This window comes from Pocillopora damicornis, chromosome 7, assembly GCF_964200805.1.
Source record: "Pocillopora damicornis chromosome 7, jaPocDami1.2, whole genome shotgun sequence".
Taxonomy (NCBI): Eukaryota; Metazoa; Cnidaria; class Anthozoa; order Scleractinia; family Pocilloporidae; genus Pocillopora; species Pocillopora damicornis.
Window position 1 is genome coordinate 6,532,978 of NC_142676.1, and position 53,682 is coordinate 6,586,659.

Below are 53,682 nucleotides of genomic sequence, written 5' to 3' on the forward strand. Positions count from 1 at the left end.
TAAAATTATCATACGGCAACAATAGTAACGTTAATTATGCGATGTTCCATTGTCGACAAAAAGGAAGGCAGAGCAGTTTAAAACTATCACCTCTTTGTTAAATGCCGCGCATGCCGCCAGAGTTTTCACTGGAAGACTAAAGTAGAACGACAACCCGCAAATATCACTGATTTTTTTAGTCCAGCGATTTAACTCGGCGTTATTCTTAATTCCTAAGAAGTATTTTCCCAAACGCCAATTCTTTCTTCTATTTTGTTTTACGTTACGACTAAAACTAGATAGTTTTAAAACTATCACCTCTTGACCAAGTGAAACCATCGATAAAAGCTTCATCGTTTTGCGGCGTTGTGCTGCGCGCTATTATCAACTGATCCAAAGTACAGTATAAAGAATTCAGCATTTCCAGGTATCTTGTTTGGGGTTAATAACAATAGTGAATTGTTGCTTTTTTTCCTCTCGTCCTCTTGCCGAGTATAGTTCGTGAATGTTGTTAACAACAAAGCATCCTTATTGTGTTAATAAATTTATAATCAACTGGTTCGCTGATAAAAAAAAATCTACTGAGAGACCAAGCATAGTGAAGGGCATTTTCTCCCTTGGGTACCCCTGTGTGAACAGCACGCTTATGAGCAACTTTTCCAACCCCTCTCCCCAAGTGCCGCTAATTTGACACGCCGACAATTTTGCGACGATTTGAAATTCATCTTCGTCGAGTCTCGGCACAATTTCCTCAGCGCAACAAACAACAAAAGGCTTTTGTTTGAACTTGTGAAGTCGAATTTAACCCACAACAATGGCTCATTTCTTGATACGTTATTGTAAAACAAATTTGAAACTCTTGTTTTGTGTTTTGAATGTAAATTTCGTCGAAAAATTAAAGGGAGGGAAACGCGCCATTTAATTAACTCAGTTTTAGGTGTTTTAAGATCCCTGAAAAATATCGTTAGTCCAGAAGCTTGTAATACTGTTAACATGTCGGGTTAACGAGTTTGGATGAAATTCGATAGCTGTGATTGGTGCAACTTTTGGATCAGTTTCTCTCTATGGTCAGCTGCCGCACGGCCCTCCTGCTGTTGTGTTTTTTGGTCGGGCTTCTGGCTTCTGAGACTCAATTCCCTTGTCCCTGTTAATGTTGTTAGGGTGAAGTCTGACGTGAATTGCCTCTTTTACCCTGCGTGTATAGAAATGGGCATCACGATCGATTAACTTTAGTCTTTACAGAGCAGGCGTGTTCGGTTTTAAGGTTGTGCTTTGAAACGGCAAAGGCCAGCGTCTTAGGGAGTAGGATATCCCTGTCGTGTTCCTTGATTCTCTCCTGTATAGGTCTACCTGTTTGGTCGTTGTAAACCTTTGCACACTCTCAGGAAATCCTGTAGACTACGCCATCCTGTTTAGCAGCGTCGACGTTATCCTTCGGGTGTACTAGGTGTGATCGAAGCTGACTTGAAAACAGTTGCTGTTAACAGAAGCGAAGTTTTTCAGAGAGGCCTTTGACGTAAGGCAGAACTGCGATGGATCTGAGGTCGGTGGGGGGTTCAGTAATGGCGGTTTGTGTCGTGGTTTTTGTTACTCTGCATGGAAGAGGAAGAAAAACCATCAGTAACAAGAACAGATGACAGATGTTTCTTCTCGTTGGAGATGGAGGACTTTGTTTTGCACGCTTGTAAAGGCGCATTTAAAGACACTTGGCAATACCGTGCGCTTTATTGATTGGGCCAAACTCTCCTTACTTGTAGTAGGTAACACCGAACTACATCTACGACACCCACCACAGTAGTCTTCTCTTACTACACCTATTGCACGAAACTACACGAAACTACATCAACCTGCACGTATTACACCAAACTTCACAAAACTTCACCTACTACCCTAAACTAAATCTACTACACCGAAGTCCACCAAACAATATCTACTACACCAGACTACATCTACAACACTAAACTACATCTGCTACACCAAACTACACGTACTACACCAAACTAAATCTTCTACACATACTACACCAAATCACTTACAACAACTAATACCCAACTACACCTACTAAATCAAACTGCATGCTCTACACCAAACTACTTTATAAAATAATTCAAATAGTACGCGCGCTCTGGTTGGCCATAAAACCATTTTACACGAGCGTATATAAACACGGTGTTCGTTCCTCTTTCATTAGTTATTTTATAAAAGAAACGTAAAATGGTTTCCGTGTTTACATAGCCTGATGTAAACACTTGGTCCAACCTCCCGCGTGTTTACATCAGGCTATGTAAACAAGGAAACCATTTTACATTTCTTCAACAAAGTACACCTACAATATCAAACTAAACCTACAACACAAAACTGCACCTACCTCACCTGCTACACCTAACTTCCTCTATTACTACAAATTACTCCTACCACACCTACTACACGAATCTCTCGATTCTATTAAGGAATAAGTGTTAATTTTTTTTAAGATGGTGTGGAACCCTGTTCTATATTCGTGACGGAAATCATGAATGTATTACCGAAAATTGGAAATAGGAATTATAGTCCTTGTCAACGATAAATATTTAACCGATTTATAGGCTCATCTCAAAAAGAACACCTCAGATCTCTCAAGGAATTTTATCCTAAATCCTTTTAGCGAGGCAAAACACCGATAGTCGTGAAAAAGATTTTTATAAGCAAAGGTTGAAGATACTACGCACTGTAGTTGAATGTACCTTTAACCAGCGAAACCTGAAATAGACCAAACAGTAAAATTGTCCATCACAACAACAACAAAACAAAAAATATTTCAGTGTTTAAGGCTCCAGGTTTTTTTTGGTTTGATTTGCTCGTAACCTGTATTGGTTAGGGTTGATTCGAGTGAAGGGTAAAATTGTCCGAAATTAATACTGACAAGTTTATCCTCATTTATTAAAATCAACCCTCAGACCCATTTACCTGACCGTAAATGGGTCTGAGAAAACGTTTGAAATTCTTTGAAATCCACTTTTGCGAATGCAAAATAATTGCGTGGTGGCAAATACAAGCTTTCGATTTTCGTGGAATTTAATTTCCTCGTTTCTTCTTGTTGGACCACAGTGTATGTCGCGGGGTCGGTGGCAAGTAGCCATCTTATTTTCCAACTATTCTCGCAGAGACAAATACTTATATTCTAGTCTATGAATTCTCGCAAGGAAACGCTCGAATGAAGAGAAGTCTAATTTTACGTTAGCCATTACGCGCAATAACCGCTGATTCATGGCACACAACTCACTCTCAAGCACCTCAGGCACCTCGTTCTCAAGTACCTCAAGCAAGACGCGTAGCTGTTTTTGGGTGAAGATGTCGTTATACTTTCGCCAATTTCGCCTGCCCACTATTTGCTTGCCTCAACTGATCGGCAGCTTGCCATACGCTGTATAAGAAAAAGTCCCTGTTATTGGCAGCAACTTGATTTTACTCTACGTTCCGAGGCTCCCTGTTTTTAAAGTTTCTCAAGACGGTTGTTATTTGCCATAAGTTTTGATTGGAGAAGGAGGATCTCACGTAATGGATAGTTATCGGTGTGACAAACAAACAAGAGACACATTGATAAGTTCGATCGAAAATATCTTTTATTAAGTGCAATTGAACATCTGAAAAGAAGAAAAAAAACTTTCTATAAGTTACCACAACCTAAAGCTACGGTTAGCTTTCAATGATCAATGCAGTTTTTGTTACGAACATTATTATTATTTCATTCGTATTTCATTCATTCATCAGTCGTCGCTCGTTCAATTTTGAAATCAAGCTTGTGATTTCACAACAAACTGCACTCAGTCAGTTGATTTTGATTAAAAATTTTCTTTGCCAGTGAAATAGGAAACTTATAGAGAACGATGTGGAAAATATACAAACTGAATCAGTTAGGGTGTGAGAGGTGAAACACTTGAGCTACTCATTGGAAAACAGGTCGGTTTATGTACGATATAAGACTATTTTTGCATCCATACAGAACCAGTGAAGATGCATTTGTTTCGAAGTTTTTATATGAAATAATTCATATTTGTACTGCGGTTGTAGATGAAAGTGAAATGTGATCATCGCAGTAAATTTTCCAATTTAGGCAATTGGAAAGAAGAAGCCTGAAAATTCACTTGCTTTTCACTTACATTGATAAGTTCACATCTTTTTTGACATAGGTTTGAAAAACCCCCAAACTCAGTGGTAATTAATTTGAAAGAGCGTCATCCTAGAACATGATAAAAAGACAAATTCGAAAAACGTATTGATTTAATAACGAGATAAACAAATGAGTTATTGGATGGGTTGATGAACTTTGAGTGTGTGAAATAACTCAAAAGCAAATATTCCAACCACAGCTCGAACGTTGTAGTTCTTTGTGAACTTTGGTACGCATGTTGTATGGTATTTCTGTAGAACGTGGCGTATGTTTGTTTCGGTTCGTTTGTATTTGTTGCATATTGTCTTATGGTGAATAGGAGACTTGTCATTGTTAGTTTTTATGTTTTTAGGTGTTCGTCGGTGGGCAGAGCGTGTAAGCCAGGGAAAAGAGTAGGTGGCCACTTTCGCAACCGAACAATACAATGCTTATTTAGAGCTTTGCTATAGACACATTTTTTGGAACTGGCGATCGCGACTTTAAATTGGCAATAGCCACTTTAAACTGGATATTTATTTGTTGCCAAGGAAACTTGCCCTACTTTCTCAACCAATCAAATAAAATACTTAAAGTTATTGCATGTGACTTGATCATCGTTGTTTTTCCGCGCTTCTGACCCGTAAAATTTATCACTTTACTTTTGGTTCTCATTTGTTTTCGTTTGATATTTTCATTGGTGCTTATTACCTTATCAATTTTTCTTTTGAAGCTTTGTCGAAAAGTTTTTTTTTGTAACACTTGTGGCGTCAAGTTGAGTCAAGTTGAGCAGAGAAAAAATTATTAAGGCTAATTATCGTTTCCAAAGAGGTAAAAAAAAGGGGCCCGGCTTTGAATATATTTTTGTTTTATCTTTTAATAAGAGAATTTTACGCTTACCGCAATGATGATATTTGCATCGTCTGACAGTAAAGATGAAAATCCAGAGATGTAGTTAATCTACAAAGAAGTAGAGAAGATGCAATTTTCAGGAAGCACTGTCTGCCATGAAACCCTTACAGTCAAATGGACTGACTTTGGATCTATTGACACTTATATCAGCATACCTCATTCTCTGCTGTCGTATTTACCGCGGATGGACCACATGCAATTGCGAGAGGTTCTGAAGACTGAAGACAGCTGAAGAACGGATGGTATTGGAAATTGTCAACGCCAAGCCTCACATCTGGGCATTTTTGGAGAAGCTGCTTATACAAAAATAAAAGATTTGTTTCGTTAAAATTGAAATACCTGACTTAAAAATTGAAGTGCACTATTTCCTCTACAGTGTTTGCCAAAAATATTAATTTAGAAATACTTTAAAAAGAGTTGTTTAAACTTGTTGTGCAAATTACATTGGGTCCTTCTAGTTCATGGCAAAAGTTTGTGATCCGCAAACCTCAATGATCTAATTTTTTATTTTGAATTCAATTAATTTTGGTTCGTTCATAACGTTTACTTTAAATTTTGTTGAGTACACACCTCAGGGTGTCAGTTACAGCTTGAAAAATTTGAAAATATTGATCTGTAAATTTCTTGTATTTCCTCTTGAACCGGAATCTTGGTGATTTTTGCGTCAAATTTACCGAAGCAATTCTATGATTCCTCGCGCCACGTGTGCATGTTAAACGCCAATGTTTTTAATCAAACTTAATTTTGGAGTGGGGCAGAAGGAGATCAATTGTCAGAGGTTATGTATGATAGTTTTGAGAAAATCGGTATCATTTAAAACAAAAGAGGACATCCTCACTTGTCTTAGAAGAAAGTTATTTACTTAAATCGTATAACTTTGGATTTCGTTGGCTGACCTTGAAAAGGCAATCTCTGGTCTCTCTCCCAAGCCAATTGGGGATATCAGGCGTTGTGTATACGATGTTTTCGAAAAGTTGTCTCTTGTCTTTACCATAAAATGGTAGCTGATAAGCAGAAAAATGAAAATATTTAATTAATCACTCCACGCCTTTCTAAACTATTGAAATGGGCTGATGATTTATATCAGAGTGGAAGTTTAATTGTCTTCCAAATCTCTCGGTGGTAAAATATTTCCAAACTCTTTGATTGTCCCTTTGATGGAATCTGTTCTGTGACCTTTAGGATATCTGAAGACTAAAACAGATCCCCTTTTCGGGTGGAGTCTCCCCTTACCACGTTTGCCATAGGCGGGTGTCCTATTCCCACGGGACGAAAGGTAATGGCAATTAATGATTACTTCATTGTCAAAAGTTTGATTCATAAGCATTTGTGTCCTTCCGAAGGGCGAGTTGTTGTGTACAAATGTAAACATATTTGCAATGTGTGAGTTGTTGCAATATTATTTGTACAAACCTTGCCGGTCAGCATCAGGAATAAAGTCACGCCAAAGGACCACCAGTCCACAGAGTAAGTATAAGACTCTCCCATGATCATCTGTAACAGATTAAGTGGAGTTTATTGGCATTGCAAAAAGTGTATTAACAAATTCAACTGCGTGAGCTTGGTTGAAACATCAGTGTATTAACAAGGGCGCGGTCAGGATCGTGTAGTAGGGGGGTCTTTCTACTTTATTTGTTGTCCGAAACTGAGGGCGGAGAGGCATAAAAAATGTTTTTTATCGTAATTTTTCAGATTCTCGTGACAAGCAGAGAGGTTACCCACCCCTTTATTGTCGAGAAAATTGTTGGGTCTCGTTTGACAATGCCTTGATTTAAGATTGACCATAGCGGAAGATTATAGGAATACATTTTACCCTCAGAGAAGGAGGAGAAGAAAGAAGAACTTTCTTAAAAACCCATAGAGAAGATAAATAATTAGTGAGAAAAAAACAGTAGCGATTTGAACAAAGACTTTTCAGGGTAATCTGCTACAAGCCTTATACCTCAGGCGCCATATATGGATAAGTTCCACATACTCCAGTGACTGCAAAGCCGACAAATTCGCTCAGACCGAAGTCTGACAGCTTCAGGTGGCCATTTGAGGTTACCAGAATATTTTCCGGTTTTAGATCTCTGATGAAATAAGTTGGCAAAAACTTCTTTCACTCATTTTTAGTGTACATTACAGGGCAAAACATATTTGCATCAATTTTTCTGTTACAATGGAAAATCTTCTACCCGTTCTTTCTCGATTCCAATCCCATACCGCTCATGTCAATTGTGGCTCCTCGATTTCAAAAAACAAGTCTTTTTTTATTTTTCTCGACCGCTAGTGGTGCATTATGTTTCAGCCAATTTGCATCAAGAAAGCTGGTTAGACAGGGAAGGTAAGTTAGTCGACATTGGAATTAAGCCGGAATGAACGAGAAAATGTTTTTTGTATCCTTGTAGCAATCGGAAAGAAATGGGTGTATACTGGCTGCGTTATGTTTCAAATATTTCTCTTTATCATTCCCATAATCCCTCTAGTTCCTGTTATTCTTGTCGTCAGTGTTATTGTTATCGTTGTTGTTGTCATTTTCTCTGTCGTTACTGTTATGGTTATCAATATCGTCTGTGTTGTTTTATAAAGGGTTCCAAGACACCGGGGAAAAAACAAATCTTTCTTGAGAATGAGACATTCCAGAGTACGTTATGCCACAAACATACCTGTGGATGACTTTTTTCGAATTCAAATATTTCAATCCCAGGCCGATATCGACGGCGTAAAACCTAAAATACCAGACGTTGTCGTATGAATACTTTTAATTGACTTTCTAAGTTGTAACCTGGGTCTTAGTCAGAAGAAAATAAGCAACTGTAAGTCTGCAAACTTAAAACTGAATGCGTTGACAGCGGCATAGAAAAAGCCTACATGTTGGTAAAGATTTAATGAGCATGAGTGACGATTAGGATAACAATTTTAAACACTTCCGGGATGCTCAGCTGTTTTCCTTCACAAGGCGTTGAAACTTCTTTTCATTTAAATCGTACCTGGCGCGTTCCTCACTCAGTTTTCCTCCCTGGGCTCGCAGAACTCCAGCAAAGTCCCCACCGGGCAAATACTCAAGCGCTAAGGCTGTTTTTGTGAGCTGAAACAAAAACATTCTGTTTAGTTTATTGACATCAGCATCACGGCTGTGTTGATTAATACTTTGTTTCTTTTTTCAACAAACTGGCGTTAATTACTTAATGAATCGTTCATTAAAATTCATTTAATCCCTCCCTAAGGCTTTGTGACTCTTCCTCATTGGAATTTCATTGACAATCAAATTCCTCAAGCTCCTCCCTTATGCTCTGTTAACGACGACTAATCCCTCTTCCCTTCCCCCTTAAAATCAAGTAGACCCCCCTCCCAAATCCTTTGGACCCCAAGATTGGATCGTAGACAATAACTAACTATTCGTTAATAAAAAAAAACTGACTGAGATAGTGGCAGGCTCAACTTGCGTTCAGTTTAAAACAATGAATTCCTCAGCACGCTTATTGTTGCCTCCTGAAGGCATGGTCACTCTACTGCTACGATGTGCAAAGTTCCATGGTCACGCTAGTAAAAGATTCCTAAATATGGACGTGTTTTATCTGTTCCTGTAGCCAACCTTTCTGTATGTATTCAAAAGCCGTTTCTTAGGTACATACTTTGATGGTAAACGCCCGGCATAACTGGGTAACCCTGGAACTCCCGGCCAAGTGGATGAGGATGAATGTTTCTTTCAACACCATCGATTTGTTTGCTTCATTCTCCTTAAAGGTTTTTACTGCGTAATATCCATGGGTTTTTCGGCAATAAAATTGCGCTACCTGAAGTAGGAATAGAATAGCCAACCATTAAAGAATCTGCTTAACATTACTTTGAGCAATTTGTGGTGACATTAATTGACGCAATCTTTAGTTTTGGTTTTCCCCAGTCTTCTAAACGCCGAACGACTCCGCATTGCAGCAGCCCTCTTTCCCCAAGAAATTAATAAGAATTGAAGATAGACTGAACCATGGATCAAATTTGAAAATAATCAATCCTCGAGACTAAACAAGTCATAACTATCTCTAATTTAAGTCTCTAATTTTTCCTAAATCCCCTGATGGGTGGGCAACCACGAAACAGGCCTGTAAGGATGAACTTTTAGTTTATTTGTCTTCTTCCTCCCACAATATATATATATATATATATATATATATATATATATATTATATATATATATATATAATTATATATATATATATATATATAATTATATATTTATATTATTTATATAACAGAATCTCCTACCTCGCCAAAGCCTCCTTCCCCAAGTTTCTTAACTTCAAATAGGTCCTGGAAATCAACGTTGTCCAAATCTTCCACTCTTCGCATTTTGGTAGGATAATCGGACATCTCCTGACTTTTTCTTTTTCTACGGATCTTTGCACAGAGCAAAATGGAAAAAATTAATTGATTTCATTGGTGCATTGCAAGGAATGGTGATACCGGTGGCTTAAGTTTTGCATGGGAACGCTCTGCATTCATGGCTAAACCCTTAGCCTTTAATACTGATAAATTTATCAAATGTTACAGAAACACAGCCAATCAGATGGCTAGAAAGGTGCTTAATTATTTTATATAGTCTGAGAAAATGAGACAAAAATAAAGAGTACACGGAAGTGTCCGCGTCAGCTGGCAATGCCAACTTCAAATCTCGTTAGATTATATCACACGTGAGCCGCACGTGATTACGAAATAATAAATTAAGGGGGGAGGAGAAGATTGAAGTTTGAAATATTGAATTTAAAACTAACTGTAGCATTGTATAATATAGTCACTTGCTTTGCATAAGCATTATTATGAAAAGTTGTCTGAATTACTATATTCTGACTACACTCAGACGAGTTATTCAATTAATGTGAAAAGTTTATTTAGGATGAGTCAGCCAGTCTTGTAGTATAAGCATTATAAAATGATCTTAACATTTGTACACTGAAAACCAAGGGTTCTACAAAAAGAACCTGTGCCACGCCAGATACGACAAACAGCAGCACAATACCCCGAGGAAAGGGTAAACTAACCTGGTTACGCTGCTAATCAGAAAGAAAAGTTAATGAATGTCGTAATAGTTTACAGGGCTTTGAAAAAGAAAAGCATATTAATACAAAAGGAAAAAAAAAAGTGGTCAAACATAATACTGACCGACCAACAATGACTTCATTTTCCCATTAAAACGCTTAAATAATCCGAAACTTCCATGATGCCAAGCGAACCTCTTCAACTTACCATCAGAATATTAATTTCTGATGGCACGTTCCCATGTCACTCAAAGGTCAGAAATTACATTTTTTCACGCTTTTCATTTATAAATAATCAAATGATTGCTTGTTCAATTTGGAATAAACGAGCACTCGTGATTTTTCCAAAGACAAAAAATTCACCCCCCTTGCGGTCAATTTTTTTTGGTCTTTGGGATGTTTAAAAATGCAGAAGTTGAACACGGACTACAGATGAAATAAGTAAAATTTAGATCACTAAGGCTAAAAATTATTACCCTTCGTCTAGTTCTGTACTCTCTCCAAGCTTTCGGTATTAGTTTGGTCGCTTTGAGCTGTCATGAGAAAAGAAGTAATTATATACTGATAAAGTTTAATTGTGTAGATAAACCAGTATGATCTCAATACTGTATTGTTTTTTTCACGTTTGTTATTTATTAGTAACAAAATCAATCATTTTTTTTCTTCTTCAATCTGGAATAAATAAGCACTTGTAATTTTTTTAAAGACAAAAAATTCACTCCCTTTACGGTCAATATTTTTTGGTCTTTGGGATGTTTAAAAATGTAAAAGTTGAAAACGGACTACAGATTAAATAAGTAAACTTTAGATCACTGAGGCTAAAAATTATTACCCTTCGTCCAGTTTGGTAGTCTCTCCAAGCTTGCTGTGTTAATTTGGTTGCTTTGATCTGTTAGGAGAAAAGCAGTACTTATATAGTGATAAAGTTTAATTGTGTAGATAATCCAGGATGATCTCAATTCACGTTTGTCATTTTTTAGTAATAAAATCATTTATTTTTTTTCTTGTCCATTCTGGAACAAATAAGCACTAGTAATTTTTTCAAAGACAAAAAATTCTCTCCCCTTACAGTCAATTTTTTGTGTCTTTGTGATTAAAAATGTAGAAGTTGAACACGGACTACAGATAAAATATGAAAAATACAGAATACTATGGCTAAAAATTATTACCCTCCTCGTTCTTCGATGCTTTCTCCAAGCTTTCTGAATTAATTTGACGGCCTCAATCTGTCAGGAGAAAAGCATTATTTATATACTGATAAGTAATTATATACTGATGATAATTGTGAATCCATTTCCCTGATAAGGCCATGGAGTCGAAAGGGAACAAATAATGTCTTTTAGAAAGAATCTCATCTTATTGGATCGGATTACAGCTAAAATCGTCGAGAAAGTCTTAAAAATAATGAAACTTGCAGTTAAGATTTAAAAGACGTGACGCCTTTTGAATCTTAACGGCACATTTATTCTGCAAAGTAAATAACAATTTTGATAATGTCAGCATAAAATATCAGCGTCTTAAAGTCGTCACGCCATGTTGAACTACATAATAGAGGTCTACTTTCTACGAAAAGTCTCTTCTGCAGTCATCCGCCTACAACGGTCACCTCCGTACACCGGCTGCCTTCCTAGAAATGACCACCTCCTCAGAAGGGCCACCTCTCTACACAGGACACCTACCCATGAACCGCCTCTTTCTTACAACAGCCACCCCCTCACAATGACACAACAACTAAAGCGCGTCCCAACTGCAACGAGACTCATCTTTCGTCAAGGGCCAATTTAGAAAAATATTTGTTGCTGAGAACCCTGTCAGCTTTATATCACTAAAGAGTGGGTGAAATTTTTGCAATACCTAATTAAGGGACGCTATGAAAAATGATTTAACTTCTGTTCCTTGCTGGTTCAGTCACGGTTAGGATGTTTTTCACAAGCATCACTGTTTGTTTGTTTGTTAGTTTGTTTTGTTTTGTTTTTTCTAATCTATTTATTTTCATTGTAATTGTAATGAGATGATGTCACCATAAGCACGTTTGAAGAGTTGTAAAATTGAAGCCCAGTGTGCATGGAGTGAAATATCTCACTCTCGATTTGGATTTCCTTTAAAAAAGCGAATTTATTGTAAATCACATGAAAGAAAATTTTTGATGTTAACTTTTGGAACCCCCTTCCCTTTTTATTTTAAAATAATCCCACCATTTTATACAACTGAAATCACTCCATAAAATTAAATGATTGAATTTACCATGTATAACTGTGATCATGCTGTTATTACTATATCAAATTACCTGAAATTCAAGTCTTTTTAATTTTAGTCGACGCCAAGCCCGTTGAATTATGAACGCACATTCATTCTGCAAAGAGAACAAACATTATGATATCAACAGTTAATATGAGCATCTAAAATATCTATGATTATCGCATCGAATTTCCAGTTTCATCATCATAAGACTTCATATTCTGTTTATGTAGATATCAAAGGTCTATTTTTTTCTGTAGAACCGCTGCGGCCAACGTTTTGAAAATGGTCTTCTCCTCACAACGAGAACTTTCTCAACAACGATTAACTTTTAACAAACGCCATATTCCAACAATGCCCTCGTCTCAAGGGCAACATCCACCTCCTAACGCCCACCCCCTTATGACGGCAACCTTTTCACAACGTTTCGGTAACTTGAATGCGTCCAGACAGCTGATTCAAAAACCCGACTGACGACGGTGTAACAAGATGTGTTTTCAAAGACAACAAAATTCTCTCTCCTTGGAGTCAATTTTTTTGGTCTATGTGGAGGATTAAAAATGCAGAAGTTGAACACGGACTACAGATAAAATATGAAAAATACAGAATATTATGGCTAAAAATTAATACCCTCCTCGTTCTTCGATGCTTTCTCCAAGCTTTCTGTATTAATTTGACAGCCTTGTTCTGTCAAGAGAAAAGCCGTAATTATATACTGATAAGTAATTATATACTGATGATAATTGTGAATCCATTTCCCTGATAAGGCTATGGAGTCGAAAGGGAACAAATAATGCCTTTTAGAGAGAATCTCATTTTGTTGGATTAGACTACAATTAAAATCGCCGAGAAAGTTTTAAAAATAATGAAACTTGCAGTTAAGCCGTACACCGGCTACCTTCCTAGAAATGACCAACCCTGGAGAAGGGCCACCTCTCTACACAGAACACTTTCCCATGAACCGCCTCTTTCTTACAACAGCCACTCCCTTACAATGACACAGCAACTTAAGCGTCTCCCAACTGCAACGAGACTCTTCTTTCGCCAAGGCCCAATTTAGAAAAATATTTGTTACTGGGAACCCTGTCGGCTCGACATCACTAAAGAATTGATGAAATTTCTACAATACTTAATTAGGGGATGACCAACCCAGCTATGAAATATGATTTAACTTCTGTACCTTGCTGGTTCAGTCTCGATTAGGAAATTTTTCGCAAGCATCACTGTTTGTTTGTTTGTTTGTTTGTTTTGTTCAGTTTTTTCTAATCTATTTATTTTGATCATGCTGTTATTACTATATCAAATTACCTGAAATCCAAGTCTTTTTAATTTTAGTCGACGCCAACCCCGTTGAATTATGGACGCGCATTCATTCTGCAAAGAAAACAAATATTATGATATCAACAGTTAACATGAGCATCTAAAATATCTATGATTATCGCATCAAATTTCCACTTTCAACATCATAAGACTTCATATTCTGTTTATGTAGATGTCAAAGGTCTATTTTTTTTGTAGAACCGCTGCGGCCAACGTTTTGAAAATGGTCATCTCCCTACAAGGGGAACTTTCTCAACAACGATTAACTTTTAACAAACGCCATATTCCAACAATGCCTTCGTCTCAAGAGCAACATCCACTTCACAACGCCTACCCCCTTATGACGGCAACCTTTTCACGACGTTTCTGTAACTTGAGTGCGTCCAAACAGCCGACTCAAAAACCCGACTGACGGGGGTGTAACAAGATGTGTTTTCAAAGACAACAAAATTCTCTCTCCTTGGAGTCAATTTTTTTGGTCTATGTGGAGGATTAAAAATGTACAAGTTGAACATGGACTACAGATAAAGGATGAAAAAATACAGAATATTATGGCTAAAAATTATTACCCTCCTCGCTTTTCGATGCTTTCTCCAAGCTCTCTGTATTAATTTGACAGCCTCAATCTGTCAGGAGAAAAGCAGTAATTACAAACTGATAAGTAATTATATACTGATGATAATTGTGAATCCATTTCCCTGATGAAGCCATGAAGTCAAAAAGGAGCAAATAATGCCTTTTAGGAAGAATCTTATCTCGTTGGATCAGATAACAACTAAAATGGCTAAGAAAGTTGAATGATGAAACTTGCCATCTAACTCTGCACCAACCGCCATTACTATCTTCTAGTACCTTGAGTTTGAGCTCTTCTCATTTTAATCTTCTCAATTAATGGCAACGAATTTGCAGAATAAAAGTTCAATGAAGATGAAAAAGACGTGACGCCTTTTGAATCTTAACGGCACATTTATTCTGCAAAGTAAACAACAATTTTGATGATGTCGGTATAAAATATCAGCATCCTAAAGTCGTCACGCCATGTTCAAGTAGATAATAGAGGTCTACTTTCTACGAAAAGTCTCTTCTGCAATCAACCGCCTATAACGGTCACCTCTGTACACTAGCTGCCTTCCTAGAAATGAGCACCTCCTCTGAAGGGCCACCCCTCTACACAGGACACCTTCCCAGCCGCCTCTTCCTTACAACAGCCACCCCCTCACAATGACACAGCAACTAAAGCGCGTCCCAACTGCAACGAAACTCACCTTTCGTCAAGGCCCAATTTAGAAAAATATTTGTTACTGAGAACCCTGTCGGCTTTACATCACTAAATAGTGGATGAAATGTCTACAATACTTAATTAAGGGACGCTATTAAATATGATTTAACTTCTATACCTTGCTGGTTCAGTCTCGATTAGGATGTTTTTCACAAGCATCACTGTTTGTTTGTTTGTTTTATTTAGTTTTTTCTAATCTATTTATTTTCATTGTGATTGTAATAACAAGTCACTATAAGCACGTTTAAAGAGTTGGAATTTTGAAGCCCAGTGTACATGGAGTGAAATATCTCACTCTCGGTTTGGATTTCCTTTAAAAAAGCGAATTCATTGTAAACTACTTGAAAGAAAAATTTTAATGTTAACCTTTGGAACCCCTTCCCCTTTTATTTTAAAATAATCCCACCATTTTATACAACTGAAATCGCTCCATAAAATTAAATGATTGAATTTACCATGTATAACTGTGATCATACTGTCATTACTATATCAAATTACCTGAAATTCAAGTCTTTTTAATTTTAGTCGACGCCAACCCCTTTGAATTATGGACGCGCTTTCATTCTGCAAAGTAAACAACAATTATTATGATATCAACAGTTAATATGAGCATCTAAAACATCCATGATCATCGCATAAACTTCCAGTGTCATCATCTTAAAAACTTCATATTCTGTTGATGTTGATATCAAAGGTCTACTTTTTCCAGTGGAACCGCTGCGGCCAACGTTTTGAAAATGGTCTTCTCCCTACAACGGGAACTTTCTCAACAACGATTAACTTTTAACAAACGCCATATTCCAACAATGCCCTCGTCTCAAGACCAATAACCACCTCACAACGCCCACCTCCTTATGACGGCAACCTTTTCACAACGTTTCGGTAACTTGAGTGCGTCCAAACAGCCGACTCAAAAACCCGACTGACGGGGCTGTAACAATATGTCTTTTCAAAGCCAAAAAGTTCTCTCCCCTTACAGTCAATTTTTTTGGTCTATGTGGAGGATTAAAAATGTAGAAGTTGAACACGGACTACAGATAAAATATGAAAAATACAGAATATTATGGCTAAAAATTATTACCCTCCTCGCTCTTCGATGCTTTCTCCAAGCTCTCTGTATTAATTTGACAGCCTCAATCTGTCAGGAGAAAAGCAGTAATTACAAACTGATAAGTAATTATATACTGATTATAATTGTGAATCCATTTCCCTGATAAGGCCATGGAGTCGAAAGGGAGCAAATAATGCCTTTTAGAAAGAATCTCAACTTGTTGGATCAGATTACAATTAAAATCGCCGAGAAAGTTTTAAAATTAATGAAACTTGCAGTTAAGATTTAAAGACGAGACGCCTTTTGAATCTTAACGGCACATTAATTCTGCAAAGTAAACAACAATTTTGATAATGTCAGAATAAAATATCAACATCTTAAAGTAGTCACGCTATGTTGAAGTACATAATAGAGATCTACTTTCTACGAAAAGTCTCTTTTGCAGTCATCCGCCTATAATGGTCACCTCCGTACACCGGCTGCCATCCTAGAAATGACCACCTCTCTACACAGGACACCTACCCATGAACCGCCTCTTTCTTACAACAGTCACCCCCTCACAATGACACATTGCTGGTTCAGTCTCGGTTAGGATGTTTTTCACAAGCATCACTGTTTGTTTGTTTGTTTGTTTGTTTTGTTTAGTTTTTTCTAATCTATTTATTTTCATTGTGATTGTAATAAGATGTCACCATAAGCACGTTTGAAGAGTTGGAAAGTTGAAGCCTAGTGTGCATGGAGTGAAATATTCCACTCTCGATTTGGATTTCCTTCAAGGCGAACTCATTGTAAACATCTTAAAAATAAATATTTTTAAATGTTAACCTTTGGAACCCCCCTTCCCTTTTTATTTTAAAATAATCCCACCATTTTATACAACTGAAATCGCTTCATAAAATTAAATGATTGAATTTACCATGTATAACTGTGTTAATACTGTCATTACTATATCAAATTACCTGAAATTCAAGTCTCTTTAATTTTAGTCGACGCCAGGCCCATTGAATTATGGACGCGCATTCATTCTGCAAAGAGAACAAACCTTATGATATCAATAGTCAATATCAGCATCTAAAATATCCATAACGCCACATTCCAACAATGCCCTCGTCTCAAGAGGAACATCCACCTCACAACGCCCACCTCCTTCTGACGGCAAACTTTTCACAAAGTTTCGGTAACTTGAGTGCGTCCAAACAGCCGATTTAAAAACCCGACTGACGGGGGGTGTAACAAGATGTGTGACAACTCGTGCAAATAGACAATTCCTGATAGCTTTATTTCACTTAGAAGAAATTAAGTTGAGAAATCTGAAGCAATTAATCAATATATTACGCTGCTTGCTCAGTTTAGTTTAAAAGTTTTCTGTGAATATAAATTTTTGTTTTGCATGCTGCAATGCTATAATGGAATTTCAAACATGAAAATATTCTCCAATAGCCCGGCCCTCAAAGAAAAGACAGAGACGGAAAATCATTCCCCCTAATGGCTGCCTTTATATCAATCCGCTACTTTCCGCTTTCTACAAAGTAAAATTTAGAAAGTTACAAGTAAACTACATCTTAATTTCCTCAAGAAAGATATTCCATTTAAAAATGTTTAAAGCATATGACACTAGTTGACAAGTTAGCAGCTTTTCAAAACACTGCTGCGCCGCTTCGGTGGGTGAGTGAAACAAAGGTTTTGTTATTCAAAGTTTTTTCATTTGTGGTATTTTGGACGAAGATTGATTAGATTTTCGAAGAGTGTGAAAAATTAGAGCCGCAAAGTCAACCATATAGGCTTCGAACCCGTTGAATTAACGTTGCAGCTCTAATTTGTCAGGATAGAGACGGAATCATGTACTTGTTATTTATTATATGTTTTACTTTAAGAAATGTCCTCTCCTTTTTATAATGGGTGTTGTCGAAACCTTGACAACTGAAAAAAAAGTAAACTAAAGACTTGCTCGATTTGTTTTTTTTTTCCCATTCGATTTGTTTTTTTTTCCCATCATGGTGTGATTCTTATCTTCTCTTGACTATTTTCATAGTTTATTTTCTTCTTTGAAAAATACAATTAAAGAAAATAATTTTGCATTAGTACCTCTGAAATTGAATATGGCCCAAATAAACAGTTCTGATGAAACTTTGAAATTTTGTTTTGTTGGGGTTTGGAGTTTTCTATAATTATGCCGGGCCCGCTCTACGCAATTCAGTTGTTAGCATGTAATCCTTCCTTATCGGAAGCTTTAAAAAAAGAAAAATAATAATAATAAGCAATCTGCTACGTTGACACAACATCACAAAGAAATCAAAATACCTGTCTTTGCTTTTCTTCATCTTTCTTACGGGCTTCCTCTTCAAAACTGAAAAAAAGAAATGTTAGCGCAACAATGACGGCTACCAATAATACTTGGTTGCAACACAAGTTTTGCAAAAATAAAGCCTTGTTCTTTCTATTTATTTAGTGCAAAGATGTTAAATACCTTGAGCCTGCCTCAAACACATAATTTAAACTTAAACTCTTGGACATTCACATTAATGTCGAGTAGCTGGTGAAGCGATTTAATAGTTTGATAAAGCAAGCCGCGCAATCGGTCTGTAAAAGTTTTTGGTTGTTTATTTACAAACTTAAAACTTTTATCGAAATTGGACTGAATGATTAAAGACCTACCTTTCTTTGCATTCAGTTTCTGACCTCTGCCAAAAATAGTCCCTGAAACATGCGAATGTAAAAAAACTTATCCAAGACGTTACAAAAACCATCTTGGCCTTTGTAATATTTTCCCAAGTCTGATTTATGATCAGATTGCGTCATAATAGCAACCTTTTCTTTTAAGCGCGCGCTAGAAACAGAAATTCATGAAGAATTACATTTAAAGTAATGTTAACACGAGAACCTCCCCAGTTAAATGTGTGTCTACTGACTTATAACCATGGAATATTCCAGTGAACTCCTAGAAATACAAAAACTAGTTTTGAGTGGAATTTTTGATCAAATATTCTCAATAGTTACCTCTTTCCCGATCACGATATTCATCGATTACAAAATTCTATGCCTTCTTTTTGTGAAATTTCGGCTTTTGGTACAATTTTGTTGATAGGGCATTGGAAATACAAAGAATATTCTCGGTTTCAACGGTAAATATTTAATTGTTTTATAGGTTCATCTCAAAAAGAAGATTTATGATCCCTCAAAACATTTGATTTTAACTCCTGTTCTGCGAAGACGCCAATGGCCGTGAAGAAACCGTTTCATCATAATTTTTTTTTGAGATACAAAGCACTGTAGTTGGGAAATATACCTAAACGACCCTTAACTAGCGAAAACTGAAGAGGAATAAACTGTTAAGCTCCCTGCCCTCCCATCACAACAACAATACAATAAAGTCCCAGAGTCTTTCAGTGTTTCGGGCCAAATAATTTTTCGCTTTGACTTGTCAGGAAACACAATTCGAGTAAAGATAGTTAACTTGTATGAAAGTTTCCACGACAAAGGTTACGCGGGGTCGGAAAAAGAGCCTCGAAAGTCTTTGAGATGAATAATCACGAGTACGAGATTAACGCTTTATGGTCTTATTTAGTGTAAGGAAGTGAAATGCTGGCTGTCGATCTTCTGTATTACTCTGTTTACCCAACCATATACAAAATACTCTAATAACAGGCTATTAATAAGAATTGCATAATTCAACAGTTTCAAAGTTGCACTCGTGTCTGAGGTGTCTCCAGTGCAAAGAGGTCTGTGAGGCGTTGCTTGCTTTAAAGTGGTCATACAGAGATTTTAATGCATATTAGACTTTTACTGTAACCAAATAAAGGGGAAAGTAGAAAAAGAAAGAGGAAGGAGGGAAAAGGGTCGGTTAGGAAGCCGGGAGAAGGAGAAAAAGCCAAGACCTCCTATTACATAGAATTTGGCCCACATTGTACACATCAAGGCACCTCAATTGAATTTTCTTTACACCAAAACAGATGAGACGTTTCTATGCTTTTTATTCTTCCCACTTCTGACCTGTCTCTCTCTCTTCTACCTCAGCTGATGAAAAGAAGACAGACCCTGAGAACAAGGTTGGAAAGATTGTATTTAAAGAAAACTGGCCAAGCCAGCAGTTCTTTATTATTTTATTCCACGCAATGAATGGAAATAAGAATCAGAAACCACTCTGGTTTAAATGGTCGAGCTAGCGCGCTTGCCCCGACACCCGTCATATGCTTGCCAGTCTCTTCAGGGCATTTTTACCTGATCTTCAAAGCATGAGACCATGACAATGAACTCTCTGTAACTTTCACTGTTGATTATTTTCATCGCCGTTCTGCAAGGGCTGATCACTACTTTTTTCTTTGGTACTATGGCTGCATGAAAAGCGTCCTCTGCCGCTTTTGGCTTCTACTCTTGCGAAGCCATTCTTGGACAACAGTTCCCACATCATCACGGAACATTTCGGCCGCAAAGTAGGGTTTGCATCTACGGCATCGTTTTCTTGCTCCTCTATGGACGGAGTAGGAGTCCTGAGTTTTCTTCCTGTTGAATTTCTTCTGTGAGTCTTTCATTCCGGTTCACTCACTTTACGATTTGTATCTTCCCTCGGGATTTCTGTCACCCGTTCCGCCGAAAGTTCGCATACCGGGCCTAATCCGTCCTGTCTTAATCCTTTCCTGGTACTTATGACGTATCCTTGCTCAGTGCCGCTGGGACCAGGGGAATTGATAAGGGTCAGACTACGTGTTTCATCAAAAGGATGAAACCAAGTGAGTAGATGTCCTGTTTCCGAATCAAATATCATTATGTGGCCACTCGCAATGCCCACCCAAATAGAGTCACTCGTGGGCTCCACGCAGGTAATACACGCAACTGCGTCATCGTGATCTTTGTGTGACTCGGATTCCGCAGCGAAACTCCTAAGAACAACTTCGTAGTCAACGCTGAAGTGGTTCTGCCTGTTTTCTGAATTCCATTTGCTGAGTACGGACCTGCACGCGGACAAAACGCTTTTTTCGTCACGAGAAACCTTTAGAAAGGAGATTTGCGTTTGTGGGTTGTTCTCCAGTCCCTCAGGGCCACCGTATCATACGGCGTCGATGTCGAAAGCCTCCATTTCGCCTGGTTTCGTTAATTATCTGTAAATGAATCGGCTCGTGGACAGCTTATCCTGTGCTGCTGTGAGTACCAGAATTCGGTGGCGTCCAACATTGAAGCTGTGAAAAGCACGTTTCCTGAAGATCTTCTTCATATCTGTTTCCAAGATACAATGCACATTTCCATCGTGAAGTCCAGGATACACGTACTCATCGTTTGATGCGACGCAGCTAACTGGTTGGTCGAATCTCATGGATGCCACGTACTTGTAACGCGACTCACTCCAAGTGTAGTAAGCGTTGACCAAGGCAAACTCTCCACGGGCAGCGATTAAAACAAAAGGTGCCATAATATGCATGTACTGGATCTGAAACAAGAGACACTGCTCTTGATAGGTTTCAATTGAGAAAGAAAACTTCATGCTGAGTGTGCGACCATCGTAGACAAAAATTCGGTTGCCCGTGTGGTCATCACAAGCTAACCACAGATCAAGGGAATCTTGCACGAGACAAGCATGACGCACAGACTGAGGGGATAAGCTGCTTGGCTATCGAACACTGGAACGTGGGATGACAGACTTGCTCGGTTATTTTAGCGGTCGTCGGTCTCTTGGTCGGCCTACCCGACCAGCGTCAAAGCATAATCTCGGTAAGCGTCGGAAAGCCGAAAGTCGCTACCGGAACGTGTTTCCACTGCGGACGCTCTCCAGCAATTACAGCCGCGTTGATTTTTGCATCTAAATCGTATCCGATGAACGGAATTAAGCGGGTGATAATTCGGTAAAAGAGGATCGCATACGAATATACGTCTACTTGAAAGGTGTATTCCTCTTTATTTGCTGATCCCAACATCTCAGGTGCATGGTTACTGGGAGATCCAGCGCATGAGATCAACCCAGTCGAAGTCGCGAAGTTCGCCGTGCAAAAATCAATGAGCTTGACGTGAAGATCAGCGTGTTCCTCCAAGGACCAAAAAAGGACGTTTTCTGGTTTTAAGTCTCTATAGATGACATCTATCCCATGAAGGAATCTCAGTGCGTCTGCAACTTGATATGCATTCCGAAAGAGGACAATGCGATCAAGCAACTTTGGGCTGAATAAGATCTCGGTGAGAGCCCCGCGCTCTGCTAGTTCCAGCACAAGGCACAAGGAGCATAAAGACACACTGATGATGTTGGTAAGGAAAGGATGCTGTCGTACACGAAGCAGCGCATTCAGTTCCTTGCGCACCTCGCGGTAATGCCTGAAGGGTTCGGATTCATCACTTTTAATGTAGAACTTGATGGCGATTGCCTGTCCTCGGTATTCCCCGCGAACGACCTGAGAGATAAGAAGACTATATCAACAATTTTGGCCTTTGTTTTACATTTCCTGTTTGAGTTTTTCTTGCGATACTTGCTGAGAGAGCTTGAAGGTATATCCTTACCTGGGGATCTTACTAAAGGCCGGTTGATGGCGGTCTACTGCCGTCTGTTAGGCATGCTTCCAGAAACCCATAGAGGAATGACTTCTTACTGACCGAGTGCGAAGGTCGCACTAAGGAATATTGGCACGAGGTCCGTGCGAAACTGACCCAAGACCAATATTCCCCAGTGCAGCTCGAGCAAGTGAGGTAAATAAGTAGCTTACTATATGGCACTCGGGCCAAACTTATTTACTTTAAATTTCCCAGCTTTCGCGACGAAAAAGACATGGCTTATGACCGTTTCCGTGGAAACGGTCCGTATGGCAAAATCCCGACCAAGTAAGAGCTGATCAGGAAGCTTGGATTCAGCTCAGGACTACCTTGCCATACAATAAAGGGGCCTTTTAGCCTCTCTTTCAGGTGCAGACGCCTGTTACACCATTCGTAGTCGCCTAACCCTAACCCTATGGAAAAATTCATCAAGGCCGTCTCATACTGTGAAAAAATCCTTAACTGCGAGGAAATTAACAACGAGCCTGCTATAAGCGAGCCAGGGCGGAGCTAACGGCAAAAAGACAAAACAAAATAAAAGCAAACCGAGAATGAGTGGTGAAAAAATAGCTCGAGGTCTTAGAACGGACGCCTAGTTTCATGGGAAAAAGGAAAGTTCGTAGCAGAGGATTTGTTACTTTCCTGTTCGCCCTTATCACGATAAATTCGCAAAAAAGACAGAAGATAATAAATTTACCCCCATCCACATAAGTTCGATTCTAAATTTTAAACTTGTTTCATTGTTGCAAATAAAGTTTCTTTCTACCGAAACCATAATAAATTGCATTAACACGCAAATTTCACACCAGTGATAAAAAGACCGGTACAATGTAATGGAGAAACAGATACCTTTCCAAAGCCTCCACTTCCCAGGATACTCGAGTCGGCGTCCTTATACCTAACGCCTTCGTGCGACAACAATAAGTCAGGATCTACGTCATGAAACATTATATCAGGTGCAACCTTGTGAAGATCAACTTCCCAGCTCGGGTGATTGCTGTTCTAATCTGTTGTCACAGTGCACGTGGGGAGGTCATTGCCGAGGGTGTGGTCGGCATCGCCCGAACATTCTTGGGTGCTGGCGCTAGATCTGTCGTGGCCTTGTAGACGATAGGTGACAAGGGAACCCTGGAGTTCGTGAGTTTCTTCTGCAATGCCCTTGTTAGGGGGCAAGAAGGCAAGTGAAGCTCTCAATCAGGCCGTGAAGTGTATGAGAGATTCTGAAACCTTCAAGGAGGAGAAGTATTGGGCGCCATTTGTACTCATTAGTGACGACGTCAAACTTGATTTCAAGGACATTTAGTTGCCGACCCATGTAATTACTCTTTTCATAACATTTACGCAATGCAAAGTAACTTTAAATCCAAATTATAGAAATATATTTGATCATAAATGCTTTTGTTGTTCTCTTGCTGTGTAGAGTTTAGGAGTTTCTTTTTTCCTGAAGAAATTGAGATGCTTTAAAATTGATTGGACACAGACTTTTTCTTCTATAATTTGGTAGGAGTAAAACATAAATTTCTGCTATAATAATTGTTGGGCAGTTTATCGTTTCATGTCGTAAAGCCGAATGAAAAAGTTTATGTGGACTCCACGATTCTCTCTAAATTATGCCTTTTTTACTTTTGACTTAAGGCAGTGAATATGAAACCCAAGGAAGTAAAAAGTCGCTTGCAAACGTTGACATTTGGAACTGAAACCACAAGGCTACCTATAAAATCTCTGTAAGAGTCCTTTATTAAAAGCAGGGAAAACCGAAAGAGCCTTCAAGAGCCCATACGGATTTTTTTTTTTTTAGTTGAATAAGTTGATTCTCTATTTGTCTTAAATACTCTTATGAGCTATTAGGATTTTGGACAAGCCGAAGAAAAAAGACTTTGTATTGTTTTGATCTTTAATGAATTGTTTGAAGTAGCTTAAAAGTAATTTTTTTTAATCAGTGATGTCTTGAAATCATTATCACATTTTTTATCTAACATGAATGAGGTTGTTATCTGTAAACAAGTTTTTAGGTGTTACATTTACGTTCAAGTTGATACACCTTTAAAACGTTTTCCCAAAATAATTTTACAATTGTTTTTTTTCTGAATCGGTTTTTGCCTTAAGGTTTATATAAAGCTATTGTAGCCATATAAATGTATCAAGATTTCCATAGAAATTTAAGCAAAGCTTGGAGATACTAAGCACTGTAGTTGAAGGTAGCTTTAACCAGCGGAACCTGAAATAGACCAAACAGTAAAAATTGTCCATCACAACAACAACAACAACAACAAATATTTCAGTGTTTAAGGTCCCAACATTTTTTTGGGTTGATTTGCTACGAGCCTGTATTAGTTAGGGTTCATTCGAGTGAGAAGGTAAACTTGTCCGAAATTAATACTAACAAGTTTATCCTCGTTTACTTAAATCAACCCTCAGACCCACCTACCCAAGTGAGTCTGCGAAAGGGGTTTGAAAGTCTCTGAAATCCACTTTCGTGAGCGCAAAATAATTGCATGGGGATAAATACAAGCTTTCGATTTTCGTGGAATTTAAGTTCGTCGTTTCTTCTTGTTGGACCACAGTGTACGTCGCGGGGTCGGTGGCAAGTAGCCATCTTATTTTCAAACTATTGTCGCAGAGACAAATATTTATTTTCTAGTCTATGAATTCTCGCAAGAAAACGCTTGAACGAAGAGAAGTCTAATTTTACGTTAGCCATTACGCGCAATAACCGCTGATTCATGGCACACAACTCGTTCTCAAGCACCTCAAGCAAGACGCGTAGCTGTTTTCATGGAAAAATGTTGTTATGCTTTCGCCAATTTCGCCTGCCCACTATTTGCTTGTCTCAACTGATCGGCAGCTTGACACACGCTGGATAAGAAGAAGTCCCTGTTATTAGCAGCAACTTGATTTTACTCTACGTTCCAAGGCTTCCTGTTTTTAAAGTTTCTCAAGGGAGTTGTTATTTGCCATAAGTTTTGATTGGAGAAGGAGAATCTCACGTAATGGATAGTTATTGGTGTGACAAACAAACAAGACACACATATTGATAAGTTCGATCGAAAGTATCTTTTATTAAGTTCAGTTGAACATCTGAAAAGAAGAAAAAAAACTTTCTATGAGTTACCACAAGCTAAAGCTACGGTTAGCTTTCAATAATCAATGCAGTTTTTGTTACGAACATTATTATTATTTCATTCGTATTTCACTCCTTCATCAGTCGTCGCTCGTTCAATTTTGAAATCACGCGTGTGATTTCACAACAAACTGCACTCAGTCAGTTGATTTTCATTAAAAACTTTCCTTGCCAGTGCAATAGGAAACTTACAGAGAACGATGTGGAAAATATACAAACTGACTCAGTTAGGGTGTGAGAGGTGAAACACTTGAGCTACTCATTGGAAAACAGGTCGGTTTATGTACAATATAAGACTATTTTTGCATCCATACAGAACCAGTGAAGATGCATTTGTTTCAATAAAATTGCTTTTCACTTACATTGATAAGTTCACATCTTTTTTGACATAGGTTTGAAAAACCCCCAAACTCAGTGGTAATTAATTTGAAAGAGCGTCATCCTAGAACATGATAAAAAGACAAATTCGAAAATGTATTGATTTAATAACGAGATAAACAAATGAGTTATTGGATGGGTTGATGAACTATGAGTGTATAAAATAACTTAAAGGCAAATATTCCAACCACAGCTCGAACGTTGTAGTTCTTTGTGAACTTTGGTACGCATGTTGTATGGTATTTCTGTAGAACGTGGCGTATGTTTGTTTCGGTTCGTTTGTATTTGTTGCATATTGTCTTATGGTGAAATGTAGACTTGTCATTGTTAGTTTTTTTGTTTTTAGGTGTTCGTCGGTAGGCAGAGCGTGTAAGCCAGGGAAAAGAGTAGGTGGCCACTTTCGCAACCGAACAATACAATACTTATCTAGAGCTTTGCTATAGACACATTTTTTGGAACTGGCGATCGCGACTTTAAATTGGCAATAGCCACTTTAAACTGGATATTTACCACTTCTACTTCAAAGTGGTGATCGGCAGTTCAAAGTTGCACAAGGTTTGTTGCCAAGGAAACTTGCCCTACTTTCTCAACCAATCAAATTAAATACTTAAAGTTATTGCATGTGACTTGATCATCGTTGTTTTTCCGCGCTTCTGACCCGTAAAATTTATCACTTTACTTTTGGTTCTCATTTGTTTTCGTTTGATATTTTCATTGGTGCTTATTACCTTATCTATTTTTCTTTTGAAGCTTTGTCGAAAAGTTTTTTTTGTAACACTTTTGGCGTCAAGTTGAGTCAAGTTGAGCAGAGAAACAATTATTATGGCTAATTATCGTTTCCAAAGAGGTAAAAAAAAGGGGCCCGGCTTTGAATATATTTTTGTTTTATCTTTTAATAAGATAATTTTACACTTACCGCAATGATGATATTTGCATCGTCTGACAGTAAAGATGAAAATCCAGAGATGTAGTTAATCTACAAAGAAGTAGAGAAGATGCAATTTTCAAGAAGCACTGTCTGCCATGAAACCCTTACAGTCAAATGGACTGACTTTGGATCTATTGACACTTATATCATCATACCTCATTCTCTGTTGTCGTATTTACCGCGGATGGACCACATGCAATTGCGAGAGGTTCTGAAGACTGAAGACAGCTGAAGAACGGATGGTATTGAAAATTGTCAACGCCAAGCCTCACATCCGGGCATTTTTGGAGAAGCTGCTTATACAGAAATAATAGATTTGTTTCGTTAAAATTGAAATACCTGACTTAAAAAATGAAGTGCACTATTTCCTCTACAGTGTTTGCCAAAAATATTAATTTAGAAATACTTTAAAAAGAGTTGTTTAAACTTGTTGTGCAAATTACATTGGGTCCTTTTAATTCATCGCAAAAGTTTGTGATCCGCAAACCTCAATGATCTAATTTTTTATTTTGATTTCAGTTAATTTTGGTTCGTTCATAGCCTTTATTTTAAATTTTGTTGAGTACACACCTCAGGGTGTCAGTTACAGCTTGAAAAATTTGAAAATATTGATCTGTAAATTTCTTGTATTTCCTCTTGAACCGGAATCTTGGTGATTTTTGTGTCAAATTTACCGAAGCAATTCTATGATTCCTCGCGCCACGTGTGCATGTTAAATGCCAATGTTTTTAATCAAACTTAATTTTGCAGTGGGGCAGAAGGAGATCAATTGTCAGAGGTTATGTATGATAGTTTTGAGAAAATCGGTATCATTTAAAACAAAAGAGGACATCCTCTCTTGTCTCAGAAGAAAGTTATTTACTTCAATCGCATAACTTTGGATTTCGTTGGCTGACCTTGAAAAGGCAATCTCTGGTCTCTTTCCCAAGCCAATTGGGGATATCAGGCGTTGTGTATACGATGTTTTCGAAAAGTTGTCTCTTGTCTTTACCATAAAATGGTAGCTGATAAGCAGAAAAATGAAAATATTTAATTTATCACTCAACGTCTTTCTAAACTATTGAAATGGGCTGATGATTTATATCAGAGTGGAAGTTTAATTGTCTTCCAAATCTCTCGGTGGTAAAATATTTCCAAACTCTTTGATTGTCCCTTTGATGTAATTTGTTCTGTGACCTTTAGGATATCTGAAGACTAAAACAGATCCCCTTTTCGGGTGGAGTCTCCCCTTGCCACGTTTGCCATAGGCGGGTGTCCTATTCCCACGGGACGAAAGGTAATGACAATTAATGATTACTTCATTGTCAAAAGTTTGATTCATAAGCATTTGTGTCCTTCCGAAGGGCGAGTTATTGTGTACAAATGTAAACATATTTGCAATGTGTGAGTTGTTGCAATATTATTTGTACAAACCTTGCCGGTCAGCATCAGGAATAAAGTCACGCCAAAGGACCACCAGTCCACAGAGTAAGTATAAGACTCTCCCATGATCATCTGTAACAGATTAAGTGGAGTTTATTGGCATTGCAAAAAGTGTATTAACAAATTCAACTGCGTGAGCTTGGTTGAAACATCAGTGTATTAACAAGGGCGCGGTCAGGATCGTGTAGTAGGGGGGTCCTTCTACTTTATTTGTTGTCCGAAACTGAGGGCGGAGACGCATAAAAAATGTTTTTTATCGTAATTTTTCAGATTCTCGTGACAAGCAGAGAGGTTACCCACCCCTTTATTGTCGAGAAAATTGTTGGGTCTCGTTTGACAATGCCTTGATTTAAGATTGACCATAGCGGAAGATTATAGGAATACATTTTACCCTCAGAGAAGGAGGAGAAGAAAGAAGAACTTTCTTAAAAACCTATAGAGAAGATAAATAATTAGTGAAAAAAAACAGTAGCGATTTGAACAAAGACTTTTCAGGGTAATCTGCTACAAGCCTTATACCTCAGGCGCCATATATGGATAAGTTCCACATACTCCAGTGACTGCAAAGCCGACAAATTCGCTCAGACCGAAGTCTGACAGCTTCAGGTGGCCATTTGAGGTTACCAGAATATTTTCCGGTTTTAGATCTCTGATGAAATAAGTTGGCAAAAACTTCTTTCACTCATTTTTAGTGTACATTACTTTACATCAGGGCAAACCAGATTTGCATCAATTTTTCTGTTACAAAGGAAAATCTTCTACCCGTTCTTTCTCGATTCCAATCCCATACCGCTCATGTCAATTGTGGCTCCTCGATTTCAAAAAACAAGTTTTTTTTTCTTTTTCTCGACCGCTAGTGGTGCATTATGTTTCAGCCAATTTGCATCAAGAAAGCTGGTTAGACAGGGAAGGTAAGTTAGTCGACATTGGAATTAAGCCGGAATGAACGAGAAAATTTTTTTGTAGCCTTGTTGCAATCGGAAAGAAATGGGTGTATACTGGCTGCGTTATTTTTCAAACATTTCTCTTTATCATTCCCATAATCTCTCTAGTTCCTGTTATTCTTGTCGTCAGTGTTATTGTTATCGTTGTTGTTGTTGTCATTGTTCCAAAACACCGGGGAAAAAACAAATCTTTCTTCAGAATGAGACATTCCAGAGTACGTTATGCCACAAACATACCTGTGGATGACTTTTTTCGAATTCAAATATTTCAATCCCAGGCCGATATCGACGGCGTAAAACCTGAAATACCAGACGTTGTCGTATGAATACTTTTAATAGACTTTCTAAGTTGTAACCTGGGCCTTAGTCAGAAGAAAATAAGCAACTGCAAGTCTGCAAACTTAAAACTGAATGCGTTGACAGCGGCATAGAAAAAGCCTACATGTTGGTAAAGATTTAATGAGCATGAGTGACGATTAGGATAACAATTTTAAACACTTCCGGGATGCTCAGCTGTTTTCCTTCACAAGGCGTTGAAACTTCTTTTCATTTAAATCGTACCTGGCGCGTCCCTCACTCAGTTTTCCTCCCTGGGCTCGCAGAACTCCAGCAAAGTCCCCACCGGGCAAATACTAAAGCGCTAAGGCTGTTTTTGTGAGCTGAAAGAAAAACATTCTGTTTAGTTTATTAACATCAGCATCACGGCTGAGTTGATTAATGCTTTGTTTCTTTTTCAACAAACTGGCGTTAATTACTCAATGAATCGTTCATTAAAATTCATTTAATTCCTCCCTAAGGCTTTCCGACTCTTCCTCATTGGAATTTCATTGACAATCAACTTCCTCAAGCTCCTCCCTTATGCTCTGTTAACGACGACTAATCCCTCCTCCCTTCCCCCTTAAAATCAAGTAGACCCCCCCCAAATCCTTTGGACCCCAAGATTGGCTCGTAAACAATAACTAACTATTCGTTAGTAAAAAAACTGACGGAGATAGTGGCAGGCTTAACTTGCGTTCAGTTTAAAACAATGAATTCCTCAGCACGCTTATTGTTGCCTCCTGAAGGCATGATCACTCCACTGCTACGATGTGCAAAGTTCCATGGCCACGCCAGTAAAAGATTCCTAAATATGGACGTGTTTTATCTGCTCCTGTAGCCAACCTCTCTGTATGTATTCAAAAGCCGTTTCTTTGGTACATACTTTGATGGTAAACGCCCGGCATAACTGGGTAACCCTGGAACTCCCGGCCAAGTGGAGGAGGATGAATGTTTCTTTCAACACCATCGATTTGTTTGCTTCATTCTCCTTAAAGGTTTTTACTGCGTAATATCCATGGGTTTTTCGGCAATAAAATTGCGCTACCTGAAGTAGGAATAGAATAGCCAAGCATTAAAGAATCTGCTTAACAGTACTTTGAGCAATTTGTAGTGACATTAATTGACGCAACCTTTAGTTTTGGTTTTCCCCAGTCTTCTAAACGCCGAACGACTCCGCATTGCAGCAGCCCTCTTTCCCCAAGAAATGAATAAGAATTGAAGATAGACTGAACCATGGATCAAATTTGAAAATAATCAATCCTTGAGACTAAACAAGTCATAACTATCTCTAATTTAAGTATCTAATTTTCCTAAATCCCCTGATGGGTGGGCAACCACGAAACAGGCCTGTAAGGATGAACTTTTAGTTTATTTGTCTTCTTCCTCCCACAATATATATATATATGTATGTATATATATATATATATATATATATATATATATATATATTATATATATTTATATTTATATTATTTATATAGCAGAATCTCCTACCTCGCCAAAGCCTCCTTCCCCAAGTTTCTTAACTTCAAATAGGCCCTGGAAATCAACGTTGTACAAATCTTCCACTCTTCGCATTTTGGTAGGATAGTCGGACATCTCCTGACTTTTTCTTTTTCTACGGATCTTTGTACAGAGCAAAACGGAAAAAATTAATTGATTTCATTAGTGCATTGCAAGGAATGGTGATACGGGTGGCTTAAGTTTTGCATGGGAACGCTCTGCATTCATGGCTAAACCCTTAGCCTTTAATACTGATAAATTTATCAAATGTTACAGAAACACAGCCAATCAGATGGCTAGAAAGGTGCTTAATTATTTTATATAGTCTGAGAAAATGAGACAAAAATGAAGAGTACACGGAAGTGTCCGCGTCAGCTGGCAATGCCAACTTCAAATCTCGTTAGATTATATCACACGTGAGCCGCACGTGATTACGAAATAAGAAATTAAGGGGGGAGGAGAAGATTGAAGTTTGAAATATTGAATTTAAAACTAATTGTAGCATTGTATAATATAGTCACTTGCTTTGCATAACCATTATTATGAAAAGTTGTCTGAATTACTATATTCTGACTTCACTCAGACTAGTTATTCAATTAATGTGAAAAGTATATTTAGGATGAGTCAGCCAGTCTTTTATTATAAGCATCCTAAAATTGTCTTAACATTTGTACACTGAAAACCAAGGGTTCTACAAAAAGAACCTGTGCCACGCCAGATACGACAAACAGCAGCACAATACCCCGAGGAAAGGGTAAACTAACCTGGTTACGCCGCTAATCAGAAAGAAAAGTTAATGAATGTCGTAATAGTTTACAGGGCTTTGAAAAAGAAAAGTATATTAATACAAAAGGAAAAAAAAAAGAAAGTGGTCAAACATAATACTGACCGACCAACAATGACTTCATTTTCCCATGAAACGCTTAAATAATCCCAAACTTCCATGATGCCACGCGAACCTCTTCAACGTGCCATCAGAATATTAATTTCTGATGGCACGTTCCCATGTCACTCAAACGTCATAAATTACATTTTTTCACGCTTTTGATTTATAAGTAATCAAATGATTGCTTGTTCAATTTGGAATAAACGAGCACTCGTTATTTTTCCAAAGACAAAAAATTCACCCCCCTTGCGGTCAATTTTTTTTGGTCTTTGGGATGTTTAAAAATGCAGAAGTTGAACACGGACTACGATGAAATAAGTAAAATTCACTAAGGCTAAAAATTATTACCCTTCGTCTAGTTCTGTACTCTCTCCAAGCTTTCGGTATTAGTTTGGTTGCTTTGAGCTGTCAGGAGAAAAGAAGTAATTATATACTGATAAAGTTTAATTGTGTAGATAAACCAGTATGATCTCAATACTGTATTGTTTTTTTCACGTTTGTTATTTATTAGTAACAAAATCAATCATTTTTTTCTTCTTCAATCTGGAATAAATAAGCACTTGTAATTTTTTTAAAGACAAAAAATTCACTCCCTTTACGGTCAATATTTTTTGGTCTTTGGGATGTTTAAAAATGTAAAAGTTGAAAACGGACTACAGATTAAATAAGTAAACTTTAGATCACTGAGGCTAAAAATTATTACCCTTCGTCCAGTTTGGTAGTCTCTCCAAGCTTGCTGTGTTAATTTGGTTGCTTTGATCTGTTAGGAGAAAAGCAGTACTTATATAATGATAAAGTTTAATTGTGTAGATAATCCAGGATGATCTCAATTCACGTTTGTCATTTTTTAGTAATAAAATCATTTATTTTTTTTCTTGTCCAATCTGGAATAAATAAGCACTATTATTGTTTTTTTAGAGGGCACGGTAACGAATCTTGTAATCTGATTGGTTCTTTACCCGGTCAGTATTTTCCTATCTCTGCCCACGGGCCACGGTAATTCTTTCGTGAGTCGCCGAGTACATCCCAACTTTCGTTGTCATTTTTCATAAATATGCCTCGTTTTCCGGCTGGGCAGTACTTTTAAGCAAACACGTCGGTCACTACCTCAAGCCGATAAATAACTTATGAATCCTCTCTTTTCTCTCTATCAAATCACTTTGGTTGACAGAAAAATATTGGTTTCAGAATGAATTTGTATAAACAATAGTGTCATTACGTTGGTTGACAAGCGGCCTAAAAACCGTCTGCAATTAATTTTAATCGTTCACAAAAAGTACCCAAAAAGTTGAAACGTGAGGTATTTGGTTACAGTTAAACTGAACGATGGAACTTTCATTCATTTAATATCTGAATTTTCTCGAGCAATTTGTTCATAGTGAAAGAGCGAGCGAAGTTTTAATTTAAGTTCTACAACAAATATACGCTCCTGATGAGTCTTTACAATTCCGTTCAATTTGGACATTTGTACCTTAAATTGCACAACAGAAATTGAAGGAATTTTTTGAGAAAAGGCCGCATTACATTCCCTTGTGTCTCGTTGAAGTGTGCCGTTCGAATTTAGTTTTTGTGAAGGAAAGATCAGAGTTAAACACGCCATTACAGCAAACAAACGAGCAAACTCTCACAACTTCAAAATAAAAAAAATTGAATTTACTTTCAATTACTTTCCTCGCCGTTTACTTAATGAACAGAGGTAAATCTTCGTTCATGAATGAATGGTCGATGAGAGTGAAAAATACTTTCCGTTAGATCATTAACTGATTTTAAAGAAAACATTGTCGTGACAGTCCTTGCCAAACTAGTTCTGTTGGTTTTCAAATGTTCCTACGCTTTTTTTTTCTTGCGCGCTCTCTAATTGACAGGTGTCAGATTGTGACAGATACTTGTAAAAATAATGTTTCAAAGTTTGTTTGGAAGCCTTTTAAATCACCTTTATCGTTACGGAAATGAAAATGTTTCGCTGAGACATCTCTCTTAAATTTGCATCACCTCTATTTTAACTACCATTTACCCACTCAAAAATTGTTCAGTTTAAGGAAGATCTTGCCGTATTTACGTCCATAAATCATTCGGGTTCTTTCGGAAAGAATTTCGTCAAGTTTAAAAACAATAAATATGTTATTTACCGGCTAAGGGTCGGTCCGTATGGTGAAAAACTGTGACCTCGGTCTTGAAAATGCTTCCCTCGGCCTACGGCCTCGGGCAGTATTTTCAAGACCTCGGTCACAGTTTTTCACCATACGGACCTCCCAGCCGGCAAATAACATATATGTAATTTTTTCAAAGACAAAAAATTCTCTCCCCTTACAGTCAATTTTTTGTGTCTTTGTGATTAAAAATGTAGAAGTTGAACACGGACTACAGATAAAATATGAAAAATACAGAATACTATGGCTAAAAATTATTACCCTCCTCGTTCTTCGATGCTTTCTCCAAGCTTTCTGAATTAATTTGACGGCTTCAATCTGTCAGGAGGAAAGCATTATTTATATACTGATAAGTAATTATATACTGATGATAATTGTGAATCCATTTCCCTGATAAGGCCATGGAGTCGAAAGGGAACAAATAATGTCTTTTAGAAAGAATCTAATCTTGTTGGATCGGATTACAGCTAAAATCGCCGAGAAAGTTTTAAAAATAATGAAACTTGCAGTTAAGAGAGAATTTTTCTGGAGACCGCGTGAAATCAAAAAAATGTGGCACATGCCTAGAAAAAGCCCTACCTTCATACTTCGCTCAAAGATACCTTAGGGTAAGTCTATAAACGTGGTATAATTTTTTTGTTCAGAACTGTTTTTATTTTCTAGAAAATCACCAAACACTGTATCGAGCCCCAACCGCCATAACAGTGGCCGAAATGAAGCCGACGAGTAGGGCAACAAAAACGGTATTCTTCAAAAGCGCAAAAGAAAGCAAATCTTTCCGAATATTATCTATTTGTATACGAGGTATTAACAAATGATTTGAACCTAATAACGGGATTATTGATATAACTATGAATTATTGGCGAATATTTGAAAATCGCCAAAATTTGATTGATTAAAAATTTCATTTTGGAGCAGTTTTTCAATAAAAATTTTTCCTACTCGGTATAACTCGGAATCACTTGAGATGAGCATTTCTGAAAATTGGAAACGATGTTCTTTTCAAGGATATAAAAATTAATTTGGGGCTCTAAATTACTGCGAAGAAATAGCCCGATCTATTTCGTGCAAATCGCAACGCCGCCGTGTAAACAACCGCAGATAATCCAATTATTCTTTTATTATCGAAGCCATAATTTCTGCAAAATCTGACCGCTTTGAGCTGTGCTTTATCAGAAACTCAATATGTTACCCTTACCTTCTGAAACCAGTGATTAAGGAATGATGTTTCCATTATTTTTGTTTCAAATCGCCATGTTCACTTGAAAAGTATTTACAACGTCCGGCTTGACCATTTACAATACTCGAAGCTGTTCATAAATCATCGCAGACCATCGCACCTCTTGACTTATTTCTGCTTCCATACAACTCCAGTATATACAAAAATCTTTTTTGCACGATAAACCAAGATGCTTTCATTGCTTACAGTTTCAGTTAAGAAACGTTTGGCTCCCCAAATTGCACAACGATGTTCACCAACGAAGTCGTGTGTCATCACTCATTTTTGTCACGCAATCAAGCTAAACGTGCACAGGACACCCAGACAGGCATTCGTCTGCAGACATCGCTGTACCGAGTGCAGGGCCAACTAATATTTATTTCTTAGTCAGTGTTATGTTTTAAACAAAAACCTGCGCGAATTCACTTAAAAAACGCTGTAGATCCACGACTTCGCGCTTGCAAAGATTATATTTATCAATAGGCACTTTAAGTATGACGTTTAACGGCAAACGGCAAACGCAAGCTTGCCTTTCATTTGGTTACCTATTTATGGAATTCTTAAAAAAAATCCTGCACAAAAAATAAAATAAAATAAAATAAAATAACACATTCACGACAAACACAAACCTACTTAATTCCGTGTACACACGCCTAAAGACAGACGACAGAAATTGAATTTTTGACGTTCGCGGGAAAAACAAACGTCATACGTAACCTCTCAAATGACGAACTTCCCAGTTAACTAAAACAACCGGAAGTTAATTGTCTAGTGCTCCGTGATTATATACATCACCTACGTGTCCCTAGTGGATCGATATGGTCTACCATGACCTTCAGTGGCAGGCAGACAGGTTCCACGGTGAGGCGTTCTTTTCTAATGACACTGGAAAAATTCTACCGACTATGTAAACAGAACAACAGACTAACAATTTCGTGCTTTATCTAAGCACTTTGAAAGTTAAACTTCACTAAAAACGTAAATCTTCGAGTCACAAAGTCGGCCGCTTGTATCAGGCCGCGAGACAGTACGTGTTATTTGATATCGCCTGACTGTAGGTCATTACAATTACATTTTTTAAAGCTTTGGACTTACACAATCTCTGTTTTTTGTTTTTGTTGTTGTTGTTGTTTTTTTAAATTTTCCTTACGATAGCGTGCTCATCAATTTAAACCTTTCGATTTTGTACCTTGATTGCTACGATCATAATGGCCATCGCTAGAAACTTGACAGTTTTCTCAACTCGAACTCGGAAAAAGTTGTTTCCCGTCCCTTAATCAAACAATTAATCGGCCATTCTTTGAGATCCCGAATTCTCGACAAGACAGAGGCGGCGTACCCTCGGAGATTCAAGAAATCTACCAGCTAACTGAATGGGTTTTATAAAGCAAAAAAAGAAAGAAAGAAAGAAAGAAAGAAAGATAGAAAGGAAGGAAAAGAATACAGTGTCATATACTTTAGGTGTTTTCCTGGTCAATGAAACCAATATTCAAGCTACATGTAGTTCGTCACTGCTGACAGGTACAGCTAAAACAAAGGGCTTCGATCTTGCTCACGTAAGGCTGCTTACGATGAACGGAGATATCGCTGATATCAATGCTAAAAAATAAGCAAATATCCTTCAGCAATGAAATGGAAAAGCTCTTTAACTTGGACTTTGCTGCCATTTCACAAAGATTGTACGCATTATATGTGATAGGGCGTCTAAGCGCCAGTTCCTTTAAAGCCGCATTCGACAGCTCTTGGATTCTTGCTTCACTTGCAGCGGCCTCCAAGTCGTCATCAGACTGTTCCTCGTCATCCTGGAGGGTCTTTTTCGCAGCCAGTCGGGAAAAGAAGGCAGCTATTTGATTTGCTGTAAGGAAATCGTCGCTTGTAAACAGGCGGTTACCACTCGCATCTTTGGCGCTTACCATCGCACGGGTCTGCTTTCTGTCCTGATTGTTCCCCCAGTTTAAATTTGACAGTAAGATAGGCCTTCTGGCTGGAAGTAAATCTCTTTCGTGGAGCACCAGCCCTTAGTGCCCAGCCCATTGGTACTTTCTGCACGAATCTGGTATGATGTCAGGTCTACTGTTTGCAATAACCTCTGGTACTGAAGGGGTCTCTCCCTCCAGTTTCTCTCCATACACCTTAACAGCTCTGTCTGTTAAGGTCTCGCGCTCTAGAGCTCGCTCGTGTTTACCACAATCTAAGTGTCGCTGCATTGAAGAATACCTTAGGAATGTCCGTGTGTGGTATCGCGCTTAAAAAATGCAAACAACGGTAATTTTAAATTCTGGATTTAAAACTTTTTCCCGGAAATAAAAAAATAGGGGATAAGAAGGAAAGAAAATAAGAGCGTATTGGTAACCGAGCCTCCTTTCGAGTGACATGTTATTGCGTGACACCATCGCAAAAAACGAACGTCAATGATTCACTTCATCTGTCAGGATGCTCTGGCTCGTTCTATAAAAAACAAACTTCCGTTCTTATTGTGAAAGGAAGACTTGTAAAATGTAAGTGTTCCAAGCTGAAATATGGTTTTAACTGTCCAGCAATGCGACGTTTCCGGCAGGAACCTTCGTGAGATGTTTTCATTGTAATTTGGTATACACCGCCTGTAGTGCTGTACTATCGAAGCTGTTGTCAAGTCTCTTTATAACAAGATTGAGGCAAGGAACCAATCTTAGAAAGGTGTTTTTCGCCAGGTGAGCTTAAGAAATCCAGTTTACAATCTAGTATAGGTCAAAGCGATAAGATTTTGTTGGAATTATGGCTTCGATAATAAAAAGCCTAATTGGATTATCTGCGGTTGTTTTCATGGCGGCATTGCGATTTGCACGAAATAGACCGGGCTACTTCTTCGCAGTAATTAAGAGCCCCAAATTAATTTTTATATCCATGGAAAGAACATTCTTTCCACTTTGTAAAAATGCTCATCTCAAGTGATTCCGAGTTATACCAGGTAGGAAAAATTTTTATTGAAAAACTGCTCCAAAATGTAATTTTTAATCAATCAAATTTTGGCAATTTTCAAATATTCGCCAATAATTCATAGTTATGTCAACAAGCCCGTTATTAGATTCAAATCATTTTTTAATACCTCGTATACAAATAGGTAAAATTCAGAAAGACTTGCTTTCTTTTGCGCTTTTGAGGAATAAAGGTTTTGTTGCCCTACTCGTCGACTTCATTTCGGCCATTTTATGGCGGTTGGGGCTCGATACAGTGTTTGGTGATTTTCTAGAAAATAAAAACAGCTCTGAACAAAAAAATTATACCACGTTTATAGACTTACCCTAAGGTATCTCTGAGCGAAATATGAGGATAGTGATTTTTCCGATCATGTGCCACCTCCCACGCGGTGATAAAAAAAATGCGCTCTTAAGATTTAAAAGACGTGACGCCTTTTGAATCTTAACGGCACATTTATTCTGCAAAGTAAATAACAATTTTGATAATGTCAGCATAAAATATCAGCGTCTTAAAGTCGTCACGCCATGTTGAAGTACATAATAGAGGTCTACTTTCTACGAAAAGTCTCTTCTGCAGTCATCCGCCTACAACGGTCACCTCCGTACACCGGCTGCCTTCCTAATCAAAGTGCTCTGTGAGCAAACTCGTGAATTGACACATGATTTTTTAGATTATGTTTAATGTTATCTGGTTTAGGGAATTTTGTGGTTGATTGTCATATCTAGAGTACGAGCAGTAGTTCAGTGTTCGCTAATGTAGCAGAGAAACAAAGTAACGTTGGGATAAGAAGGCATTACAATTGAAATGATCATGCCATTACATTTGACAAGGTGGATGATGTCATGTGTTTTAAACGTCTATCATTTTTGTTTCTGGTTCAAAAGAAAAGGTTGGAAGTAAATGTGGGTGAAAAGTGAAATTTACTGTCTTTCGTTGTAAATATTAGAAAATCAAGGCAATACTGTCTTAATGAAAACATTAACGATTCCCTCTTTATCAAATGAGACAAACGGGAACGAGTTTTGAGTGATATAACTAAGCCAAGCCTGCCACCGTCATTTTGGATCTCCGCCTGGGTAGATTTAGGTCACGTGCTAGGCAACGTATGATCAATAACAAGATAGAATTTCATTTCAAGCCTATTTATCAATTTTGTGGTGTGTAACTTTCGCATTTTAGTACGTTGTTTGTATGTTGAATCTTCAAATTGTCTTGAAACTTAAAAGAAAATTGTTCTTTAAAAATTCACTGAAAATCGGTAGCTAAAATTGTTTGTTTAGGTGTTATCTGATTTTCGTGTTAACTTGTTATTTCGTCAGTCGCCGGCATCTTTTGTTGCTTCTCACAGGAAAAACACACGCGACGAAACGTAATGATCAATTTTGTCCTCAATCTCACGCCATAACAGAAAAAGCTTTTGAACATCTGTAAACTCCGAGCGCTTCGCAGTAAGTGATATTTTCAATGAATCTTCGGATTGTTTTCAAGTTCAAGGACTGTAAATTACAATTTTATGAAAAACGAAGGTTGTTCTGGTATTTCAGTGTGAATCCTTGCATGCCTGCCAGTCGCTGGCGCCGCTTGTTGAAACTAAAACGAAAAAAAAAACTCTTTTAAGATTATCATTGGCTTCTTTTTCACCCCACCACTATTCTTAGCAACAAAGGTCGCCATTTCGTCTGTTTATTGCTCGCCAAAAACTATAAAATGCACTCAAAAGCCTAAAATCTAAAAAAAGTTTACAGGAATCGACCAATCGAGCGAGCGAGCGAGCGAGCGAGCGAATGCTATTCCCCACATCGTATCTATAACTCGCTCTTGCGCATGCGCGCAATTCACGAGTTAAAAATGACCACCTCCTCAGAAAGGCCACCTCTCTACACAGGACACCTACCCATGAACCGCCTCTTTCTTACAACAGCCAACCCCTCACAATGACACAGCAACTAAAGCGCGCCCCAACTGCAACGAGACTCATCTTTCGTCAAGGGCCAGTTTAGTAAAATATTTGTTGCTGAGAACCCTGTCAGCTTTATATCACTAAAGAGTGGGTGAAATTTTTGCAATACCTTATTAAGGGACGCTATGAAAAATGATTTAACTTCTGTTCCTTGCTGGTTCAGTCACGGTTAGGATGTTTTTCACAAGCATCACTAATTGCTTGTTTGTTAGTTTGTTTTGTTTTGTTTTTTCTAATCTATTTATTTTCATTGTAATTGTAATGAGATGATGTCACCATAAGCACGTTTGAAGAGTTGTAAAGTTGAAGCCCAGTGTACATGGAGTGAAATATCTCACTCTCGATTTGGATTTCCTTTAAAAAAGCGAATTTATTGTAAACCACATGAAAGAAAATTTTTGATGTTAACTTTTGGAACCCCCTTCCCTTTTTATTTTAAAATAATCCCACCATTTTATATAACTGAAATCACTCCATAAAATTAAATGATTGAATTTACCATGTATAACTGTGATCATACTGTTATTACTATATCAAATTACCTGAAATTCAAGTCTTTTTAATTTTAGTCGACGCCAAGCCCGTTGTATTATGGACGCACATTCATTCTGCAAAGAGAACAAACATTATGATATCAACAGTTAATATGAGCATCTAAAATATCCATGATTATCGCATCAAATTTCCAGTTTCATCATCTTAAGACTTCATATTCTGTTTATGTAGATATCAAAGGTCTATTTTTTTCTGTAGAACCGCTGCGGCCAACGTTTTGAAAATGGTCTTCTCCTTACAACGGGAACTTTCTCAACAACGATTAACTTTTAACAAACGCCATATTCCAACAATGCCCTCGTCTCAAGAGCAACATCCACCTCACAACGCCCACCCCCTTATGACGGCAACCTTTTCACAACGTTTCGGTAACTTGAATGCGTTCAGACAGCTGATTCAAAAACCCGACTGACGGGGGTGTAACAAGATGTGTTTTCAAAGACAACAAAATTCTCTTCCCTTGGAGTCAATCTTTTTGGTCTATGTGGAGGATTAAAAATGCAGAAGTTGAACACGGACCACAGATAAAATATGAAAAATACAGAATATTATGGCTAAAAATTATTACCTTCCTCGTTCTTCGATGCTTTCTCCAAGCCTTCTGTATTAATTTGACGGCCTTGTTCTGTCAAGAGAAAAGCCGTATTTATATTCTGATAAGTAATTATATACTGATGATAATTGTGAATCCATTTTCCTGATAAGACTATGGAGTCGAAAGGTAAAAAATAATGCCTTTTAGAAAGAATCTCATTTTGTTGGATCAGAGTACAATTAAAATCGCCGAGAAAGTTTTAAAAATAATGAAACTTGCAGTTAAGCCGTACACCGGCTACCTTCCTAGAAATGACCAACCCTGGAGAAGGGCCACCTCTCCACACAGAACACCTTCCCATGAACCGCCTCTTTCTTACAACAGCCACCCCCTTACAATGACATAGGAACTTAAGCGTCTCCCAACTGCAACGAGACTCTTCTTTCGTCAAGGCCCAATTTAGAAAAATATTTGTTACTGAGAACTCTGTCGGCTTTACATCACTAAAGAATTGATGAAATTTCTACAATACTTAATTAAGGGATGACCAACCCTGCTATGAAATGTGATTTAACTTCTGTACCTTGCTGGTTCAGTCTCGATTAGGAAATTTTTCGCAAGCATCACTGTTTGTTTGTTTGTTTGTCTTGTTTAGTTTTTTCTAATCTATTTATTTTCATTGTGATTTTAATAAGATGTCACCATAAGCACGTTTGAAGAGTTGTAAAGTTGAAGCCCAGTATACATGGAGTGAAATATCTCACTCTCGGTTTGGATTTCCTTTAAAAAAGCGAATTCATTGTAAACTACTTGAAAGAAAATTTTTGATGTTAACTTTTGGAACCCCCTTCCCTTTTTATTTTAAAATAATCCCACCATTTTATATAATTGAAATCGCTCCATAAAATTAAATGATTGAATTTACCATGTATAACTGTGATCATGCTGTTATTACTATATCAAATTACTTGAGTGCGTCCAAACAGCCGACTCAAAAATCCGACTGATGGGGGGTGTAACAAGATGTGTTTTCAAAGGCAAAAAATTCTCTCCCCTTGCAGTCAATTTTCTTGGTCTATGTGGAGGATTAAAAATGTAGAAGTTGAACACGGACTACAGATAAAGGATGAAAAATATAGAAAATTATGGCTAAAAATCATTACCCTCCTCGTTCTTCGATGCTTTCTCCAAGCTCTCTGTATTAATTTGACAGCCTTGTTCTGTTAGGAGAAAAGCAGTAATTATATACTGATAAGTAATTATATGCTGATGATAATTGTGAATCCATTTCCCTGGTAAGGCCATGGAGTCGAAAGGGAACAAATAATGCCTTTTAGAAAGAATCTCCTCTTGTTGGATCAGACTACAACTAAAATCGCCGAGAAAGTTAAATGATAAAACTTGCCATCTAACACTGTACCAACCGCTATTACTATCTCCTAGTACCTTGAGTTTGAGCTCTTCTTATTTTAATCTTTTCAATTTATGGCGGCAAATTTGCAGTATAAAAGTTCAATGAAGATGAAAAAGACGTGACGCCTTTTGAATCGTAACGGCACATTTATTCTGCAAAGTAAACAAAAAGTTTGACTGTGATCATACTGTTATTACTATAACAAACTACCTGAAATTCAAGTCTTCTTAACTTTAGTCGACGCCAAGCCCGTTGAATTATGGACGCACATTCATTCTGCAAAGAGAACAAACATTATGATATCAACAGTTAATATGAGCGTCTAAAATATCCATGATCATCGCATAAACTTCCAGTGTCATCATCTTAAAAACTTCATATTTCGGCAACTTGAGTGCGTCCAAATAGCCGATTCAAAAACCCGACTGACGGGGGGTGTAACAAGATGTGTTTACAAAAAATTCTCTCCCCTTACAGTTAATATTTTTGGTCTATGTGGAGGATTAAAAATGTAGAAGTTGAACACGGACTACAGATAAAGGATGAGAAATACAGAATGTTATGGCTAAAAATTATTACCCTCCTCGTTCTTCGATGCTTTCTCCAAGCTCTCTGTATTAATTTGACGGCCTCAATCTGTCAGGAGGAAAACAGTAATTATATACTGATAAGTAGTTATATACTGATGATAATTGTGAATCCATTTCCCTGATAAGGCCATGGAGTCGAAAGGGAACAAATAACGCTTTTTAGAAAGAATCTCATCTTGTTGGATCGGATTGCAACTAAAATCGCCGAGAAAGTTAAATAATGAAACTTGCAGTTAAGATTTAAAAGACGTGACGCCTTTTGAATCTAAACGGCACATTTATTCTGCAAAGTAAACAACAATTTTCATAATGTCAGCATAGAATATCAGCATCTTAAAGTCGTCACGCCATGTTGGAGTACATAATAGAGGTCTACTTTCTACGAAAAGTCGTTTCGGCAGTCATCCGCCTACAACGGTCACCTCCGTACACTGGCTGCCTTCCTAGAGATGACCACCTCCTCAGAAGGGCCACCTCTCTACACAGAACACCTTCCCATGAACCGCCTCTTTCTTACAACAGCCACCCCCTCACAATGACACAGCATCTAAAGCGTGTCCCAACTGCAACGACACTCTTCTTTTGTGAAGGCCCAATTTAGAAAAATATTTGTAACTGGGAACCTTGTCGGCTTTATATCACTAAAGAGTGGATGAAATGTCTACAATACTTAATTAAGGGATGCTATGAAATATGATTTAACTTCTGTACCTTGCTGGTTTAGTCTCGATTACGATGTTTTTCACAAGCATCACTGTTTGTTCGTTTTGTTTAGTTTTTTCTTATCTATTTATTTTCATTGTGATTGTGATGAGGTGTCACCATAAGCACGTTTGAAGAGTTGTAAAGTTGAAGCCCAGAGTACATGGAGTGAAATATCCCACTCTCGATTTGGATTTCCTTTAAAAAAGCGAATTCATTGTAAACTACTTGAAAGAAAATTTTTGATGTTAACTTTTGGAACCCCCTTCCCTTTTTATTTTAAAATAATCCCACCATTTTATACAACTGAAATCGCTCCATAAAATTAAATGATTGAATTTACCATGTATAACTGTGATTATACTGTTATTACTATATCAAATTACCTGAAGTTCAAGTCTTTTTAACTTTAGTCGACGCCAAGCCCGTTGAATTATGAACGCGCATTTATTCTGCAAAGAGAACAAACATTATGATATCAACAGTTAATATGAGCAACTAAAATATCCATGATCATCGCATAAACTTCCAGTGTCATCATCTTAAAAACTTCATATTCTGTTCATGTTGATATCAAAGGTCTATTTTTTTTCTGTAGAACCGCTGCGGCCAACGTTTTGAAAATGGTCCTCCCCTTACAACGGGAACTTTCTCAACAACGATTAACTTTCAACAAACGCCACATTCCAACAATGCCCTCGTCTCAAGAACAACAACCACCTCACCACACCCACCTCCTTATGACGGCAACCTTTTCACAACGTTTCGGTAACTTGAGTGCGTCCAAACAGCCGATTCAAAAACCCGACTGATGGGGGGGCAACAAGATGTGTTTTCAAAGACAAAAAAATTCTCTCCCCTTACAGTCAATTTTTTTGGTCTATGTGGAGGATTAAAAATGTAGAAGTTGAGCACGGACTACAGATAAAATATGAAAAATACAGAATATTATGGCTAAAAATTATTACCCTCCTCGTTCTTCGATGCTTTCTCCAAGCTCTCTGTATTAATTTGACAGCCTTGTTCTGTCAGGAGTAAAGCAGTAATTACAAACTGATAAGTAGTTATATACTGATGATAATTGTGAATCCATTTCCCTGATAAGGCCATGGAGTCGAAAGGGAACAAATAATGCTTTTTAGAAAGAATCTCATCTTGTTGGATCAGACTACGACTAAAATCGCCGAGAAAGTTTTAATAGTGAAACTTGCATTTAAGATTTATAAGACGTGACGCCTTTTGAATCTAAACGGCACATTTATTCTGCAAAGTAAACAACAATTTTGATAATGTCAGCATAGAATATCAGCATCTTAAAGTCGTCATGCCATGTTGAATTACATAATAGAGGTCTACTGTCTACAAAAAGTCTCTTCTGCAGTCATCCACCTACAACGGTCACCTCCGTACACCGGCTGCCTTCCTAGAAATGACCACCTCCTCAAAGGTTCACCTCTGTACACAGGACACCTTCCCATGAACTGCCTCTTTTTTACAACAGCCACCCCCTCACAATGACATATTGCTAGTTCAGTCTCGGTTAGGATGTTTTTCACAAGCATCACGTTTGTTTGTTTGTTTGTTTTGTTTTGTTTTTTCTAATCTATTTATTTTCATTGTGATTGTAATGAGATGTCACCATAAGCACCTTTGAAGAGTTGGAAAGTTGAAGCCCAGTGTACATGGAGTGAAATATTCCACTCTCGATTTGGATTTCCTTTAAGGCGAACTCATTGTAAACATCTTGAAATAAATGTTTTCATGCTAACCTTTGGAACCCCCTTCCCGTTTTATTTTAAAATAATCCCATCATTTTATACAACTAAAATCGCTCCATAAAACAAAATGATTTAATTTACCATGTATAACAGTTATTATACTGTCATTACTATATCAAATTACCTGAAATTCAAGTCTTTTTGATATTAGTCGACGCCAAGCCCGTTGAATTATGGAGGCGCATTCATTCTGCAAAGAGGACAAACATTTTGATATTAATAGTTAATATCAGCATCCAAAATATCCATGATCATCGCATAAACTTCCAGTTTCATCATCTTAAAAACTTCATATTCTGTTGATGTTGATATCAACGGTCTATTTTTTTCTGTGGAACTGCTGCGCCCAACGTTTTGAAAACGATCTTCTCCCTACAACGGGAACTTTCTCAACAACGATTAACTTTTATCAAACGCCACATTCCAACAATGTCTTTCTCTCAAGAGTAACTTCCACCTCCCAACGCCCACCTCCTTATGACGGCAACCTTTTCACAACGTTTCGGTAACTTGAGTGCGTCCAAACAGCCGATTCAAAAACCCGCCTGACGGAGGGTGTAACAAGATGTGTGACAACTCGAGCAAATAGACAGTCCCTGACAGCTTTATTTCACTTAGAAGAAATTAAATTGAGAAATCTGAAGCAATTAATCAATATGTTACGCTGCTTGCTCAGTTTAGTTTAAAAGGTTTCTGTGAATATAAATTTTTGTTTTGCATGCTGCAATGCTGTAATGGAATTTCAAAAATGGAAAATATTCTCAAATAGCCCCTCAAAGAAAAGACAGAGACGGAAATCATTCCCCCCTAATGGCTACCTTTATATCAATCCGCTACTTTCCACTTTCTACAAAGTAAAATTTAGAAAGTTACAAGTAAACTACATCTTAATTTCCTCAAGGAAGATATTCCATTTAAAAATGTTTAAAGCATATGACACTAGTTGACAAGTTAGCAGCTTTTAAAAACACTGCTGCGCCGCTTCGGTGGGTGAGTAAAACAAAGGTTTTATCATTCAAAGTTTTTTCATTTGTGATATATTGGACAAAGATTGATTAGATTTTCAAAGAGTCTGAAATATTAGAGCTCTAAAGTCAACCATATAGGCTTCGAACCCGTTGAATTAACATTGCAGCTCTAATTTGTCAGGAGAGAAACAGAATCATGTACTTGTTATTTATTATGCGTTCTACTTTCAGAAATGTCCTCTCCTTTTTATAATGGGTGTTGTCGAAACTTTGACAACTGAAAAAAAAGTAAACTAAAGACTTGCTGGATTTTTTTTTTTTCCCATTCGATTTGTTTTTTTTTCCCATCATGGTGTGATTTTTATCTTCTCTTGACAATTTTCATAGTTAATTATGCCGGGCCCGCTCTACGCAGTTCAGTTGTTAGCATGTAATCCTTCCTCATCAGAAGCTTTAAAAAAAAAAATAATAATAACAATCAATCTGCTACGTTGACACAGCATTACAAAGAAATCAGAATACCTGTCTTTTCTGTTCTCTATCTTTCTTGCGGGCTTCCTCTTCAAAACTGAAAAAAAGAAATGTTAGCGTCACAATGACGACTACCATTAATACTTGGTCGCAACACAAGTTTTGCAAAAATAAAGCCTTGTTCTTTCTATTTATTTAGTGCATTAAGATGTTAAATACCTTGAGCCTGCCTCAAACACATATTTTGAACTTAAACTCTTGAATGTTCACATTAATGTCGGGTAGCTAGTGAAGCAATTTAATAGTTTGATAAATCAAGCCGCACAATCGGTCTGTAAAAGTTTTCCGTTGTTTATTTACAAACTTAAAACTTTTATCGAAATTGGACTGAATGATTAAAGACCTACCTTTCTTTGCATTCAGTTTCTGACCTCTGCCAAAAATAGTCCCTGAAACATGCGAATGTAAAAAAACTTATCCAAGACGTTACAAAAACCATCTTGGCCTTTGTAATATTTTCCCAAGTCTGATTTATGATCAGATTGCGTCATAATAGCAGCTTTTTCTTTTTAGCGCGCGCTAGAAACAGAAATTCATGAAGAATTACATTTAAAGTAATATTAACGCGAGAACCTCCCTAGTTAAATGTGTGTCTACTGACTTATAACCATGGAATATTCCGGTGAACTCCTAGAAATAAAAAAACTAGTTTTGAGTGGAATTTTTGATCAAATATTCTCAACAGTTACCTCTTTCCCGATCACGATATTCATCGATTACAAAATTCTATGCCTTCTTTTTGTGAAATTCCGGCTTTTGGTACAATTTTGTTGATAGGGCATTGGAAATACAAAGAATATTCTCGGTTTCAACGATAAATATTTAATTGTTTTATAGGTTCATCTCAAAAAGAAGATTTATGATTCCTTAAAACATTTGATTTTAACTCCTGTTCTGCGAAGACGCCAACGGCCGTGAAGAAACCGTTTTATCGTAATTTTTTTTTTGAGATACAAAGCACTGTAGTTGGGAAATGTACCTAAACGACCCTTAACTAGCGAAACCTGAAGGGGACTAAACTATGAAGCTCCCTGCCCTCTCATCACAACAACAATACAAAAAAGTCCCAGAGTCTTTCAGTGTTTCGGGCCACATAATTTTTCGCTTTGACTTGTCAGGAAACGCAATTCGAGTAAAGAGAATTAACTTGTATGAAAGTTTCCACGACAAAGGTTACGCGGGGTCGGAAAAAGAGCCTCGAAAGTCTTTGAGATGAATAATCACGAGTACGAGATTAACGCTTTATGGTCTTATTTAGTGTAAGGAAGTGAAATGCTGGCAGTCGATCTTCTGTCTTACTCTGTTTACCCAACCGTATACAAAATACTCCAATAACAGGCTATTAATAAGAATTGCATAATTCAACAGTTTCAAAGTTGCACTCGTGTCTGAGGTGTATCCAGTGCAAAAAGGTCTGTGAGGCGTTGCTTGCTTTGAAGTGGTCATACAGAGATTTCAACGCATATTAGACTTTTACTGTAACCAAATAAAGGGGAAAGTAGGAAAAGAAAGAGGAAGGAGGTAAAAGGGTTGGTTACAAAGCCGGGAGAAGGAGAAAAAGCCAAGACCTCCTATTACATAGAATTTGGCCCACATTGTACACAAGCAACATCAAGGCACCTCAATTGAATTTTCTTTACACCAAAACAGATAAGACGTTCCTATGCTTTCTATTCTTCCCACTTCTGACCTGTCTCTCTCTCTTCTACCTCAGCTGATAGAAAGAAGACTGAGAACAAAGTTGGAAAGATTGTATTTATCGAAAGCTGGCCAAGCCAGCAGTTCTCTATTATTTTATTCCACGCAATGAATGGAAATAAGAATCAGAAACCACTCTGGTTTAAATGGTCGAGCTAACGCGCTTGCCCCGACACCCGTCATATGCTAGCCAGTCTCTTCAGGGTATTTTTACCTGATCTTCAAAGCATGAGATCATGACAATAAACTCTCTCTAACTTTCACTGTTGATTACTTTCATCGCCTTTCTGCAAGGGCTGATCACTACTTTTTGCTTTGGTACTGTGGCTGCAAGAAAAGCGTCCTCGGCCGCTTTTGGCTTCTACTCTTGCGAAGCCATTCTTGGACAACAGTTCCCACATCATCATGGAACATTTCGACCGCAAAGTAGGGTTTGCGTCTACGGTCAAAAGGATGAAACCAAGTGAGTAGATGTTCTGTTTCCGAATCAAATATCATTATCTGGCCATTCGCAATGCCCACCCAAATAGATGGGTGGTGGGCTCCAACAACGTCATCGTGATCTTTGTGTGACTCGGATTCCGCAGAGAGACTCCTAAGAACAACTGCGCAGTCAACGCTGAAGTGGTTCTGCCTGTTCTCTGAATCACATTTGCTGAGTACGGACCTGCACACAGACAAAACGCTTTTTTCGTCACGAGAAACCTTTGGAAAGGAGATTTGCGTTTGTGGGTTGTTCTCCAGTCCCTCAGGGTCACCGTACCATACGGCGTCGATGTCGAAAGCCTCCATTTCGCCTGGTTTCGTTAATTATCTGTAAATGAATCAGCTCGTGGACAGCTTATCCTGTGCTGCTGTGAGTACCAGAATTCGGTGGCGTCCAACATTGAAGCTGTGAAAAGCACGTTTCCTGAAGCTCTTCTTCATATATGTTTCCAAGATACAATGCACATTTCGATCGTGAAGCCCAACCTACACGTACTCATCGTTTGATGCGACGCAGCTAACTGGTTGGTCGAATCTCATGGATGCCACGTACTTGTAACGCGACTCACTCCAAGTGTAGTAAGCGTTGACCAAGGCAAACTCTCCACGGGCAGCGATTAAAACGAAAGGTGCCATAATATGTATGTACTGGATCTGAAACAAGAGACGCTGCTCTTGATAGGTTTCAATTGAGAAAGAAAACTTCATGCTGAATGTGCGACCATCGTAGACAAAAATTCGGTTGCCTGTGTGGTCATCACAAGCTAACCACAGATCAAGGGAATCTTGTGCGAGACAAGCATGACGCACAGACTGAGGGGATAAGCTGCTTGGCTATCAAACACTGGAACGTGGGATGACAGACTTGCTCGGTTATTTTAGCGGTCGTCGGTTTCTTGGTCGGCCTACCCGACCAGCATCAAAGCATAAGCTCGGTAAGCGTCGGAAAGCCGAAAGTCGCTACCGGAACGTGTTTCCACTGCGGACGCTCTCCAGCAATTACAGCCACGTTGATTTTTGCACCTAAATCGTATCCGATGAACGGAATTAAGCGGGTGATAATTCGGTAAAGGAGGATCGCATACGAATATACGTGTAAAGGTGTATTCCTCTTTGTTTGCTGATTCCAACATCTCAGGTGCATGGTTACCGGGAGATCCAGCGCATGAAATCAAACCAGTCGAAGTCGCGAAGTTCGCCGTGCCAAAATCAATGAGCTTAACGTGAAGATCAGCGTGTTCCTCCAAGGACCAAACAAGGACGTTTTCCGGCTTTAAGTCTCTGTAGATGACACCCATGTCATGAAGGAATCTCAGTGCGTCTGCAACTTGATATGCAATCCGAAAGAGAACAATGCGATCAATCAACTTTGGGCTAGATAAGATCTCGGTGAGAGCCTTGCGCTCTGCTAGTTCCAGCACAAGGCACAAGGGGCGCAAAGACACACCGATGATGTTGATAAGGAAAGGACGCTGTCGTACACGACGCAGCGCGTTCAGTTCCTTGCGCGCCTCGCGGTAATGCCTGAAGGGTTCAGATTCATGGCTTTGAATGTAGAACTTGATGGCGACTGTCTGTCCTCGGCATTCCCCGCGAACGACCTGAGAGATAAGAAGACTATATCAACAATTTTGGCCTTTGTTTTACATTTCCTGTTTGAGTTTTTCTTCGATACTAGCTGAGGTGACTGGAAGGTATATCCTTACCTGGGGATTTTACTAAAGGACGGTTAATGGCAGTCTACCGCCGTCTGTTAAGCATGCTTCCAGAAACCCATAAAGGAATAACTTCTCCCTGAACGAGTGCGAGGGTCGCACTAAGGAATATTGGCGCGAGGTCCGTGCGAAACTGACCGAGGACCAATATTCCCCAGTGCAGCTAGAGCACGCGAGGTAAATAAGTAGTTTACTACATGGCGCTCGTACCAAACTTATTTACTTTAAATTTGCCAGCTTTAGCGACGAAAAAGACATGGCTTATGACCGTGGAAACGGTCCGTATGGCAAAATCCCGACTAAGCAAGAGCTAATCAGGACGCTTGGATTTAATTCAGGACTGACCTTGCCATATAATAAAGGGGTCTAACAGCCTCTCTTTCAGGCGCAGACGCCTATTACACCATCCGCAGTCACCCATGGAAAAATTCATCAAGGCCCCTTCATACTGAGAAAAAATCCTTAATTGCGAGGAAATCAACAACGAGCCTGCTACTAGCGAGCTAGGGCGGAGCTAACGGCAAAAAAAAAAAAAACAAAACAAAACAAAACAAAAGCAAAACGAGAATGAGCGGTGAAAAAATAGCTCGAGGTCTTAGAACGGACACTTAGTTTCACGGGAAAAAGTAAAGTTCGTAGCAGAGCATTTGTTACCTTCCTGTTCGCCCTTATCACGATAAATTCGCTAAAAAGACAGAAGATAGTAAGTTTACCCCCATCCACATCAGTTCGATCCTAAATTTTAAACTCGTTTCACTGTGGCATAAATATGTAAGAAGGCGAGTCAAAAGGTAGGCGTAATGTTGACGCTTAAAAAACTTATCTCTACCAATGCTAAGTTAACTCTGTGTAAATCAACCATATCGCCTTACTTAACCTATTGTCACCTGACTTGGCATTTCTGTAGTGATACTGGTAAAAGAAAGCTCGAAAGAGCACTACGCGCAGTTTTCCTAGATAAGCAATCGAGCTACCAAGCATTACTGGACAAAAGTGATCTAACGACGCTTCAGAACAGAAGACTGCAAGATATCACTATATCCGTATATATAAACACAAACTTTGCCCCATCATAGTGTGCGAGCTATTTCACACGCATTGTTTACCCTACAACTTAAGGCTGGCGGAGTTTGCCATCCTCAGATTTAGGACCAAGAAATATGGTAAACATTCCCGCACCTACTTGGGATCAAAGTCGTGGAATAAGCTACCAAGAGAAATTAGAACCCTCCCATCTTTATTTAGTTTTAAAAATCGTATCCGTAAATTTAATTTGAACGTAATGGTAGAAGACGACAATTGTTCTAATTGCATCCTTTGTAATTCTTAATCTTTATTTTTTTTAATCATTTATCCCATTAGTTGATGATTAATAGGTTTTTTAACTACATTATATTGTTAAATATATTGTTAGGCTTTTTTTTAATAGTTCAATAGAAAATATTTAGTAGGTTATTAACTTTATTAAGTGTCCCCTATTAGTAGAGGAGTTTTTAACCCCGTCGGCCAGATATTCAAGACACATTAATAAAGTTTATGATGATGATGACGAGGTTGCAAGGCCGAGTCTTTCGCACATCATACAGGGAACAAGCTGCCTGACTTTGGGTTGCTGTCCATCCATCGTCGCTAACTCTTGGTACCATTTGCGAATGAGCGTGTCGATGTGGTCCACTGCGAAACTCAAAACCCTCCAACCCTGACGGCAAGGGCTTACTTCCGTTCGAATCAACTGTTGATCAGATCCAGTGTCTGCGACGCAGTGCAGCAGGAGGAACAACCATGGATGACGAAGGCAAACGCCAGATTTCCAGCAGTGAAGGAAATTGTCGTCCATCAGCTTCGTCAGATCTGTAGGTAACTCCGGTAGACAATCCACAGGGAACTCCTTCACGAACGGGCTGTTGGGAAAGTGCGGTGTTTTACTCAATGGTTTGTCACCCCTGCTCTCTGCGGAGGTGCCATCTGTAGGATGTTTACTTGTAGAAGCAGTCAAAGATGAAGCCCTTTGTGGTGTTCCTATTGCGATATCAGCGGATTGAAAACTTGTACTTGAAGAACAGTACGACGATAAGTGCGACACGAACTCGTTTTTGCCCGCTTCAGTCTCAGAATACCATTGGCGGTTATGTCCGACAAATGGTTCCCGGCTGATAGTAAATGATACGAAAATTAGAACAAGGGTTAAACGACTTTTAGCATTGGCTTTAACACACATTGCAGCGCATGGTAAAATGGAAACTGGTGAAGCTATCCTGGCACCAAACACCACAGGAGAAACCCCTCAGCCTCAAGAGAAGGACTATCTATTAACGATGAAAGATGTCATGGAAGCTGGGCTGCGGGCGCGACTGGTTGTTCTAGGCTGTTGTCACAGTGCTCGTGGGGAGGTCATTGCCAAGGGTGTGGTCGGCATCGCCCGAACATTCTTGGGTGCTGGCGCTAGATCTGTCGTGGCCTTGTGGACGATAGGTGACGAGGGAACCCTGGAGT

At 38.2% G+C, this 53,682-nt stretch overlaps 3 protein-coding genes across 12 annotated transcripts; all 3 read right to left on the minus strand.

The window, feature by feature from the left end:
* Nucleotides 1–1,090: 1,090 nt before the first annotated feature.
* Nucleotides 1,091–47,678, minus strand: LOC113664799 (protein kinase C delta type-like). Of its 4 annotated transcripts, none has more exons than XM_089212786.1 (27): nt 47,282–47,613; nt 45,916–45,981; nt 44,982–45,038; nt 44,400–44,465; nt 43,301–43,357; nt 42,932–42,997; nt 42,471–42,527; nt 40,760–40,825; nt 15,951–16,007; nt 15,368–15,433; nt 12,901–12,957; nt 12,320–12,385; nt 11,202–11,258; nt 10,865–10,921; nt 10,509–10,565; nt 9,263–9,394; nt 8,635–8,796; nt 7,990–8,087; nt 7,666–7,728; nt 6,960–7,089; nt 6,431–6,511; nt 5,914–6,021; nt 5,173–5,310; nt 5,006–5,065; nt 4,119–4,198; nt 3,276–3,382; nt 1,091–1,571 (listed from the first exon to the last, which is right to left on the minus strand). In XM_089212786.1, the coding sequence occupies exons 1-25, from the start codon at nt 47,366–47,368 to the stop codon at nt 4,178–4,180; spliced, it is 1,932 nt and encodes a 643-aa protein (XP_089068912.1). In that variant the 5' UTR covers nt 47,369–47,613; the 3' UTR covers nt 1,091–1,571; nt 3,276–3,382; nt 4,119–4,177. The 4 variants fall into 4 exon arrangements, with proteins under 4 accessions (XP_089068912.1, XP_089068914.1, XP_089068911.1 ...); XM_089212788.1 differs by lacking the exons at nt 1,091–1,571; nt 3,276–3,382 and adding exons at nt 3,560–3,602; nt 47,638–47,678 and having other exon boundaries at nt 47,282–47,327; XM_089212785.1 differs by lacking the exons at nt 1,091–1,571; nt 3,276–3,382 and adding an exon at nt 3,560–3,602.
* LOC149042276 (putative serine/threonine-protein kinase DDB_G0267514) lies at nt 17,897–24,165 on the minus strand. 2 transcript variants are annotated; one of them, XR_016188549.1, is made up of 4 exons: nt 23,280–24,165; nt 20,139–22,294; nt 18,576–18,617; nt 18,222–18,267 (listed from the first exon to the last, which is right to left on the minus strand). XR_016188549.1 is itself a non-coding variant. In XM_089212792.1 (2 exons), the coding sequence occupies exons 1-2, from the start codon at nt 23,376–23,378 to the stop codon at nt 21,608–21,610; spliced, it is 786 nt and encodes a 261-aa protein (XP_089068918.1). In that variant the 5' UTR covers nt 23,379–24,165; the 3' UTR covers nt 17,897–21,607. The 2 variants fall into 2 exon arrangements, 1 of the variants encoding a protein (XP_089068918.1); XM_089212792.1 differs by having other exon boundaries at nt 17,897–22,294.
* Nucleotides 24,307–29,851, minus strand: LOC149042277 (protein kinase C delta type-like). 6 transcript variants are annotated; one of them, XR_016188552.1, is made up of 8 exons: nt 29,461–29,526; nt 28,580–28,712; nt 28,271–28,351; nt 27,754–27,861; nt 27,013–27,150; nt 26,846–26,905; nt 25,914–25,993; nt 24,307–24,648 (listed from the first exon to the last, which is right to left on the minus strand). XR_016188552.1 is itself a non-coding variant. In XM_089212798.1 (8 exons), the coding sequence occupies exons 3-8, from the start codon at nt 28,808–28,810 to the stop codon at nt 25,973–25,975; spliced, it is 420 nt and encodes a 139-aa protein (XP_089068924.1). In that variant the 5' UTR covers nt 28,811–28,928; nt 29,461–29,523; nt 29,785–29,851; the 3' UTR covers nt 25,462–25,972. The 6 variants fall into 6 exon arrangements, 3 of the variants coding, with proteins under 3 accessions (XP_089068924.1, XP_089068925.1, XP_089068923.1); XR_016188551.1 differs by having other exon boundaries at nt 24,307–25,286; nt 29,461–29,521; XR_016188550.1 differs by lacking the exon at nt 24,307–24,648 and adding an exon at nt 25,462–25,508.
* Nucleotides 47,679–53,682: the final 6,004 nt, after the last annotated feature.

Coding starts and splice junctions, on each gene's coding strand:
- LOC149042276 (XM_089212792.1), bottom strand. CDS start 23,378: ATGTTTCATGACGTAGATCCTGACTTATTGTTGTCGCACGAAGGCGTT. Junction 22,295..23,279: donor GAAGTGGAGGCTTTGGAAAG/GTATCTGTTTCT, acceptor CTTATCTCTCAG/GTCGTTCGCGGGGAATACCG.
- LOC113664799 (XM_089212786.1), bottom strand. CDS start 47,368: ATGGTAGTCGTCATTGTGACGCTAACATTTCTTTTTTTCAGTTTTGAA. Junction 9,395..10,508: donor AGTACAGAACTAGACGAAGG/GTAATAATTTTT, acceptor CTCTGTGCAAAG/ATCCGTAGAAAAAGAAAAAG. Junction 8,797..9,262: donor GGGAAGGAGGCTTTGGCGAG/GTAGGAGATTCT, acceptor TTCCTACTTCAG/GTAGCGCAATTTTATTGCCG.
- LOC149042277 (XM_089212797.1), bottom strand. CDS start 28,642: ATGGTCAATCTTAAATCAAGGCATTGTCAAACGAGACCCAACAATTTT. Junction 27,151..27,753: donor CCAGAGATTGCCTTTTCAAG/GTCAGCCAACGA, acceptor CTGTATAAGCAG/CTTCTCCAAAAATGCCCGGA. Junction 25,994..26,845: donor ATGCAAATATCATCATTGCG/GTAAGTGTAAAA, acceptor ATCATGTTCTAG/GATGACGCTCTTTCAAATTA.